Raw genomic sequence first — 72,089 nt, 5'->3', positions numbered from 1 at the left:
CGCCCCTCCCCTGCAACTTTCTTCCTTCTGCTCCAGCCATGTAAGACGTGTGGGCTTTCCCATCACCTTCCACCATGATTGAAGTTTTTCCCGAGGTCTCCCAAGAAGTCATCAAGCTTTCTGTAAAGCCCACAGAACTATGAGCCAATTAAGCCTCCTTTTTTTTTTTTTTTTTTTTTTTTGAGACAGAGTCTTGCTCTGTCGCCCAGGCTAGAGTGCAGTGGCGCGATCTTGGCTCACTGCAAGCTCCATCTCCTGGGTTCACACCATTCTCCTGCCTCAGCCTCCCAAGTAGCTGGGACCATAGGCGCCTGCCACCGTGCCCGGCTAATTTTCTTGTATTTTGTATTTTCAGTAGAGACGAGGTTTCACCGTGTTAGCCAGGATGGTCTCTATCTTCTGACCTTGTGATCCACCTGCCTCCACCTTCCAAAGTGCTGGGATTATAGGCGTGAGCTACCACACCCGGCCAAGCCTCTTTTTTTATAGATTACCCAGTCTCAGGTATTTCTTTATAGCAGTGTGAGAATGAACTAATAGAGTGCCCAAGCTCAGAGTTCTTCTGCAAGGAAATCTAGATTTGAACCCAGACCTCCCCAACTCCAGGGCTTTTAGTGGCCAGGTTCTAAGCTCTCCACGCCTGCTTGGATCAGCCTGCCCCTACTGGGGAACGGCCAAGGGGCATGCTGGGGAATGGCCACGTCTGGGTTCCCAGTGATGCTGAATCACTAAAGGGGTCCGGTGGGGGTGGGATTAAGATTCCACCTCATCCTCCCAGGTATTTTTTTTTTTTTTTTTGAGACTTAGTCTCGCTTTGTCGCCCAGGCTGGAGTACAGTGGTACCATCTCAGCTCACTGCAAGCTCCACCTCCTGGGTTCACGCCATTCTCCTGCCTCAGCCTCCGAGTAGCTGGGACTGCAGGCACGCACCACCATGCCTGGCTAATTTTTTGTATTTTTAGTAGAGACGGGGTTTCACCGTGTTAGCCAGGATGATCTCAATCTCCTGACCTCGTGATCCGCCCACCTCGGCCTCCCAAAGCACTAGGATTACAGGTGTGAGCCACTGCGCCGGGTTCCAGGTATTTTTTTAAGTCTTCCCCAGCCCTGAAGTTCTGGTCTTGGTCCCCAGGTCCAGGGAACATCCATGGTCAACCCAGTCTTGAGGGTGCTCCTGCCTCTGCATTCCTAAGCCACAACCCCCACAGGGTGGGATTCATCTCTGGGAGTAAACTCCACATTCCCGAACCTCCCTGAGACTGCCACACATGCAAGGTAGAACCCACAGGGATCCACTACAGCCTCCCTACTCACCACACTCCTCCTCGCACCTTGTATTCTAGCCCAGCTCCCTCTCTCTCACCTCCATGATTTTGCAAGGGCTGGCCATTCCCTCCGCTTGATACACTAAATCCCTGCTTCTCTTCTTTCTCCCCCCAGTGCTCACCTCTTCATCATTGTCCCTCACTTCTTAGCTTGTGACCCTGCAAGTCACCTCCCCTGCTTCAGTTTTCTTATCTGAGAAGCAGAATTAATAATAGAATTGTTGTGAAAGTTAAATGAGAAAATGCACGTAACATGCTTAGAACCCTGTTCGGCATATAGTCAGTGTTTATGAAAAGTTTGCTATTATGATGATTATTATCCATCTCATCCTTTAGGTCTGAGTTTACACATCACTTCCTCCAGGAAGCCCTCTCTGAATATCTTTCCCAAGTCAGTTATTTGCCCTGCTCTGTGCTCACACACATCTTGTGTAGGGCAAGAGGCTATCACTTGTCACACCCTTTACTCATCCCCGGACAGTGTCTGTCCTGTTTACTCTTATGTTCTAGGTGCCTAACACATTGCCTGCCACATTGTCATGAATAAATAGACACTTATGGGTAAGAAAATCAATGAACAACCAAAGCAGCAATAAGTCTCTGTACACCTGAGTCATTGGGCCACCAGTAGTTTCTCAACAGTGATGACAAGCGTTTTCATCTTCTCTGAGAACTTCCTTCCCTCCCTGCCCCCTGGTGAACACCAGCCCAGAGTTTAGCATTCAAGGCGTGATTAGTGCTTTCTCCTCTCCCCAGCCTGCCTTTCAGAAGAGACGCCTCTCTCCCTCCCAATCAGTCCCCTCTGCTGCTGCACCTGGTGTTTCATCAAAGGACCCTGATTTCCCTCCCGCCGCCCAAACCATCAGACACATTTTGGCTGCCAATAGGGGTTGACCCTCCCCACCAGGGCCAGGCCCTACCCTGGCATGGAAGCAAAACCTGGGCTCCATGGCCCCACCATTCCAGTCCCTCCTGAAACCACGTGCACTATTCACAGATACAGATAATCCAAGCAGGCAGATGGAAAACCAGGCAAAGATAATCCAAAACCAACTGAGGATCCAGAAGTCATTTCTATTTGGCTTTGAAGTGCATTCAGTTAAACTTATTTTTCCCCTACTACAGATTTAACTTCCTAATCCTCTTTTACTTCAGCTAATATTGAAATGAGTTTGCCTGCCCTATGCACACACTGTGTGGGTGTGTGTGTGTATGGTGGGGGTTGGGGGACCCCAGGATGCACCTAATGATTGCAAGGAATGCAATCAGAGATTTGAAGCTGGTCAATGCAAGGAGCCAGGCCTGCTGGAATCCAAGGACCTGGGGTGCAGCAACCCCAGATACAGACTCTGAAGAAGCCAACAGTGGTCAGCAGGTCAGCCAGGCCTCTGCCTCACTGTCTGCCATGGGAGGCCCTCTGGTTACACAGCAGCCCAGCCTCCAAAGAAATAAAGGGCAGCCCCTCTTCACCACCCCCAACACTTGCACACACACACGTACACAATGCACATACACACACACAAGCACACATACACACATGTGCATGCACATACATACACATATGCACACACACACGCACACATGCACACACACACACATACACACATGTGTGCATAGATGCACGCACACGCACATACACACATGCACATACACTGCACCAGCGTTTCCCAGGGTGGAAACATTAATGTTTTTCTCAGAAAAAAAGAAGTCAAAAATCACTTCTCATTTACTTGGGGAAAGTTCTCAGAATCCTGATCTATGACAGAATTCCCTGCATTCCTGAGAGGAGAGGAAGCTCCCAGACACACCTCCACCCTTTCATCCTCCCAGCCACTGGGAACATCCCCTCTTTCTGGGTAGAAGGAGTGGGTTTGGATGCAAAAGCTCATCCCCTGTCAAGCAGCTCACCCGGAGCACACCATGTAACCTCTCAGAGTCTCAGTGCCGTCTGAAACATGAATGCTAATGCCTCGCGTGTTACCTGATCAGGTGCCTGTGGGGAAGTGTAGACAATGGCGTTGAATATGGAGTCACTTGGGGATGCCATCTTAGTCGCCTACCACCATGATAGCAGATGATGTTAGCTGAGTGCTTACTTAACACCAGGCCCCATTCACAGAGTTTTGCGTAGATTAGCTCATTGAACGTTTCAACAACTTTACAACACAAGGGTTATTATTCTATCCTCTTTCTACGAATGCAGACACCAAGACTTAGAACACTTACTGAGCAGCCTCAGGTCCTCCAGAGCCAGGATTCAAACCTATGCTGAGTCCTGGACCATGGTGGGATACAGCCATATCCACAGGCCCACAGTGCAGTGGGGATGCAGGGATAGAGAGATGGACAGGACCCATCTGCTCCTAAGGAATCCAGCCCTGTCTTTTGGAAATGAAAACAGCCAGGCTGCTTAGGCCAGCCAGGGAAGGACAGAATGCACACAGCGACCCCAATGATGACCCCCATAATCCTGATGACCCAGACCTTAACAAGAAGGAGAAACCATCCAACTATAGACAGGCAATGGGTATCTCAGCCCTTGCTTTATCCCTATCTCCATCTGCCTTGGACATTCCTTCAGTACTTTGACAAGCCTTCATTGGAGCCCTGCTGTGTGCCAGGCCCTGGGCACTATCAGGCTCCCCTGACAATCACCTATCCCCTCCCTATCAGTGAAACCTAGAAAGCCCCAGTTGAGGCAACCAACACTCCCTGAACGGTTGGTTAGACTTGCCTGACCCCTGCCTCCAGTCCTAAGCTAAGCTGGGGGTGTTCAAGGGATGTGGGCATTGGGTCCTTCCGTGGGGGCAGCCCTGGCTGCCCCTCTGCAATGCCCTTCTCACGAGGAGCCGGCAGCAGATTGAGGCACAAGGCTGTGCTGCAGAGAGCAGCTGGGGAGGGCCTCCTGGTGGTATGGGTTTAGTGCACAGAGGCGTGAGGAGTAAATTCTATCTCCACAGGAGCCCTAGAAGTCTCTCTTCAAAGTCATTCTTGACAAATAAGGGTCAAAGCCTCTTTTTCCAGAAGATGATTCTCGTTTCCTGATAACTTTGTTCCTCTTCAAATCTCTTGTCGAACAAGAAAACGGAGAGTTCAGGACAAGAAAGTCAAAAGATGTGTTGTAACATCGAATATGCGGCCAGTTAATTAACTGCATAACCTTGAGTGAAAAGTCTTCTCGGGGCCTCAGTTTTCTCTTCTGTGCAGTCAGTTAGCAATGCCATGCTTCTTCCATGGCTGTGTCCAGGGCAGGCACGCTAAAGGGTCATTTATTCATCCAGCAACTTTTATCATCACAGAGTATGGCCTATGTAGCAGGTGGTGTCCTAGGTACTGGAAATACAGTAATTTACAAGATAAAGAAGTTCTCTGCTTTAAAAGAACTTGCATTCATGTTACTCGGATTCATTGAGTCTAAATGTGGCCTCAGAGTCCTTCTGAACACAGCCTTCAAGGCAGCATCTACTAATTAGATTAGCATGAGAGAGGATCTCTGTATCAGTCAAGGTTCTGTTGTTTCCTGACGTTTTCCTCTGAGGGTTCTCCAGAGAAACAGAACATTTCATATATAAAGAAAATGAGAGAGACAGATTTTAAGGAATTGGTTCACGCAGTTGTAGGGGCTGGCAAGTCTGAAATTTTTAGGGCAGGCTGAAAACTCAGGCAGGATTTCCACATTACAGTCTGAGTCTTGAGGCAGAATTACTTCTTCTTCTTCTTCCTCCTCCTCCTCCTCCTCCTCCTCCTCCTCCTCTCCTCCTCCTCCTCCTCCTCCTCCTCTTCTTCTTCTTCTTCTTCTTCTTCTTTCTTCTTCTTCTTCTCTTCTTCTTCTTCTTGAGATGGAGTCTTGTTCTGTTGCTCAGGCTGGAGTGCAGTGATGTGATCTTGGCTCACTGCAACCTCTGCCTCCCAGGTTCAAACAATTCTTCTGCCTCAGCCAGCCTCCTAAGTAGCTGGGATTACAGATGTGTGCCACCATGCCTGGCTAATTTTTGTATTTTTAGTAGAGACAGGGTTTCACCATGTTGGCCAGGCTGATCTTAAACTCCCGACCTCAAGCGATCTGCCCACGTTGGCCTTCCAAAGTGCTGGGATTACAGGCGTGAGCCACCGTGCCCAGCCAGAATTACTTCTTTCCCAGGAAACTTTGGTTTTGGTTCTTAAGATCCAGAAATTCAGAGACTCAAGACAATGAAGTTTCGTTCCTCTCTGATGTTATATGTCTGCTGCAGATTGGCAGGTGGCTCTGTGCCTGAGTCACTCAGGAACCCACATGGGTAGAAGGACTCTGAAGGATGCTGTTATCTCAACTTCTAGAGTCTTTGTGAACAGGTCAGAGAGAGTGTGAAGAATTCACACATGGTTTTAACTGATTGAATGAGAGCCACCTACAATTACACCATTACTGAGGGTAATCTGTACTTAAAGTCAAATGGCTGCAGATGTTTATCACATCTACAAAACACTTTCACAGCAACATCTAGACTAGTGTTTGACCAGACAACTGAGCAGTGTAACCTGGCCAAGCTGACACATAAAATTGAACCATCACAGGCTTGTTTTCTCATCTGTAGGAATAACTTCTAAGACAACATTCAGCATTGACAATCTAGGACTCGAAGTTTTCAGTTCTGTATAGATCTTAGGGAGAGTACCGTCTGCTGGCAGTGGGCTGAATCATCGAAGAGTCCGCTCGAGTCTCAACAAGAGAAAGTTAGGAAAGCGTATTTCTGAGAGGATGATTTAGACAATCACTTCCACAGAACTCTCTCAGGATGCTTTGTTAAAATGATCTGTTGTTATCAACCAAGAGCACTTTCTTCTTGTTCAACTCAGAACTTGGGAAGGTAAACCTGACAAAAACAAGCAATGGGGAAAGGATTCCCTATTTAATAGATAGTGCTGGGAAAACTGGCTAGCCATATGCAGAAAACAGAAATGGGACCCCTTCCTTACACCTTATACAAAAATTAACTCAAGATAGATTAAAGACTTAAATATAAAATCCAAAACCACAAAAACCCTAGAAGAAAACCTAGGCAATACCATTCAGGATGTAGACATGGGCAAAGATTTCATGACTAAAACATCAAAGCTATTGCAACAAAAGCCAAAATGGACAAATGGGATCTAATTAAACTATAGGGTTTCTGAACAGCAAAAGAAACGATCATCAGAGTGAACAGGCAACCTACAGAATGGGAGAAAATTTGTGCAAGCTACCCATCTGACAAAGGTCTAATATCCAGAATCTACAAGGAACTTAAACAAATTTACAAGAAAAAACAAGCCCATCAAAAAGTGGGCGAAGGATATGAACAGACACTTCTCAAAATAAGACATTTATGCGGCTAGCAAACGTGAAAAAAAAATCAATGGTCATTAGAGAAATGCAAATCGAAACCGCAATGAGATACCATCTCACACCAGTCAGAATGGCGATTATTAAAAAGTCAGGAAACAACAGATGCTGGCAAGGTTGTGGAGAAATAGGAACACTTTTACACTGTTGGTGAGAGTGTAAATTAGTTCAACCATTGTGGAAGACAGTGTGGCAATTCCTCAAGGATCTAGAACCAGAAATACCATTTGACCCAGCAATCCCATTACTGAGTACATACTCAAAGGATTATAAATCACTTTACCATAAAGACAAATGCACACGTATTTTAATTCCAGCACTATTTGCAATGGCAAAGACTTGGAACCAACCCAAATGCCCATCAATGATAAAGTGGATAAAGAAAATGTGGCACATATATACCATGGAATACTATGCAGCTGTAAAAAAGAATGAGTTCATGTCCTTTGCAGGGACATGGATGAAGCTGGAAGCCATCATTCTCAGCAAACAAACACAGGAACAGAAAACTGAACACCATATGTTCTCACTCATAAGTGGGAGTTGAACAATGAGATCACATGGACACAAGGAGGGGAACATCACACACGAGCCTGTTGGGGAGTGGGAGGCAAGGGAAGGGAGAGCATTAGGACAAATACCTAATGCTTTTGGGTCTTAAAACCTAGATGACGGGTTGATAGGTGCAGCAAACCACCATGGAACATGTATACCTATGTAACAAACCTGCACATTCTGCACATGTATCCCAGAATTTAAAGTAAATTTTTTTTTTTTTTTTTAAAAAGGTAAAACAAAAAGAACTTGAGAATATACAGTCCTTGGCCTTTTCAGAAGGCTCCATCTTAGAGAAAAAGGAACTTTCCTGGTCAGTGAAGTTCTCTCCACATTACCTACCCTTTCTACATTGGCGTGTGACTTACACTTCTCTGAGCCACTGAGGGAGGGGACAAGGAAAAAGCATAAGCCTCTGCCATGGACCAGGCCCTGTGCTAGGAATGTGTATTGATCAGGAATAGCCTAGGGACAGATCAACCCAGAAATCTCAGGGACTCAAGACAATAAAGTTTTATTTTTCTCTGATGTTATATGTCTGCTGCAGGTTGGCAGGTGGCTCTGTCCCAGAGTCACTCAGGGTCCCAGATGGGTAGAGGGACCCTGAGTGATGCTGTTATCCCAACTTCTAGAGTCTTCATAGACAGGTGAGGAAGAGTGTGAAGAACTCACATATGCTTTTAAATGCCTTAGTCTGGAAGTGGCACATATTATAGCTGCTTGCATACCATTGGCTAGAACTAGTCACATGACCTCACATGACTGCAAAGGGATCTGGGAGATGTAGTCATCTGTATGCACAGGAAGGAGAGAAGAACCAGATCTGCTGAGCATAATTCTTCTTTATTACAGTGCTTTTAAATCTGCAAGTATTGCCTATTCTCATGCTTAACTCAGCAATATTCAGCAGCAGATATTGTGCTTATTTAACAGATATGGAGTCTAGGGGCATCTCCTATTATCCACATGCAGGAGCTTTAGTGTAGGGATTTTCAAGGGCTACTTTTGGCAGCCCCAAGATCTTTTATAAATTCATTCCTGGTTCTCACCTCCACTCTTGGCCAGTGGTTCTCAGTCTGAGTGCTATGACACACCAGGAGGGTTCCCCAAGCTATTGGATATCAACTAAAGATAGGATACCAAAAAATGCAAATTATTTGCTTTGTTAAAAACAAACAAACAAACAAACACAGGCATTAGAGTGAGTTCAAGGTTAGCCCTAGAATAGCAACAGTCTCTGTGAGGGTACAAATGGAAAGAGTGTAAGAACAGGTGCAAAGACACATGGAAATATTTTTCCCTCAGGAATTTGCATCTCATCAGACAAAAGGCTTGGGAACCACTGCTCTTGGCTGCTGAGTTTTCTAGTCAAATGCCCCCTACAAAGCAGCAGAATTTGTATGTGACCATTTGAGGGGAGACAGCAACAGTCATTGCATTGGATAGAGCTGTGGTCTTCCGGTCACACCCATGAGGGAGCAGTGTGGGGCAGAGAGGGGAGCATGACCCGAGATTCAGGCTCATCTCAATCAGAACCGTGGTTCTGCTCAGCACTAAGCCTGTGACCTGGCTCACTGACCTCCTGAGCCTTGGTTTACCCTACTGTGAAATGAGAACAGTGCCCATCTCCCAGATTGTCAAGGGAACTGAACAGGAAAGTGCACAAGAATCTCCAAGCAGGTGCTTGGCTCTCTTTTTTACCCTCCCTTCCCCTGACAAATAGACATTTGGTGTGAGGCCCAGATGTGTTGGTATATGCCACTACAAACCCAGAGGGAGCTGCCACATCCACCTTTACCTGCCAGGAGGTGTTTCAAATGCTATTCTGTTGAGGGGGAAGGAAATGAGTTAAATCCTCAAGTACAGGAGCTCAGTTAAATCAACTCATTCAGATTAATGAAGATTGTGTTGCCAAATGTTTACAAGAAACTTGAAGTAGCAAAGGAAATGTTTATGATACAATTTGAGAAGGAAAAAATAGGACACAATATGGTGTATACAAAATGGTATCAACTATGAAAAACAGAGTTCCTGGCCTAGGAAAAAGTCTAGAAAGATACACTCCATAATACAGTATGGGTCTACCAATGAGCATTATTCTTTTCTTTACGTATTGCATTTAATTTTATGTTTATTTTTGTTGAAATTTCATTTTTTTGTATTTTAATATCATTTAAAATATAATAGATCATAATGAGAAAGATCTCTTCTTATAATAATGTGAATATGGAATTCCCATAGGTACCAGTTGCACCAGTATGTCAGAGATCTGGCTGTTAGGTGTTGGGTGTGATTGGGGCAAGCAGGGTGTTGCATAGAATGAGAAGCAGCAAGCACTTTGGGGAGAGCAGAGCTGAACTTGAATCCTGTCCTACTCCTTTCTAGCTCTGTGACCTTGTGCAAGTCACTTCAATTCTGAGTGCCAGGATGCTCGCAGGTCAAATGGGGATGAAAATTCTCACCTCCTGGATAACTCATATAAAGTCCCTAGCAAAAATCTTTGACACGAAGTAGAAGCCCATAGCAGGGGTCCAGTAGATGCTAATTCTTTTTCTTCTCTACATCCAGTGGGCATTCTGGGATGGGTGGCTGACCACCACCCAGGTCAGGACACTGGGAACTGCTGCCAAAGCCTCTTGCCCAAGATCAATGGGAAAGAACTGACTTATAAACTCAGAATCCCTCATCCGTCTCTCCTTCCCCCCAGCCGAGATTGGTCCATGCATCCTGAGTGATTCCCCCATGACTCCAGATCTCCTGAAACTTGTCTGCAACTGTCTGTGCAAGTCACGAAGTATTGCTGTCGACAGATTTCTCTTCAAAGGGACCTTGAGTTAAAGAGCTGCTTCTTCCTTTGCTGAAAGCCTTTGAAGTCCAGACCTTGGTAAGCAGAGTGATTAGGCAAGATGGCCTTGACAGGTTCCTTCCAACCCAAGGATCTGAGATTCTCTTCCCACTCCTTCATCACATGCTCTGAGAGGTAAAGTGGGTTGAGCTGGGCTGGTGCAAGCTGTTGCCATAAACTGGGATGCCCACCTCCCTCCTGTGTGCCCTCCAAGCACACAAGCAACTCCTCTTCTAGAAGCTCTCCTAGCCTCACCACTCTCCTTCCAGATTGGCTGGAACCCTCTCCCCCAACCCTATTCTGTATCCTTCTTAGTAGTGTAACTGCCTTGCAAATGACTGTCACCCCTCTGGATGCTGGGTTCCTTGAGGGCACAGATTGAGTCTTGTTCATCTTCATATTCCACCCAAGGCAGGGTCTGATGCAGGGCACTTGCTCAAGAGATGTTTGCTGAATTAATTAATCCCACTTGCCCCCAGAGATAAAGTCCCACCAATGAGGTTAGGCTTACTTGTGACTCCCTTAGAAGGAGCTAGCATGCACAGGCGTATAATCTCTGTACTAGACATCCTGCTAAACTTTTTTATTATCCCTTTTTAATTCCCAAAAGTACTCTAGGAGGTAGACGTTATTGTCCCCATTTTACAAATGAAGAAACTGAGGCCAAGAGAACTTAATTGACTTACCAAACAAGTGACCGAGTGGCAACTCAGTCCCTGGCTGTGGCCGAAAGATTGGGCTTCTGTTTTACATTTATTTCTTTATTTTGAGACACAGCCTGGCTCTGTCACCCAGGCTGGACTGCAGTGTGCCATCATAGCTCACTGCAACCTCAACCTCTTGGTCTCAAGTGATCCTTTCCCCTTGGTCTCCTGAGTAGCTGGGACTACAGGTGCACAACACCAAGCCCAGCTGAATTTTGTTTTGGGTAGTGATGGGGTCTCACTATGTTGCCCAGGCTGGCCTCAAACTCCTGGGTTTAAGCAATCCTCCCACCTCGACCTCCCAAAGTGCCAGGAGCCACATTACAGGTGTGAGCCACCATGCCCAGTCAGATTGGCCTTTTCCACACTTTCTCTGTCACCACCCTGTCAGAGGGTTAGAAGCTGTCTCCAAAAATTTCTTAATTATTTCCCTTTGAAGACATGCTATGGTCTAAAAATATATCTATTTTTTAACAACTTTATTGAGGCATAACTGGCGTACCATAAAATTTGTGTAAATGTACAATTCAATGACTTTTTAGTAAATTTTACAGAGGTTTAGCAATCACTACAATCTAATTTTAGACTATTTCCATCAACCTATAAAGAAACCTTGTGCCTATTAGCAGTCACTGTCTGTTCCCACTCTCAGCCCCAGGCAAGCACTAATCTACTTTCTGCTCAATAAATTTGCCTTTATTTTTTTTTTTTTTGACTTTTCATGTAAAAACGGAAATAGCATAGAGCCTTTTGTATCTGGGTTTTTTTTTCTCACTTAAATATTGGACACTTGGGTTGTTGCCACTTTGGGGCTATTAAAATATTGATGCTGCTGTGAATGGTCACATACAAGTCTTTGAGTAAGCTTAAGTTTTCATTTCTTTCTTTTTTTTTTCTTTTTTTTTTTTTTGAGATGGAGTTTTGTTCTTGTTGCCCAGGCTGGAGTGCAATGGAGGGATCTCAGCTCACCGCACCCTCCACCTGCCGGGTTAAAGTGGTTCTCCTGCCTCAGCCTCCCAAGTAGCTGGGATTACAGGCGCCCAGCACACCCAGCTAATTTTGTATTTTTAGTAGAGATGGGATTTCTCCATGTTAGTCAGGCTGGTGTCGAACTCCCGACCTCAGGTGATCCGCCCGCCTCAGCCTCCCAAAGTGCTAGGATTACAGGCGTGAGCCACTGCGCCCAGCCAAGTTTTCATTTCTTATGGCTGCAACCGGAAGATTACAATTGCTGTGTAATATGAAGTTATGCTTAACTTTTAAGAAATGGACAAACTATTTCCAAAGTGGCTGCACCATGGTCCATTCCCATCAGCAATGTGCGAGGGTTCCAACTCCTCCTTGTCCTCACCAACACTTGGGGTGGTCTTTTTGTTTTATTATAGTCATTCTAATGGATGTGAAGAGTATTTCATTGTGATCTTAATTTGACCTTCTGTCATGACTAATGATGTTGAGCATCCTTTCATGTGTTTATTAGCCGTTTGAATATCTTCTATGGTGAAATATCTATTTTTTTTTTTGCCAATTTTTGTTTTTTGAGGCAGGGTCTCACTCTGTTGCTAAGGCTGGAGGGCAGTGGGGTGATTAGAGGTCACTGCAGCCTCGACCTTACAGACTCAAGTGATCCTCCCACCTTGGCCTCCTGAGTTGCTGGGACTACGGGTGTAAATCCCTAAGCCTGGCTAATTGTTGTATTTTTTTTTTTTTTTTGAGACGGAGTCTCGCTCTGCCACCCAGGCTGGAGTACAGTGGCCGGATCTCAGCTCACTGCAAGCTCCGCCTCCTGGGTTTACGCCATTCTCCTGCCTCAGCCTCCAGAGTAGCTGGGACTACAGGCGCCCGCCGCGCCCGGCCAATTGTTGTATTTTTTGTAGATCAAGGTCTGTCCATGTTGCCCAGGCTGGTCTCAAACTCCTGGGCTCAAACGATCCTCTTTCCTCAGCCTCCCAAAGTGCTGGGATTACAGGTATAAGCCACCACACCCGATCCCTTTTTGCCCATTTTTAATTGAGTTATTTGTCTTTGTGTTGTTGAGTCGTAAGAGCATATTTCTCCCCAAGTCACATTATCATAATTGCTTTTGGGAGAAGACAAGAGGAGCTTATTTGGTGGGAAAACAGATCCAAGCATAAATCTTGGTTTTGCCACTTTCAGGGTCTGGGGTTTCCAACAAGTACCTTAAGGACTTGCCAAGAAAGGGACAGCATGGCTACTCACTCCCTGGCTGTGGCTTCTGCCTTCTCTGCTGTTTCTGTCTTCTCTGCTTACAGAGTAGTGATAATAACACTCTCTTGAAGGACCGTGGTGTACATCGATTACGATCATGCAAATAAAGCATCAGGCACACAGCAGGTCCTCATCTTTTATTTACTCAGCGAGTAGGTATTGAGCCCCGTGTTGTGCTGGGCATGACTGCTGGAGTTGGGTAGACTGAGGGAACAAGGCAAACAGCCAAGCCCCTGCCCTCATGGAGCTTACATCCTAGAAAGGGAAACAAGACAACACGCAAACAACAAAGTAAATGTATGATATTACATCAGGAAGTGATAAGTACAAAATAAAACAAGATGAGGGGATGGAGTATGGCCAGGAGTGGCTTGGAGCCCCCTTGGATAAGGTGGTTAGAATATATTAGTTAGAATACAGGTTTGTCTGAATGTAACAATGGTCCAGAACAACAAGGGCTTACACGAAATAGAAGTTTCTTCTTTCTCACTTATCACCAGGACTGGCTTGATGGCTCCACTTCTCAAGGTTAATCAGGCACCCTGGTTCCTTCTAGAGTGTGGTTCTGACTCCCCTAGAGCTCAGTCCACCTCCATGCCACTTCGTCCACGCCGCACAACACAAGAGAGAGGAAGCCAGGAGGAGAGGCACACACTCTCCCTTCTGGAAGTGCCTGGAAGTTGTGCACATGCCTTGCCCTCATATGCTATTGGCCAGCACTTAGTCACATGACTACATCTCACTGCAAGGGAGACTGGGAAATATACTCTTTATTCTGGTGCCCAGCCAGTCATCCAGCTAAAACTCAGGGGTTCTATCACCTAGAACTAAGAGGGAGAAGATATTTAAGGATATCAACTGTCTCTGCTATGGGTGGTCAGGGAAGATTCCTCAGAGTAGACAGATGAGCAAAAACCCAAGTGAAGTGAAGAGGGGAGCCATGCAAGATTCTGGGGGAAGAGCATTCCATAGCAGAGGAAAGAGTGGCTCCAATGTTCCTGAGTCAGGAGAAAGTGTGGAGTGTTGCAGGGAAAGCCAGCTCAGTGCAACCCATGTTCCCCATGAGGCTGGGCAGGTGTTGAGGCATTGATTGAATCACTGTGTTGCTGCTGACTCTGGGTCAAGTCTTGCAATGTTTCTCCAGCCCCTGCCTGGACATATGCACACAGGCATACGCACGCGCACACGTACACATGGTCCCCTGGCCTCTTTCCTCTGCTGGTTCTTCCTCTCACACTAGGAGCCCAGCAGGGGGTTCAGCCTGTCAGGCTAAAATAGCCACAACTCTATCATCTTCAAAGGAACAGTATACTTTTCCATTAGTGGCGCACAGACATCCAGAACTGCTTTTTGCACAGCGGGAGATTCTCTCCGAGCCGTCGGTTTAGCCTGCAGCTCTTGGTCCTATCAGCATTCCTATGCAGAAGGAGGCTGTGTCATTCCCCGACCTTTCTGATGGGGCCTTGGGGATCGGGGGGCCCTCCTAGGGCACATTACATGGCATGGTGCCTTGCACACTGGAGATGTACAATAAAAGCAGCTCAGAGTTCAGTGAATCTTCCCCAGATACCTGCTTTGCCTGAAAGTCTCCTTTCTGCCTAGAAGTCCTTCTTCCCTTCAGAGATTGCATATCCTGGTAGTTTAGAGCAAGGGCCCTAGGTCAAGACTGCCTGGGTTCAAATCCCAGCCTGACCCCTTACCAGCTTTGTGTCACTGGGCAAAAACCTTAATTCCGTGTTACTTCATCTTAATTCCATACGTTTCCATTTCTTCATCTGTTAGACTGACGATCTTAAGAATACGCAGCACAAGAGATTCTAGTGATGATTAAGTGCTTGGGTTGCTGCCTGGCACATGTATTAAGTGTTGAACGATAGTACTATTACGCTGATGAACTCTTTTTCTGAGACTGATCCTGACAGAACTCCTCTCTGCCTCTGTACAAACCGTACGGCGTGTGTGTTCATGTCTCCCTTTATTCATCATTCTACTTCAGGGCTTTTCATGACCTACTTAAACTTTGGTTTGCCTTCTGTCCTCAGCTCTTTCCACACTCCCTCTTTCTTTCTCTTCTCCAGCCACTCTGGCTCTCCTTTCTGCAGAAGTGATACTCCTACAGCAGAGCCTTTGCACATCCCTCTAAGTGGAAAGCTCTGTCTGAGGATAAGACATTTCATTTATAAAAATGACAGATATTTGTTAAGCTCTGACTTGCACTTGGTGTTTGGTGCTAAATATATACATCTTCCATGTGTTCACTTGTGAATTCCTCACGACAATCCTAATGAGATAGACGTGATTATCACGGACTGCAGTGGAGGCTGTGGTGCTTCACGCTCCCACCCTCCCCCGTCAAAGTTAGATCACGCCCTCCAGGGCCAAGACGCCCATTCCTTCAGCTGTCAGGAATGTTGCTAGCTCACAGCTGAGTCCCTCCCCAGGCTTCCCTTCAGCTTGGGAAGATCCTACCCTAAAGGCTACATCCTCTCCTCCAGGAAGCCCGTCTCTAATGACCAGTCTGATCAGGGGCACTGGTGCTCAGCCCTTTTGCTTCGGTTTGGGATAAGGCTGCATGGCCACCCTACCATCATAGCCCTCTGGGCGGCAGGCTGAGGCCTCTGTTAAGGCAGAGTCATAGTTCAACTCCTCCTTCTGTCCAGTTCTACGTCCTTCAGTCCCCTGACAGCTTGATCCAAAAGGCATTTCCCTGTAAACTCTTTGCTTTCTAAAGGAATCCAATCTAGGAAATTGATACCTCATGAAATTTAAGTAATTAGGCCAATGTGCCCAGTGGCACAAACTTAGAAAGTGGCAGAGTCAGAATTTGATCTCGGGTCATCTGGCCTCAGAGACAAAACACTAATCCACTGCACCAGCAGCCTCCCTCCTTTCTTCCTCTCTGTCATGGCATCATAAAACCCACCCTCAGGACACTTCCCTCAAGTGTATAAACATCCCACGAAGGTCTGTCTACCCCAGACTGTGAGCTCCATGCAGGCTGGACTGAAACCCATTTTGCCACAGCATCCCTGGTGCCCAGCATGTGATGCGCACTGCATATTTATTGAATGAATGAATGAATGAATGAATGAATGAATCTCTCTCTCTGCTACATTTGTGATTTCCAAGAGCAAAGACTGTCTTTATCTCTATGTCCCCAGTGCTCCACGAAGTGTCTTGCAAGGGAAGTCATTAATGTGCCCACCGAGTGGAAACTAACCTGTCTTTCTGGCACGTTTACCAACCTGTGCCCACTCACACATACTTGTGACCGGCCATTTCCCTAGTACCCAGGTATGTTTATGTCTCTACCTTGTTCATTCTGTTCACTCTTCCTAGAATTCCCTTCTGCTTTCTCCGTCTGCTGGAAACCTCTTCACATCCTTCAAGGCCGTGGATAAGCAAGTCCTCTTCAATCCTCTCCTCCTGGGCAGATTTTGGGCTCTGTCCTTTGCACCCCATGGCATGTTTGTATCCCTGGTTGCGCCCTACAAAACGGTAGTGTGGCTTATTTCCCGCTAAACCATGGGCCTCCTGAGAGCAGGAGTCATGTCATATTCATTTCTACATCCCCAACCTGGAGGCCTGGCACCATGGGTTCTCAGAGCATGTGTAAGATGCAAGAGATGAATGAATGAACAATGTCACTGACTAACCCTTCTGAGCACTATGCAGGATCAGGCACACTTTTAAGGTATTAACACAGAGAATTCTCAGGAGGCAGATACTGTTCTTACTCCCATTCTACAAAGGAGAAAACAGAGGCACAGGAATGTCTAGCAATTTATCAATGAATGAGAGAAGAATTCTCCCAACTTGAGGGGCTGCTGTGTGTATGAGTGTTACCATCCTGAATGGCCTAGAGATTTGAGAGGAGTTGGAAGACACAGTGTTGTTCTTCCTCTTCTCTCGCTGCAGGTCATTCTCTGTTTAGAGCAGTGAGGAGAGTCCCTGCCAACCAGGAGCATCCCACCCCAGGAGCAGCCCTGCAGAACAACACATCTCTCTGATGTTTCTCAGGTTGAGACTCCAGTGGCCTCCCGACTGCTGGCACCAGAGCCTGCCTTTGTTTGTGGCGATAAGCAAATTCCTGAAGTGTGCAGCGGGAGCAGCTTGCTCTTGGGTGGGAATTTGGAGCTGGCTGAAAGGCAGGGAAGGGTTCCCAGGGAACGTGGCCCTTCTGGGACACCCAAGTAGCAGCTCACGTTCTGTCCTTGTGGAGGTGCCAAGGCCGGGAAAGCTACCAGAGCATCCACGCCCAGATGATTCACAGGCCCAGGTGTTCAGGGGCAAGGCCCTGCAGGCCAGGTTTTCAGAGTCTAAGTGGCTTCAGGGGAATCTATGTTTTCTGCTGAATGATGTGGGGTGAGAGGGGACCAGAACTTGGAGAGCGATTATGGAAATGGGATTCAGGAATTGAGATCGCCAAGTTGAGTCTCTGCTTCCTAGAAATATGAGCTTGACGTCCTACAGAATGGGAGAAAATGTTTGCAATATACCCATCTGACAAAGGGCTAATATCCAGAATCTACAAAGAACTCAAATTTGCAAGGAAAACCAAACAACCCCATCAAAGGATATGAACAGACACTTCTCAAAAGATGACATTTATGCAGCCAACAGACACATGAAAAAATGCTCATCATCACTGATCATCAGAGAAATGCAAATCCAAACCACAATGAGATACCATCTCAATCCAGTTAGAATGGCGATAATTAAAAAGGCAGGAAATAATAGATGCCAGGGAGGATGTGGATAAATAGGAACACTTTTACACTGTTGGTGGGAGGGTAAATTAGTTCAACCATTGTGGAAGACATTGTGGCGATTCCTCAAGGATCTACAACTAGAAATAGCATTTGACCCAGTGATCCCATTACTGGGTATATACCCATAGGATTATAAATCATGCTGCTATAAAGACACATGCACATGTATGTTTATTGCAGCACTATTCACAATAGCAAAGACTTGGAACCAACCCAGATGTCCATCAATGATAGATTGGATTAAGAAAATGTGGCACATATACACTATGGAATACTATGCAGCCATAAAAAAGATGAGTTCATGTCCTTTTCAGGTACATGGATGAAGCTGGAAACTATCATTCAAAGCAAACTGTCACAAGAACAGAAAACCAAACACCGCATGTTCTCACTCAGAAATGGGAGTTGAACAACGAGAACACATGGACACAGGGTGGGGAACATCACACCCCGGGGTCTGTTGGGGGGTAGGGGGCTGGGGGAGAGATAGCATTAAGAGAAATACCTAATGTAAATGATGAGTTGATGGGTGCAGCAAACCAGCATGGCACATGTGTAACAAACCTGCACGTTGTGCACATGTATCCCAGAATTTAAAGTAAAATAAATAAAAAAAAGAAAAGATACATGAGCCTGGGACAAAGGGGTAGAGTAAGCTACGAGAAACAAAGTGTGAGCAGCTTCTCCTGCACCGCCATTGACCCTCAGGCTCCATGGGAACACTTCCACTTTCCCGTGCCAGGCCCAGAGGCGAGCTCCTCCCCAGATAGGGTGCCACGCAAGGGAGCAGTGACAGAGTCTGGGGCCTCAGCTGGGCCCAAGTTCCTGCCCAGTCACTTTTGCTCAACACCCCCGTGTGAGCTTCTGATTGCTACTGCTCCACATTACCGTGGGCTTGGTGACTCAAACCAACACTCTCTTACAGTTAGTTCTGGAAATCGGACATCTGACGTGGCTCTCACTGGGCTAAAATCAAAGTGCCAGTAGGGCTGGGTTCCATTCTAGAGGCTCGTAGGGAGAGCCCATTTTCAGCCATTTTTTCCAGTTTATTGTGGCTGCCGGCTTCCCTGGGCTCCTGGCCCCATCCTCTGTCTTCAGAGCCAGCAATGGCCAGCTGAGTCCGTCTCACATCTCATTACTCAGACAGACTCTCCTGCCCCTCCTTCCACTTTTAAGCACTCCTGTGATCACACTGAGCCCTGCCAAACAACCCAGGACAGCCTCCCTGTTTTAAGGTCAGCTAATCAGAAACCTGTTTCCCACCTGAAGCCTTCATTCCCCTTTTCTGTGTAGCTGGACACAGTGTAGTTTCCGGACATTAAGACATGAACATCTTTGCAGGGTCGTTACTCTGCTACCTCACCCCTCACCCCAAATCCAGTGACTATTCTAGGGACACCTCCTGTGTTCCAGGGACCTTCACACAGCCTTCTCACTTCCTCCTCCCAACCACCCTGGCAGGTCGGGGATATTACACCAGACCATGTGTCATTTTCAGGGGCTCTGAGCACTTTTGCCTTGATCTATTAAAAATAAATACATACATAAATACAAAAATAAATAAATAAAAATAAAAAGTGCTCAGAGTCTCTGAGCACTTTTGCCTTGATTCATAAAAAGAAATTCTATTTTTTTACAGTGGTATAAACAAGTATAATCTAGGCTGGATTATATGATTTTTTAGTTTCTGATTTGGAAAAGAAATCAAGACATTCCATTGGCCCCTAAAGGTGCCTCAGCCCCAATCGTGTGCCTGCTGTGGTCAATGTTGGCCCTGGGAAGAGGCAACGTGACTGGCCCAGGCCAGCAAGAGGCAGAGCTAGGGCCATTCCCAGGGCCCCCGCCACTAGGACAGAGCTCACCTCACCAGCCACCTGCTAATCTTCAGCAGCAAAACAACTCTTGGCAGAATCAGACTCAGCCATAGGGATACTGGAGGTCATTTGGCCCAAGTCCCTTATTTTACAGATGAGGATCTAAGTGCTCAGAGATGGCAAACTGCGCTCTTAGAGACACACAGCGAGTCAATACTGTAGCCAGGACCAGGACCTGGTCTCCTGATTGTCCATCTAGCACTCTTCCCTGCCCTCAGCTCCTCCCCGCTGCTCTGCACGCACACACACACACACACCCCCTTCTCCCTGTCTTATGCGTGCAGCATCAATATTAACTTTGGTAACAGCTGTGTTGACTGTTCTCTACACCTGAGCTATTTAGGATCTACCCAGTGCACTCATTTTACAGGGGAAACTGAGGCTGGTACAGCAACGGCCTAAGCCAAAGCCACTCAGCAGGTACAAGGAAAGTCAGGGCCCAGTCCAGTTCTCCCAACTCCCAATCCTCTGCTGCTTCTGGCTCTGCCGCACCCTTGCCCATGCAGGTGTTCTGTGCAGCTGATCACAGACGTCAGCACCAGCCTCCCTTTTACTTCACCAGCCGACGGAGGCAGAAGATTTTGTGACTGGAAGGTTCTGGAAGAGCAGTTTCCTTGTCCTCCCTGTCCAGACTTGGCACAGTGGCTGCCTCAGACTCAGATCTGGAGCAAGAAAAGCCAGTTCCAGGAGGCTGCTCTGGGGCTACTTGGGGTCACCTTCCAGCCTTGACTTTAACCCTGCCATGGGGAGAGGCAGTGGCTGGGTGCCCAGGCTGGGTGAAGGGTTATTGGGCAGAGTCTGAGGTTCAGGCCTTGCACTGCAGAGGAGTGATTGCCCTCCCCTAGGTACTTCTGGTTTTTACTCTATGTCATTTAGCCCCTCTGAGCCTCATTTTTCCCACCTAGGAGTAATAATATCTACTTGTCCAGGCACAGTGGCTCATGCCTGTAAGCCCAGCATTTTGGGAGGCTAAGGTGGGAGGATTGCTTGAGGTCAGGAATTTGAGATCAGCCTGAGCAACATAGTGAGACCTCATTTTTACAAAAGAAAAAAAAAAACAAGGAAGAAGGAAAGAAAGAAAGAGAGAGAGAGAAAGAAAGAAAGGAAAGAAAAGAAAGAAAGAAAAAGAAAGAAAGAAAGAAGGAAGAAAGAAAGAAAAAGAAAGAAAGAGAAAGAAGAAAGGAAGGAAGGAAGAAGGAAGGAAGGAAGGAAGGAAGGAAGGAAGGAAGGAAGGAAGGAAGGAAGGAAAGAAAGAAAAAAGGCCAGGCATCGTAGTGCATACCTGTGGTCCCAGTTACTCAGAGGATAAGGCAGGAGGATTGTTTGAGCCCAGGAGTTCTAGTCTACAGTGAGCCATGATCACACCACCACTGCAGTATGGGTAATAGAGTGAGACCCTGTATCTAAATAATAGTAATAATAATAACAATACCTCTCAGGGTTGATGAGCATTAAATGAGGTGCTTAGCACAGTGCATGGCACATAGTGAAGGCGAAATAAGTGTTCATGACAATTTTCATTGTTAGAATTAATAGTGATTAGTTACAGGACATGTAGTAGCCGATGCTTGAATTGTCTCCAGAAGACCAAGAGGAACCGATGACCTAGGAAAAGAATAGCACAGCCTCTTAGAGGAATGGTGTAGAAGCAGAATCCAAGGCCAGAGGGGAAGCAGAGGATGGGACACTGACTAGAGAACCTCCACATGGCCTCCAGCACCACAGAGAAGGCCTCGATGGGGCCTCAAGGCTACAGAATCTTAGGTCTCCACCCACTGTCCTCTGCAGCTTCCCACTGGTAGAACACACGTTCAGGATCTTGCATCGCGGGAGAGAAATTTCCAATTCCCTACCCATTTTACAGACGGGGAAACAGACCCAGAGAACAGGACTTACTCGTCCAAAAACACAATGATTTCATGACAATGCCAGGACCCAAACCCTGGGTCCCCTGAGTTTTGAAGGAAATGATTGTTCACTTTGTTTTTGGAGATTTCAAGTCTTCAAATCACTCAGCTATCCTAAGAACAGTTTTTCTTTTCTTTTTGTTTTATTTCTAAGCCTTATCTGACATCTAACTCAACACAACCCACTTGACCCTGTAGCCCTGAGAACAGCTTTAAGAAAGAATGTTGTTCCCCTCCCTGTGTCCATGTGTTCTCATGGGGGGAGAGCATCAGGGAAAAGAGCTAATGCCTGCTGGGCTTAATACCTAGGTGATGGGTTGATAGGTGCAGCAAACCACATGACACACGTTTACCTATGCAGCAAACCTGCACATCCTGCACATGTCCCCCAGAACTTAAAAAATTAATATTTTTTTAAATAAAGAAAGAATGGATTGCTCAGCTCAGAGACTGCAGCCAGCTCCACTCCAACAGACAGCCCCTACTCCAGCCACATCACTTACCTTCCAGCAAATGCAGCTGCTTGTTCCTACCTCAGAGCCTTTGCCAGAGCTGTCCTCCCTTCCAGAAAGCCTGTCCTCAGGAATCTCTCTGCAAAGCCATGTCCCCTCCCTCCAGATGTAGCCCCAGCACCTCCTCTGTCCCCTCCACCTTCCAGCCTCCCTGATGGATCTTGGCCCTGATGACACCAGCTTGTAGCCGCTTGGAAATTAAAAAAAGGAACCTCTTTCTGTACTGCATTTATTTGCTCTTGTTGACAAGGCAATTTTTAAAGCGTCTCTCAGTCTATTCTCATTTATCCATTTATTTACTCAACAAATGTTTATTGGACACCAAGTGGGAGCCAGACCCTGTCACACACACTGCCTGCCCTCACGCCTGTCACCTCCCTCCTCTGCGGAGGGCAGCCACTGAGAAGGGAATGATGTAGGAATCTCACTGCAGCTGCGCTGGGTCCAGGAGCTCTGCCTTTGTCTCAGGATGTCTTCCCAGCCGACAACCTTGCAAGGTAAGTAAGGGTCTCTCCCATCATCACAGATTCTACCCAGAGATGAGGACTGTGGTTTCAGAACCATCCTGAGTTCCCTACTGGGTGGCAGCAGGGCTCAGTGGACAGCACATAGGCTCTGGAGTCAGACAGACCTGCTTCAAATCCCAGCTCTGCCACCTCCAAGCTGAGGAACTTGGACAAGGTCACTTCCCAATTGGGCCTCAGTTTCTCCTTTGTGAAACAGCACTGGGGCCTCCCAAATCATCAGTTTACTTTCGGCTTGGGGTCGCAGCCGAGGGGAGGCTCCAGCCTACAAGCACATGGGGGAGTGAGGACAGTTTGCAGAGAGCAGGAGCCTGAAGCTGACTTTTCAGTCCTATTTATTTAGAGATGGAGTCTCGCTCTGTTGCCCAAGCTGGAGTGCAGTGGCACGATCTCAGCTCACTGCAACCTCCACTTCCCAGGTTCAAGCAATCCTCCTGCCTCAACCTCCCAAGTAGCTAGGATTACAGGTGCATGCCACCATGCCTGGCTAATTTTCATATTTTTAGTAGAGCCGGGGTTTCACCATATTTGTAAGGCTGGTCTCAAACTCCTGACCTCAGATGATCCACTTGCCTCCGCCCCCCAAAGTGCTGGGATTACAGACATGAGCCACCATGCCCAGCCTTCAGTCCCCTTTATGCTGACTGCGGGGCAAGTCACCTCTGTTGTCCCACCTTTGATGTGAGAAAGTTGGACCAGGGCTCTCCAAGGCCTATCTCAGCTCTGAGCAGCTCTGATTACTGGAAAAGCAAGCCCGCTGCCCAGAAACAGGGGAAGCCCAGGCTCTGCCCTGAAACACTTATGCTTCACGTCTCCTCTAGGCTCTCAGGCAGTAGCGTGTTAGTCCGTTTTGTGTTGCTGCAAAGGAATACCTGAGGCTGAGTAATTCATAACGAAAAGAGGTTTATTTGGTTCACAGTTCTGCAGGGTGTACAAGCACAGCATCAGCATCTGCTCAGCTTCTGGTGAGGCCTCAGGAAGCTTCCAATCATGGCAGAAGGTGAAATGGATGCAGGTGTGTCACGTGGCGAGAGACAGAGCAAAGAGAGAGGTAGGAGGTGCCAGGCTCTTTTTTACACAATCAGATCTCTAGTGATCGAATAGGAAAAGAACTCACCCATTAACACCAAGCCATTCAGGAGGGATCAACCCCCGTGATTCAGACACCTCCCACTAGGTCCCCCTGCAACACTGGAGGTCACATTTCAACATGAGATTTGGAGGGGACAGAACATCCAAGCATATCAGTGATGGAAATGGAAACACGGCACCTCCGAAGGTGGAGAATAAAATAAGCAGCCTTCACCCATTGCCAGCTAGACAGATTTGACTAAAACCATGTGAAAAACAGCCCTGCCTCCTTCCAGCACAGTGCCCAGAGCCAGAGTGCAGAGCTGGGACATGATCTTGCATGATGGAACCGGGGAAATCAGAACTCAGAATGCAGACCACAGAAAAGAATCACGCTCCTGCAGTGTGGAGGGATAAAATAATGGGGTTACACCTGGGGGACACAGCTTAAGCTCCTCTCTCTCCAAACCAGAACTGTTCACTCTGTCACTTCTTCCTGGTTCTTGGTGACTGCTGATGAGGGGAGCGACTGAACTGGCATTATCTGGAATGTTCCAATCAAAGGAAGTCCTTCTAGGATTCTTATCTCCATCTTTCTTGTCTTAAATCCTACAATTCACTTAATCTCCATGTTGTTCCATCCCACTGGAAATTTCTGGCCACTTTACCACTTCATTCCCTTTCTAGTGCTTAGAGCTCTGCCTGTCTATAGACCTATGCATTGTAGTCGTCAGCCCCAGAGCCCTTGCACCCGGTGGAATCTGCTTCCACTGCCTTTTCCCCACCTTGTCTCCCGGCCAAGTTCCTCAACTCAGCTCTAAGATCCTTTCCCCAAAGCCCTAGTTCTTTCCTCCTTGTTTCCACAGCGCCATCCGTCATGGCTCATTATGATTTGCTCTGATGTTGTCCCCCCAGCTAGACTGTGAGTTTCTGGAGGGCTGGGAGTGGGCCTGATAAGGCAGAGGGGAGGGTTCAACTGCAGATCTGAGGCTCAGCCTGACAGTTGGGTGAGTTTGAGCCTCTTGGAACCTCGGTGTTCCCACCTGCAAAGTGGGAACGATCACTTCTACCCAGTGGAATGTATATTAGTCCAGGAAATGAACACTAGCTTCTGCAACCAACAAACCCTGAAATCTCAGTGGCTTAACCCAATACCAGTTTATTGTCACAATTGCTGGTGAACTGGGTGGCCCTGGTCCATCTGGGACATGTGGCCTCCAAGATCACCATGGCAGGGAGAGAGAGGAGGAGGCAACACACTGGTTCTTTACTTCCTAGATTCAGAAGCAGCTGGGCACTTCTGCTTGCCCTTCCTAGGCAGTAATTTAACCACATGCCACCCTTGCAACTTCAGGGAAGACTGTAGAATATAGTTTTATTGGGTGCCCAAGAAAAGGAAACTCAACCAGGGCTTAGTGAACACATAGCCTGTCTCCACCACAGATTTGTTATACAGATGAAATCACAAGGAACGTGACGTTCCTAGCTGAGTGCCCCTCACATAGTAAATGCTCAACAAAGCTGCTAATTCTCCATATGTTTCTTCATCCCCAGGCTCAGGCTCTAAGGAATCTGACCTCTAACTGAGGTGGTGTGAATGCTAGGAGCTGCCCTCCAGTCCCAGGCCCAGGCTTACCTGGCTGTCTCACCCTGCAGCCTCCCCTCCCTCCTCCAACTCTCTCCAGCCCTGGCTGGGGCAGCTCTCACCACCTTTTGCACCTGGGTGGCTGTCTCTTTTTGGAGCATTGATTTGCAATCGGCCAGCGCAGCTCTAATGGGTCTGCAAGGCCCCTGGCTGTGCTGTATTAACTCCATTTAGAGGCTCAGGGTTGTGGAACACAAACCTGCCCTGCCTCTCTGGAGCCAGCACAGGCTCTGGAGTCTCTGGGAGAGGCAAGAGTCAGATCAGTTCTGAGAGCTGCATGCCGGGGCTCCATACCCAGCAATGCCCACTCTTACACCCTCCCACAGCCTCTCTCTGCTGGCTTGGGCAGAGAGCTGGGAGCCACAGCCACACTCAGCCAGGCTCTCAGCTCATCTGGGGCACCCCTCCCCACTGAGGGTAGACAGTAGAGGGTCTGGCTTCTCTCCCTGTTGGGGGTCTCTTGAAAAGAGCACAGGACACAGGGGCCTAAAGGACAGTGTGGTCCTCACTGCACCTTAAGTCATTCCATCATCACTACAGTTTAGATCAAAGTAGGTCTTATTGGGCCCATTTTACAGATAAAGAAATTGAGGCTTGCAGATTGCAAAGCAATGTTTTCTAAACACATTTGGCCAGACAACCTACCCACTTTTTTTTTTTTTTGCATGGGGTAAACCCAAAGCACCCACTTCAAAGCATGCCAGTCATGGTGACCAATTTCTTACCCACAGCAGATCCAACACATGCTTCCCAGTGTGTTCCCTCCTTTGGCTCAGGGGTTCTGAACCAGGACCTCAAAGGCCTGGAGCCTTCCATCATTGCATGTGAAATATTACCTGAATGGGCATCTTTTCAGCAAGGGTCCATCATTTCCAGTAGATCCTCAGAGGGGTCTGGGACCTGGCATAAGTGAAGAGCCCTTGCCCCAGCTTGAGCCCCTGTAGACAAGGCCCAGTTTTGATCTGGGGTTTTGCAAAAGTGACCTGAATGGCAGAGATTCAGGGAAGAGCTCCATGAGAGTGGGTGAAATGGCCCATGTTACAGCAGAGACGAGGGGACAGTAAATGGATGAGCTTGGCTGGAGCAGAACGGGTGTTTGGAAACAGTGACAAACGAGGCTGGGGCATCGAGGGGACCTCAGAGAATGGGCCAAGGCATTCAGATTTGATTGGAGAGACCACGGGGAGCCACTGGCCATCCTGGAGCCAGCAAGTGGCAGCTTGGGAGTCAGGTTTGCAGGAAAGGCCAGCAGGAGTGTAGAGGAGTAATGTGCTGTGAGGAAGGGGCTCTATAGGCAACTGGATCCAGGGAGATTCCTGCTGCTTTAGGGGCACAAGCAGGGCTGGTGACTGTCAGGAGTATTGCAAAGGACGCCCTGGGAAGACAGCCCAGCTGGGAGCAAGGTCCTTGGAGCTGAAGGCTCCTGGTTTGAATCCCAGGTCAGCTGTTTCCTAACTGCAACTTCAGGCAAGTAACTTATCCTGTCCTCTGTGCCTGGGTTTCTTCCTTATAAAACAAGGATAACTGTGACTGCTTGGTGGTTGTGAACATTCACTGAAATGAGAGAAAATGCACCTGAAGAAGCCCTTAGCTAACAGCAAGGCACACTCATCAGCACTCAACAACAGTGGGGTCTATTATGACCTCTCAATCCATCCTGTAAACACTTACCAAATCCCTGCTAGGCACCAGGTGCCCTCCTGGCCATCCTAGCATGTTTGCTGACCATAACCCAATGAGATGGATGGCATCATGCCTACTTGACAGATAAGGAAACTGAGGCACAGAGAAGTTTTTTTTCATAATCAGTAGTGACATCTGTTAGGTTTGCTCCAGAAGCTCAAATGTTAAGAGGTCAGTGACAAAGGTGTGACCTCTCTCTGACCCAGGGTGAGAGAAAACGTGCTCTTGATGATGTTCAAGGTCATACAAGTGATTGATTCTTGGGATTGTGGGTGAATGGGTTGCTGATCCAGGCACTGACAGCATCTCACAAACTAACATGCCCAAGAATCACAGGGGATGGGATGCATGTGAAGATTCTGACCTTTTGAGGCTGGGGCGGGTATCAAGACCCTGCATGCTAACCGGCTCCTAAGTGATGCTTCTTTTTTCTTTTCTTTTTTTTTTCTTTTTTTTTTTTTTTGAGACACAGTCTCGCTGTGTCACCCAGGCTGGAATGCAATAATGGCACAATCTCAGCTCACTGCAACCTCCACCTCCCGGGTTCAAGTGATTCTCCTGCCACAGCCTCCTGAGCAGCTGGGATTACGGGCATAGGCCACTATGTTCAGCTAATTTTTGTATTAGTAGAGATGAGGTTTCAGTATGTTGGCCAGGGTGGTCTCAAACTCCTGACCTCAAGTGATCTGCCTGCCTCGGCTTCCCAAAGTGCTGGCATTACAGGCATGAGCCACCATGCCTGGCCAGTGATGCTTTTTTGAGTAGCAAGGATTTCCAAAGAATGGATTTGGGGTCCACACACTTGACTCTGAACAAGAGACTGAGCCTCAATTTCCTCATCTGTAGAATGGGTACATCTTATCAATCTTGCAGGGCTGCTGTGAAGATTAAAGGAGATGATGTCTGCAGCCTTAGCTCTTAGTAAATACTGGCCAGCATTTACTATTAGTAAATATCAGTAAATAGTAATTAGTAAATTAGTAAATACCAACTAGTAAATAGTAATTAATAAATAGTAAATTAGTAATTAGTAAATAGTATTAGTAATTAGTAAATACTGGCCCATATTTACTAATAGTAAATTAGTATTACCAATTACTAGTGCTAATTTACTATTACTAATTACTAAATAACAAGCTAATTATTAGAAAATACTGGCCAGTATTTATTAGTTACTATTAGTATTAGTGAATACTAATATTGGGGTATGGCAAAGGAGGAGAGAGAAGAATAATACTAAAACAATTTAGTAACACTAATTTGCTATTAGTAAATACTGGCCCGCATTTACTAATATTAGTAATTAGTAATTATTATTATTCATATTTATGTTACTATTACTATTGGCTCTGAGTGCTCTGTGAAAGTCTGTCTCGGTATACAGTGAGACAGAAGGTCATTCCCACATGTTCAAACCTCAGGATGCTCCCTTTGCTCTGCAACTCCTTCCACCCCAGGAGAAAAAAAAATCAGGATGCATTCCGCCATCTCAAACAGCACCCATGAATCGTTTCACATTCAATTTCCCCATCAAATTCAAAGGCACGAAGCTCATGCTATTATTCCATTTCCTAATGATCTGTGTGGTGGCAATCGTAAGTAGGACATTTCTTCATGCCCTTGGCACTCCCAAATCTTTGAAACTCCATTTCTAGGCCAGACCCCCTTCCTGGCAGCTGCAGTATGCCTCTCCCCCTCCAAAATCCTGACACCACCTGCCCCTGGTTTCTGCTTATCCAGAACATAAAGGAGCAAGAGTAACGTGTCTCTCTGGGGAACAACACTGGTTCTCCCTTGGATTCCAAGGAGGTGAACTTCGGCAGCAGGCAGCAGGGCAAGTTGGATGGAAGTAGGTTCCAAGGTCAAAGAGAAAACTGTGTGAGCACCCCCTGCATGCCATTCACAGGCTGCGAGCTTGGGCGAGGAGGTCACCTTGCCTCCAGGAAGCCTCAGTGTCCTCTTCCGTAAGATGGGGATGATAGCCACACAGGATGGCAGAATCAAAGTGTCTGGTCAAGTGCTGTGCCCTTAATAACCGTGACAGCTATTTGTTGAGGCTGTGTGAATGGATGGCGTGATGAGATGCCCTGGAATGAGCTGCTATCCAGTCTCAGCAGGCAGTATTCCTCATGGACAGTCCACTGCTGTACCGGTTTGGCCTCACCTTTGCAGCCTCAGAATCCTGACTGAGTTAACATCATCAGAGTAGCTACTCCTGCACCAGCATCTCCCTAGACAGAACAAAACAGGGGCCTGGGGGAGGCAGAGGCGGAGAGCTATTCAATACATTCACCACCATGTAATGCATGGGACTGACCTAACTGAATAAGGCAGGGTGTGGAGGACCCTTGCAATGCCAAGCATCGGCTTCTAGTTCATAAGTAGTGGGGAGGTCTGAAGGGGTCCTGGGGGAGTGCCAGCCAGCCTGCTGGGGTTGGGGCAGTGCCTATTTACCAACTGGAATGGAAACTTTTCAGCATTTTTACAACCAGTATGGATGGTGCACCACACCCTAGCTGGGGCTGCAGAACTGGGATGTGAACAAACCCCAAGACACATCCAGGAGAGTTTATCAAGAGAGGCCCCCTGTGTGAGTGATAAAGACTACACCTAATCCCAGCACTTTGGGAGGCCAAGACGGGTGGATCACTTGAGGCCAGGAGTTCAAGACCAGCCTGGCCAACATGATGAAACCCCATCTCTACTAAAATTGCTGAGTGTGGTGGCACCTGCCTGTAATCCCAGCTACTTGGGAGGCTGAGGCAGGAGAATCACTTGAACCCAGGAGGCAGAGGTTGCAATGAGCCCAGATCATGCAACTGCACTCCAGCCTGGGCAACAGAGCAAGACTCTGTCTCAAAAAAAAAAAAAAAAAATGTCTATGCCACATACTTACTGAGCACCTTTTGGATGAGTAGGAATTCATCTTTTACCTCTTCCTCCAACACCCAGACCCAGCCAGGTGCCCTGTATTCTAGTCACAGCTAGACTGGACTCTCTCTCTCTCTCTGTCTCTCTCTCTCTCTGTCTCTCTCTCTCTCTCTCTTTCTCGGCCTCAGTCTCCCCATTGGTCAAACCAGAATCCAGTTATCACTGAACCCTCCTGGACTCAAAAGGTGAGATGTGTGGGTATGCGTGTGGGTGTGGATATGTACTTGTACTTGTGTACACGTGCACATTGGTGCATGTGTGTATATGTGTGTAAAAGGCCACCCACCTCTCTCTCTGACATCTATACCCCTCAGGACCTACCTCTCCTCTCCCCAGGTGCTCACACCCATGTCCTCTCAGCCTCTTGCCCTCCACTCAAGGCCTTACCTGACATACCTACCTAGAGTCTGACCTCACCTTGGAAAACACAGCCCCTTAGAACAAGCTGACCGGCGAGGGGACTGGCACGATGGAACACAAAGCTAATCACACAGAGATGGGCCTCTTTATTTGCATGGCACGCATTTGTCTCTGACTGTTTTATCCACCCCCTGAGCCAACCGAGGAGTTCTCAATTTATCCTGCCCGCACAGAGAGACCAGATTGGCGGCAGGCACGCACATTCACAGAAGCCCAATATAGACTTCCAATTATCTTTTAATTTCACTCCTGTCTTTATTTGTTCATTTCACTTTTCTAAACAGGGACTTAAAAAAAAAAAAAAAGCTGTAATTTATGGAGTCTGAAGTCAACTAGCAGGAGCGTCATGTTCACCTGCTGGATGGAATGAGACCTCAGGGTAGAGCTGCCCTGCAAGGAAGACGTCTGCCTGTCAGGGGCCACAAAGTTCCTGTTCTTGTCTGTTCTTCTGTCTCTCTGTATTAACTATATTTTCATCTCTCTCTCTCCTTTTTTTTTTTGTTTTTTTTGTTTTTTTTGAGACAAGGTCTTGCTCTGTTGCCCAGGCAAAAGTATGATGGTGCAATCAAGGCTTACTGCAGCCTTGATCTCCTGGGCTCAAGTGATCCTCCCGCCTCAGCCTCCTGAGTAGCTGGCACTACAGGCATATGCCACTGTGCTCGGCTAATTTTTTAAATGTTTTTATAGAGATGGGGTCTCACTCTGTTGCACAGGCTGGTCTTGAACTCCTGGGCTCAAGCGATCCTCCCACCTCAGCATCCCAAAGTACTTGGATTACAGGCATGAGCCACCAGACCCAGCCTATTTTCCTATTTTCTATATCCTTCATGTTTCACATCTAGGGCCTCTCTGACCAGGAGAGACTGCCCCTCCCAGGGTGAGCTAGTTCCTAGAAATAGCAAGTGGCTTACCCGAGAATGTATCTCTCACATGCAAACCAATCAATCCAGAGCGCATATCCCCCAACCACCTCCTTCATCAGATTCCCAAGGCCTCTCATACTCTGGGCCAGTATTCCCCATCTCTAATCACCCCAGGCCCAGGTACCAGACAACTAAAGACAGCCAGCCCTGAGCCTGCTGAAAGTATTCCAACTAGCCAATCTGAATCCGGCTTACCCTGCCTCTCTCTCTTCTTCCTGCAAAAACCATCATAAAGCCTCACTCACTCACGCTTCTGCCTCACTCCCTCTTGCCTTGATTGACCCAGTGCTTCCCAACATGGTCCTGCCTGGTGCCCCCTTCTCTTGGGACCAGTGAGTAAAAAACCACCTTTCAGTGGCAGTCACCTCCTGATCTGTGGGCCTCGCCAGACCTGAATAATAACGCAACCTACATTTTTACACACTGTCAGATGACTGTGTTCACCGAGAACTAGAATGCAGGGCAGACAGTAGGAAGCCTCATTTAATGAAGGCATCTTCTATGCTCAGCTGTTTCACAGGCATTACTTCTGCCCTCAAACAAGGGAAGGTCACAGGAAGTGCCAAGCCAGGGATCAAATCAGGGACATCTGGCCCCGCCCCTCACCCTGCACCCAGCCCCAAGCTCCAACCTGGAGGTCTCCAGGCTTTGTTGTTCTCACGTTTCCCCGTGCTATTTCCGCCATTCCCAACACATCAAATGCCATCTCCACACCATCCCCTCCTAGCCTGGTGCGGGGACTCCTGTTCCAAACTCCCACGGAAGTTCTCCCAAACCAGCATCCGCACCCCCACCATCTCCCTGCCTGGTGGCTCCTAGACCACAGTCTTCATGGGCACAGGAGCCAAGGCGGTCTCCTTAACCTATGACATCCCAACACATGGCCTGGTACATGGTAGGCATCTTGTAAATGTTTTTTGAATCAATAAATCAATCAGTCTGTGCCTCTTCCTTTCTTTATCAATACCCAATTCCAAACACTTCTTTCTGGAATCCTTTTTCCTGACCTCTATTCTGATAAACCACCTCATTCATCTCTCCTTTGTGATGTATGGCAGCTTGATCATATCTCAGGCTTATGCCCTGTCTTCTGGACCAGGGACATAATACGTTCCCCCGGGGCTTGGACTGTCTTCTGCTCGCAGTGATCCTCCCACCTCCCCACACCCCAAGGCTGGTTCCGGCACATCCAGTGCCTAGGAGCTTTTCAAATGGAAATGCTGATTGTTTGACTTGAAGAGTTTAAGCTGGAGCCACAGAGAGAGGGCTCTGGGAAACAACGGAGCATTTATCAGGTGGGAAGCAGCAGTGAGAGGGGCTGAGACCCTTCTAACTTGGTGGCATCTGAGAGGACAATGCGAGGTCACATCTCACCAAGGGGGCATTTCATATGTCTCCCCTTCTCCAAGGGTGAAGACATATGACATATGACAGCCACCAGTAGGACAGGCTGAGGACACCTGACTTCCTAAGAGGTCACATCTGCTGGATGAAGTCAGGTCTGTAAAACTCTGGACTCTGCAAACAAGGTTTTGAGGCCCCATTTACAAGACAGTTGACATAATCTTAGAGGTCCAGTTACCCCTGCTATCAAATGGGAATAACAATCATGTCTCTCCCCAAATGGGCTGTGAGCATGAGATGGGATGAGCTTCATACCCCTACCAATGGAATGGTAGCCTGGCCCCTCATCAGCCTCAACAAAGCATTTTTCACCCCTGGAAAAATCATTTGTATTGCCCCGAATACCTCATTATCTAGGTTCTAGATGAAGACAATGGGCTGTGCAGCAAGAAACATTATAAATCAGGATTTGTCACTCTCAGTCCATTGGCATTGTCTCTCTTAGCCCCAATTTCCTGATCTGTAAAATGGGGACAATGACAATAACTACCTCTCCAGATTACTGGGAAAATTAAATAAGTTTACTTATAGAAAGCACCCAGGACTTCATTCCCATTCTGTTACCCACCTTGAGTATGTAACCAAGAGGAACTGATTATGTAACTTGAAAGGAATTGCTCACCCACCACCCAAGAATGAACAGGAATTTTCAGCAGACAAGTAGAAAAGCTAACTTATTTTTAATTCCTAGACTCACTGAAAGCTCCCAAGATGATTGTTAAAAATGGAGGTTTCCTGGGACCCACCGAGCCCACTGAATCAGGACATCTAGAAGGTAGAGCTTAGAAATTTGCATCCCTGCCTTGGCGTGGTGGCTGACATCTGTAATCCCAGCACTTTGGGATGCCAAGGCGGGTGGATCACCTGAGGTCAGGAGTTTGAAACCAGCCTGACTAACATGGTAAAACCCCATCTCCGCTGAAAATACAAAAATTAGCTGGGCGTGGTGGTGTGCACCTGTAGTCCCAGCTACTTGGGAGGCTGAGACAGGAGAATTGCTTGAACCTGGGAGACAGAGGCTACAGCAAGCCAAGATCGTGCCACTGCACTCTAGCCTGGGCGACAGAGTGAGACTTTTGTCTCAAAACAAACAAACAAACAAAAAACAACAACAACAACAACAACAAAAACCAGCCTGGTCAACATGGTGAAATCTCGTCTCTACTAAAAATACAAAAATTAGCTGGGAGTGGTAGTGCATGCCTGTAATCCCACCTACACGTGAGCTGAGGCAGGAGAATCATTTGAACCCTGGAGGCAGAGGTTGCAGTAAGCCAAGATGGTGCCATTGCACTCCAGCCTGGGCGACACTCTGTCTCTAAAAAGAAAGAGAAAAAGAAAGAAAGGGAGAAAGGGAGAGAGAGAGAGTAAGTTAAAAAGGAGGGAAGGAAGGTAAGAAGGAAGGAAGGAAGGAAGGAAGGAAGGAAGGAAGGAAGGAAGGAAGGGAAGGAAAGCTGCATCTCTAACAAGCACCCCTCGTGATCCTTGTGCACACTGCATTGATAGGCACTCTTTTGACCAGGATGGAAAGAAAGGGAATTCAGGGGACCCCTCTTGACAGTCACCAGTGGGACAGGCTGAGGACATCTGACTTCCTAAGAGGTCACATCTGCTGGATGAAGTCAGGTCTGTAAAACTCTGGACTCTGCAAACAAGGCTTTCAGTCCCCATTTACAAGCCAGCTGACATAATATTGGAGGTCCAGTTACCTCTGCTGTCAAATGGGGATAACAATCGTGTCTCTCCCCAAAGCAGCTGTGAGCATGAGATGAGATGAAATGAGCTTCATCCCAAGAGTCCACCCCAATCCACTCAGTGTAAAGACAATCCCTGTTGGCTACTGTCCCAAATCATGCAGAGCCCCACATAGGTTTAGGGTCCACAGCTGAGCCAGCTACAGCCTGTCCTCAAGGACTTGGAATGCAGCAGGAGACCAAATCTTGCACACAATGCACTTTATGATAAGGCAGCTGTGGCCAAGGCTAAAAGTGGAGCATCAGAGAACAAGAAACCCAAAGGAAGAAAAGGTGATCTTGGACGGATGAAGGCACCAGGAAAGAAGACCCAGACACAGCCTTTCACCCAACTCTGATGGGACAGAGGGATGCCCACCAGCCTTCCCTGCCAAGAAGTCACCCTGAGCCCAGTTTGCTAGGCAGTGATCAGGAGATGAATTTGGAAGAGTAAACCGAAGCTGGTACATAGAGGGTTGTGAACGTTGGCATAAGGAGTTAGGATTGGCTCCTAGAGTCACAGCCTTCAAAGCCAAATTCCTTCCACGTGTGTGCTTCCTGTGGCCCACAGAGTGGTTTTCAGTTTCATTTTTGAATCAGATGCCAAGATTTTAAAATTGAGATTGATGATGTCACTACCGGGATTCTAAGCTTCCCTGAAACAGTGGGAGGGTGAGGCAATGCTGTGCCACCTGGCCTGATGCCATCGGCTGGGGTGGGGCAGACAGGGGTCCTCACTTGTTCACTTTACCTGCCCAGCCCCCATAGGCAGCAAGAGTTTGAGACCCCTGCACAGGACCTTGGGGACTCTTTGAGGACCTTGGTGAGGAAAAGGGTAGAATTAGTTCTGTGCTTTGGAAGGTCCTCTGATGACACTTGATACTAGCGATGTTGGTGCCAATGATAAGAAAGAGGAAGAGGAGGAAGAAGGGGAGAATAGTTCATATTTAGTAAGCTTTCATGATGGGGCGCTCTGCCCCAGTGTTTATTTCTAGTAGCCCATTTAGTTCTCACCACAACCTGATGAGGTACGTATGGTGTCATCCTCCTTTTTCAGATGAAGCAAAGAGTGGTGAGATCTCTTGCCTAAGGTCATATAGTTGGTAAGTAGCAGAGCCAGGTAGTCTGGGTCCAGGACCCACAGCACCGGTGATGGGGGAGGGAAGATGGTGAGGGGGGTCTCGGAGATGCGAGTCTTCCCTCAGTCTTTCACCATAGGAGATTGTCTGGTTTTAAAAGAGAAGATGCGTCCACATCTAACCCTGATCTAAGCACTAATGCAATGTCTTTCCCCACTGTTCTCAGAAAGGCTGTTTTCTCTTAATAAACTTGTCAGGCAGGGAAGGAGGGCAGAGGCACTCAAGGGCTGGGTCAGGTGGCTTGGCTGCATGCCCTGGCTCCAGACTCCACTGCCACGTTCCTGTCCCCTGCTTGGCCAGCATAAAGCTGACCCCACTGCGAGGACCAGCAGACCTCATAAGAATGACCCCATCCACGCCTACTGGAGCTCCACCTGTCCATGAGTCAACACACCCAAGCCTCCGAGCCCAGTGGATTTGCAAAAGAGAAAATAAAGCACACACATAAAGAATAACCAACCCCGTGCATTTCCTGGCATCGGGTGACTGTTTGGTTAAGAGCTTCCTCCTTCTTTGTATGCCCACTGGATACTCCTAACATCCCCTAGCTGCTGGCCACAGAGCTGGCTCAGGTGGCCTATCACAACCTCAGCCCCTGGGCAGGCCCCCCACCCCCACCACCAGGGAAGCATCAAAGGAGGCCAGCCACTGGCATCTGCCAGCTCTGGGCCCCAGCGGCCACCCTCTGCAGCTCAAAGTCACCTTTGCTCTGACTCCTCTCCTCGGCTGACCAGCCAAAGCCAGCCCAGAACTCCCTCCCCTCCGCTCAGCAGGACCCAGGAACTGGTCCCTACTGGGCAATTATTAATCAGATTCTTGGCATTCCTCAGCTCCAGGCTGGCTGGAGAAGCATGTTCCCCAGAGGAGCAGAGGCCCAGGACTGGCATTTGGATATGCAGCTGACGGGCAAGGTGGTGCTGTCGGCTGCTGCCCTACTCCTGGTGACTGTGGCCTACAGGCTGTACAAGTCAAGGCCTGCCCCAGCCCAGAGGTGGGGTGGGAATGCCCAGGCGGAAGCCAAGGAGGAAGCAGAGGGCTCAGGGCAGCCTGCTGTACAGGAGGCTTCTCCCGGGGCTCTGCAGAGGCGGCCAAGACGCCGGAGGAGCAGCAAGGGATCTGAAGCACCACAGGGCTGCAGCTGGGAGAATCCAAGAGGCCCCTGTGTCCTGGTCACGGGGGCCACTTCCACAGACAGGAAGCCCCAGAGAAAAGGCTCAGGTGAGGAGCGGGACGGGCAGGGCTCGGACTCTGAGCAGGTGCCTCCTAGCTGCTGCGGCCAGGAAGCCAGAACAGCTGTTGGCGGTAACCCTGACCCTCCCCATCTCCCCCGCTTGGGCAGTGAACCGCACAGCTCCCCAGCTGGACTCATTGCAGCAGCCGATGGCACCTGTGCCGGTGGTGAGCCTGCTCCATGGCAGGACGGCAAACCCCGTGAGCATCCAGGGCTAGGACAACTGGAACCTCCCCACTGCCACCACGTGGCTCCCTTGCAAGGCAGCAGTGACATGAACCAGAGCTGGGTCTTCACCCGTGTGATAGGGGTCAGCAGAGAAGAGCCTGGGGCTCTCCAGGCTGCCTCCGATGTTGGCCTGACCCTGCATCAGCAGGAGGGAGCCCCCAACGCCTCCTATACCTTCTCGTCCATAGCCCGGGTCCGAATGGAGAATTTCGTACAGAAGGTGGAGGGGGTTGAGCCCAGGCTCAAGGGCAAGGTGTACGATTACTACGTGGAATCTACGTCTCAGGCCATCTTCCAGGGCAGGCTGGCTCCCAGGACAGCAGCCCTGACTGAGGTTCCATCTCCTAGGCCACCGCCAGGGTCCCTGGGAACAGGGGCAGCCTCGGAAGGCCAAGCCGGTGACACAAAGAGTGCAGCCGAAAGAGCCGCCTCCCCACAGCCAGGGCCGTCGCCCACCAACCCAGGTTTTAGCCGGAAGGAGAGTCTCCTGCAGATAGCGGAGAACCCAGAGTTGCAGCTGCAGCCAGATGGCTTCCGGCTCCCCGCTCCACCCTGCCCAGACTCGGGCGCCCTGCCGGACTCAGGCAGAAGCAGCCGGGAGCCCCATGTGCACCTGGTGGCCGGGACTAATTTCTTCCATGTACCGCTCACCCCTGCTTCAGCCCCACAGGTCCGCCTGGATCTGGGCAATTGCTATGAGGTGCTGACCTTGGCCAAGAGGCACAACCTGGAGGCCCTGAAGGAGGCGGCCTACAAGGTGATGAGCGAAAACTACCTCCAGGTGCTGCGCAGCCCGGACATCTACGGGTGCCTGAGCGGGGCAGAGCGCGAGCTGATCTTGCAGCGCCGGCTCCAGGGCCGCCAGTACCTGGTGGTGGCTGACGTGTGCCCCAGGGAAGACTCGGGCGGCCTCTGTTGCTATGACGATGAACAGGATGTCTGGCGCCCGCTGGCTCGCCTGCCCCTCGAGGCCGTGTCCCGGGGCTGTGCCATCTGCAGTCTTTTCAATTATCTCTTTGTGGTGTCCGGCTGCCAGGGCCCCGGGCACCAGCCCTCCAGCCGCGTCTTCTGCTACAACCGCTTACGAGGATCTGGAGCGAGGTGTGCCCGCTGAACCAGGCCCGACCGCACTGCCGGCTGGTGGCCCTGGACGGGCACCTGTACGCCATCGGCGGAGAGTGTCTGAACTCTGTGGAGCGTTATGACCCCCGCCTGGACCGCTGGGACTTTGCCCCGCCGCTCCCCAGTGACACGTTCGCCCTGGCGCACACGGCCACGGCGTGTGCCAAGGAGATCTTTGTCACCGGCGGCTCGCTGCGCTTCCTGCTGCTCCGCTTCTCGGCGCAGGAGCAGCGATGGTGGGCCTGCCCCACCGGGGGCAGCAAAGACCGCACGGCCGAGATGGTGGCGGTCAATGGCTTTCTCTACCGCTTTGACCTCAACCGCAGCTTGGGTATCGCCGTGTACCGCTGCAGCGCCAGCACCCGGCTCTGGTACGAGTGTGCCACGTACCGGACGCCTTACCCGGATGCCTTCCAGTGCACGGTGGTGGACAACCTCATCTACTGCGTGGGACGCCGGAGCACCCTCTGCTTCCTAGCAGACTCTGTCTCACCCAGGTTTGTGCCCAAGGAGCTACAGAGCTTCCCGGCCCCACAGGGCACCCTCCTGCCCACTGTCCTGACCTTGCCCACCCCTGATTTGCCTCAGACCAGGGTCTAGCAGTCCCTCAACTGAGCTCCTCATGCAAAGCTGGGGGCCACGGGGCTCCACCGCCAGCCATCTCTGTAGACCATTTCTAGGCAATCACCAGGCAACCCAGGAAAGTGGCCATCAAGAAGTGAATTCCAGTCCTTTCTCCTCCCCTGGCTGGGGAGAGAGGGATCTTAGATGAGTCTTACCCTTCGTGGGCTGCAGAGGCCCCACTGCAGAAAAGAGGACTAGGAGCCTGTGTTCCAAGGCAGAAGGCATTCATGTCTTCAGGGATGACCACCCTGGCTTCAACTCTGAATTCTTGGGGGGATACACCAGGACCCAAGCAAAGCTTAGGGGGCATAGCCTTATTGCAATCACAATTCTAGGAGCCAGTTGACCCCAGCAGCCCCTCCCTGGTTGCCCTGGAGAGGGGTTGACTCTCTGAGCCATCAATGCACGTTGGTAAACATCAGCCACTGGGCCCCACCTCCACAGTTCCCAGAAGCACGGGGACACACAGGTGGGAAAGATGGAGGCAGGTGACTTGGACAGGACTAGGAAGGAGCCCAGGGAGCCCCAGGGGGCCTGGCCAGAGGGAGTGGTGGTTTGAAAAGTAGAACAGCTGAAGCTGGGGCCAGCCTAGGAGATTCTTGCTCGCCAGAAAATGTACCAAAGCCCACCTTACTTTTCTCCTTATTGGAAGAAAGAGAAGCACCCATTGTACGAAGCTATCTTCTGGTGAAGGTCTGCTGAGGATACACGGAGGTCTCAGCAAAGGGAAGAAACTGTGTGATCCAAGCGCCACCCTGCTCCTTGGCCCTGCCCATGTTTACTGACCATTGTACTCATTCCCAGATCTGTAGCCATCTTCCAGTCTGGAAGCTGGGACAGCCACCACCAGTCAGCACTTCAGGGTGACAGCATAATTGCCCTCCTTGTGCCAGGTACCGTCACCTGGTTTACCTCATTCACATTTTCAGGTCCATGACCAAGTCGAGGAACTAGAAGATTCTAGTGAAGCATCCAGAGACTGGATCTCCTTTCACATCGGGTTTGATAAACTCCGAATGAAGAAGACCCCCAGCCTCAGGAAGGCACCTGTCCTTCCAGGAGGGAAGGGAGAGAGCCTGACCCAGTGTATTGCCACAGCCCTTTTTCCACCTCTGAGGGAGAAAGTGAAAGATGGGAAGGCAGTGATGCTCTTGGTCCCAGCCAGAAGCCAGGGGAGATGGGAGGTACACCAGAGCAGAGCCTGACAAGGAAGAAAATAAGGATGCTTTGGACCTCAGTGTCCTTGTCTTGAAAATGGGAAGGACAATCCATGTCCGTATCTGCCCTGGGAATAAATGAGAGCCCCCAAGAGAAAGCGCCTCCCAGTTTCCCAGGTGGTCCCAACTAGAGCCTGTGTCCACTGATGCTGTTGGGGTCCAGGCTGTGGGTCTTGTTGGAAGAAGCAGGACTGGAACAAAAGATGAAAAAGAGGTTGGCATGGATGTAAGAGGAGAACTTGCACTGGACCACCAAAGGCCACCATCCCTAGTCTGGGCTCGGGCACCAGGCTCTGCCAATGGCAGCTCAGAGGCCACAGGGTGCCATTGCCCACGCCCCTCCCCACTTCCTTGGCCTGGCCCTCGAAAGATGAAGCAGCTGAATTTATTCCTAAATCAGAGACCAGGAAGGGAAAGTCAGCTAGGGCCATGGCTGCCTTCTGGGGAGAGTGACCCCCGTCCACAGGCAAGGTCACGTTCAAGCTCAGTGTCAACACTAGCCATGAACCTCCAAGGGACCTGTAGGCTGGGGGAGAATGGCTTCAGTGACAAGACTCAAAGGAGGCACTAGAATTGTGCTGCTGGACTGGGGGAAGGACTTGCTTGAGAGGAGAACCCTACATAGGAGCTAGGGGAAGGTGGACCCAGATCTAACCTTCAACCCCTAGTGAAGGGCCAGGCAGAGGACGAGGCAACACCCAAGCTAGGTAAAGTTCTGGAAAGGTTCCAAGCCCAGGAGGAACAAGGACCACTCTGGAAAAACATTCCGAAGCCCATTGCATGCCTGTGTTAGAGACTAGGGGAGTGATTCCAGGGATAAGACGGACAAATGTGTTCCAGGCCCCAACCCATGGTGGGTGTGGTCTTTGTAATGAGAGGGGGTTGCTGAGATTGGGGCCTGGGCTGGGAAGAGAAGTACACAGTCCATCTGATCCACCTGTCTTTTGGTTCCATTGGCAAAATCATTCATCAGTCATCATATCTTCTCCTGGCAAGCCCTCACAATGGCTTCATAAGTGTTGCAACACAGTGTCCCAGGCTGTCACTACCTGTGGATTAGAGCCGATGTGCTGGCCTGGGGCTCTAGAGCTGGGCTTCAGGAAGAATGTGGTCAGGGCCATCAGGGTGGAACAAGGTAGCTCAAGACCTTGGAAAGACCCCCTGAGGGCACAATGGTCCTTGCAGTTTAAGACGACACTTTAAAAATAAATTCTCTCCTAATGATGGCTTGAGTCCTGTAACTCAATGGGCGCATCAGCAGAACCTGTAGCATCTTATTTGGAATTGACATTCTCTATTGTAATTTTGTTCCTGTTTATTTTTAAGTTTTCTTTTTGTTTCACTGGAAAGGAAAGATGATGTTCAGTTTTAAACATTAAAATTATACAAGTTGCTTTGTTACAATAAAACTAAATATGTACACACACCAAAAAAAAATGGTCAGGATGTGTTCTTTCACTCCTGAAATAAACATTTACAGAATATTTGGGCTGGGCAGTGTTCTGGGTGCTGGAGATGCAGCAGATCCCTGCCTTAATGGAGCTCACATTCTAGCAAAGGAAAATGGACACTTTTAAAAAGAAATACATTGAATCTAGTACCTAGGCTGCATATACACTAAGGAGAAAACCAAGGCAGGGACATGGGATGGTGAGTGCCGGAGGAAAGGGGTTGATCTTTTAAATCATGTGATCAGGCCTCCCTGATAGGATGACATTTGAACAGGGACCTGAATGGAAATCTGGGAGATGCATAGACCAGGACTGGCTCAGGGAACCAGAAGGGTGGCCTTCCTGCCAGAAGGACTTTGCTGTGCCCACCAGGGAGAGCAGGGCTGCTTCCAAGGAGCACCATCTTGGGGGTAGGAAGAAGGACAGGGGCCCAGCTATTCTGGTTTAGCCTTTGGTGTAAGGGAAAAATCTCAATTACACCTACATTTACAACATATAGGAGCGAGAGCTAGTGTCCTTACCAAATGTTGCAGACCGTATACTAAAGTGTGCAGCTGAGATGACTTCATGGGGCCAGAGTCTCAGATTTCTACTTGACTTTACTTAATAGCCTGGGGTCTGTTGGCCTCCTGCCCTTAGCCTCAGAGTGACATCTGTGTCACTTGGCTTCTTGCTTTTCCAATAGGAATTCTTTCTTCTTCAGAAAAACAAACCAAAAAAATTAAATTTGGGTCGCTTTCCACTTTAAACCAACCATGCCCATTACAGAAGAAAAAAAAAAATAGAGAAAAGGTATTAAAAATCTCCCCAATTTTGCCACTCAAAGACACCCCCTACTGTGCTGTGTGTCCCTCTGGTCTTTTTCTTCTGTGCAAAGTTTTTGTTTGGCTTGATTTTTGCCTAGGTGTGATTATGCTAAATATACAATTCAGTTTCTTCCTTTTTTCACTTAGCATTTTATAATAAGCATTTTCCCGTGTTATTACAAATCCTGGGTAAACATCATTTCAATAGTTGCACAATATTCCATGGAGTGAATGTACCAAGGTTTATTTAAACATCTCCCCTCCTGTTGGGCCTGTCTGTAGATTTTTGTTTTCTGTTGGGTTCTCTTTCTATCATAAATAAAACGTCCTTTGTTTTCTTATTCCTCCCTATCTGGGGCCTTCATCAATATTTACAAGAGAATGCCAGTCTAGGTCCCATTTGCAATAGTAGAGTTGTTGAAACAATCATAGAAGCCACAGCATTTGCCTAGGGCTGGGGCCTGGCACCTCTGACTATAGGACAGAGCTGTCCTTGGAAGCGCACGGGGAGAGAGGCAAAGCTGGCTGGAGGGGCCATCCAGGGGCACCACGTTCACTGGGCCCCTGCTCTCCTCTGCATGCTTTTATATGCATCTCCTCACTGATCCTCACAACAACCCTATTTTATGGGTGAGAAAGCTGAGGCTCAGAGAATTTAACGAAATTTGCCTTCATGGCAAAATCCAAAGACCTTCTGTTTTCATTAAAAGTGCTTGAATCCAAGGCCAGGCAGAGTAGCTCATGTCTGTAATCCCAACACTTTGGGAATCGAGGTAGGAGCATCAGTTGAGGTCAGGAGTTCAAGACCAGCCTGACCAATATGGTGAAACCCCGTCTCTACTAAAAATACAAAAATTAGTTGGGCATGGTGGTGCATGCCTGTAATCCCAGCTACTCAAGATACTGAGGCAAGAGAATCACTTGAACCCGGGAGGCGGACGTTGTAGTGAGCCAAGGTCGAGCCGCTGTGCTCCAGCTTGGGTGACAAAGTGAGACTCTGTCTAAAAAAAAAAGTGCTTGAATCCAGCCTTACTGCCTTGCATGCTATACTCTCTCCACTCCTCTGAGGCAGTGGAGGCCAGGACCCAGCATCAGCCTTGCCTCCAACCCTGTCTCCACTCACACCAATCAACTGTGCTCCATCTTTGAACTTTGAACTTGAAGGACATTTTCTTAAATTCTCTGATCTTCAATACCTGCATCTGTAAAATGGGTTTGCCACTGCCAGCCTCAAGAGGATATTGTGAGAACTAACAAAATAATACAGGGAAAGCTCCCGGCCGGGAACTGCTCTAAAGTACATCTGGTACTACTTGCAGTCCATGCCTGTAATCCCAGCACTTTAGGAGGCCCAGGTAGGAGGATTGCTTGAGCCCAGGAGTTGAAGACCAGCCCGGGCAATGTGGCAAAATCCCATCTCTCAAAAGATACAAAAATTAGCCAGGCGTGATGGTGTGTGTCTGTGGTCCCAACTACTTGCGAGGCTGAAGTGGGAGGATCACTTGAGCCTGGGAAGCAAAGGTTGCCTTGAGCTGAGATCATGCCACTGCACTCGAGCCTGGGTGGCAGAGTGAGACCCTGTCTCAAAAAAATATATAAAAATAAAAGTAAAATAGAAATAAACATTTGTTAAAGTAGGTCTTTGAAGAACAGTCGTCTCCTGCAGCGGGGCTGCCCTAAGCCAGCTCAGAGGAGGTTTTCTTTTACCTCCCCCACCAGCTCCTGCTCTCTTTTGTCCTGGCCCTGGAGGAGGAAGGTGGAGAATTAAGCTGCAGCAGCGTCTTCGTGTCTCAGAAGGTCTGGGGCAGGCGATGCTTAACATAAAAGTTACTCATATTTTAGACTATCCAGGTTTTGAGACTGTGAGCCTCTACTCTGCTCTTCCAGGGTAGTTCAGGATTGACTGACTGGCTGATTTGAGTTTCCTCAGGCTGAAAGCATTAAGCAATTTCCAGTCAGTCAGGGCTACGGAGCTTCAGAAGCTGCTCAGAGGCCCCTGGGAACCCTGAAAAGGTGCGAAATGGAGGGGGCTCCCTTCTTTCACAGATTGGGAGGAATCACCATTTGGGGGAACTAGGAGTATGCTGGGCTGTGTCTGAGCCGCAAATACTTACAGGCCACAGAGAGAGGCAGCCAGCACTTCCCATCTTTGTAATCCTTACTGGAAAGGGCCTTGTGGCCCTAAGGTGCCTTTCAGATCCCCCTGAAGCTGTGGCTTCAGCCAGGAGCAGCCCCTTGGCTGGGGCAGAAGGTGGAGGATGAAACATAAAGGGAGGAGGTACCTTCAGGGAGCGAGAAGAAAGGATAGCCTGGAGGAAAGTCTCCACAAACAGCTCTGAGCCTAGAGTTTTTTGAAAAGTGAGATATGGGTAAAAAAAACCAAAAATGAAAAAGCGATCAAATTTGTGTTGCCTTTTTGTGTGCAGGGAGGAGACGCAAATTTTATACCATAATAAACAGAGTCCCTCTCACCAGGCTCTGTGCAAATACTTCACTGTCATTCCCTCACTCTTCCCTCACTACATCACTGTCTGACAGTGATTATCTTCCTGACATAGAGGAGGAAATAGAGACAGAACCCTGCACAAAAATTAATACCAATTGATTTAATGATTATTAGTAATTATAACACCTACCTTTTTATCGCTAAAAAAAACTGGAAGAGAGACATGTAATCATTGTCAATACATTTATAAAACCCTCACAAGGCTAATAGGAGCTTTACTTATATTGTCTTTGGCCAATTTCTCCCTTTCCCATCAATTTCTCTACGTCTTGAATCTGTTCATGACTTGCTTTGGCCGCCATGGGGCAGTAACAAATTTGACATAAGCAGAGGCTTGAAAATTGCTAGGGCATTGGATGTGCTGTCTCGTGGCTCTTAGAAATCACAAGACTGTGGCCAGGTGAACAAGCCCAGCCTAGGCTGTAGGATGATGAGAGACCCACAGACCAGTGACCCCAGTTACTCCAGTCAACAGCCAGCCAAACCCCCAACCAGTGAGTGAGGCCACTGACCACCAACTGACCAACCACAGATACCTAAAAGAACCCAACCAAGCCTGGCAGAAGAACCACCTGGCTGAACCCAGCCCCAGTTGCCAATCCACAGGCTTGTGAGAGAAATAGATAGCTGTGGTTTTAAGCCAGTCAATTTTGGAATGGTTTGCAACACCACAATAGGTAAGTGACACAACAATCCTGTGATATATTATCACTTTGCAGTTGAGGAAACTAGAGTTCAAGAAAGTGAAATCTCATTCACAGGGTCATACGCCTATAAGACAGAAGAGCTGGGAGACCCACCCTACACCCCCACCACCCAGGTCTGCCTGACTCCAAATCCTCGGTTCTTCCTTATTCAGCTATAGGGCCCTGGCTCTGGTCTAGCCAGACTAGGGCACTGGGGACCCTCTGAGTGCCTGCCTGGCCATGGGGCTTTGTGCTAGCCCTCAGCTAGGTCTTTTCCATGACCCAGGAACCAGTGTCTGCAGGGGGAAAGCTCTGAGCCGCCTCAGAGGAGGATCTTTACAAAAAGATCAAGAGATCAGCTCCTTGAAAAACAATCACTGTCACCTATTGAGCACAGCCACTCTATCAGCCAACTATCTTGGGACAGAGCACCTGCACTCTGCCCCCAAGAGCCTCCCCGCTGCTGAAAGGTGCTCTGCTGCCATTACCTGGGGATTGTTGCTACCTAGAGGATCCCTGAACCAATTACTGACAGGAGTTGGTGTGTAAATACCCCAGCTCCCTCAACCCTGGGGTGAGATAGCTCCTAGGTTCATGTTCTGCACTCCCTCCCAGATTTCCTAGTAGGACTGAGCCTCAGTTTCCACTGGCAGTACCTACCTTGATAACATCCCTTTAATAACGTCACTCCAGTCTTCCTGGCTGGTGCTCCTACCTACTCCTCCTCCCTTTATGAGACCACAGAGGAGCTGCACCCATCTTTCCCCTCCAACCTGCCCCCCTCTATCTTCTTGAGGGCTTCACACCACAGACAGCCCTACACTGGCACCAACAATCCTCTACTAGCTCCTGGACGATTCCAAGCAGCATTCAGATGGACTCTGGCATCTTTAATCTTAAAAGAAAAGCCACTTCCACATGACTTGCTTGGTAGTACAATAAATAAAAAACATGAATATACTTTAGAAGGTTAAAACCACCATACAGATATAATGTATCTTATTTGCAATGAGTGTCAAAGTGATGTGGTTTCTTTGTGTTCTTGAAAACAGTTTATCCTCTAAAGATTTTTGGTTCTTTCTCCTGCAATCATGTTTATATGATCACATTCAGCAATCTTCACTTTGTAGATAAAATGAGGGTCAGCTTTAACCTGGCCTCAATTTGAATCAGAATACATTCTGAGCGAATTATTTTAAAAACAAAACAAAAACTCCTGTTATAGAATCAGATTTGAGGGAGCCAGTATCGGGCACCACCCACACCCTGAGGTCAAGTGTTTAGCTTCTTCAATTGTACCCAGAAACATTTAAACCCATATCTGGTACCTTTTGACCACTTGCTTTCAGTTCCTAAATTTGGTCTCTCTCCCCTGGTTGATGCAGTGGGTTGGATGGTGGAAGATGGTGACAAATTAGGACAATATCAACCTCAAAAATCCCGGGCAAGTAATGTCTTTAGTACAAATTGTCTTTTTTAAAAAACATATTTTTTATTGTGGTATAATACATATAACACAAAACATACCGTTGTAACCACTTTCAAAGCATGCCATTCAGTGGCATTAAGTGCATTCACAACAGTGCATCTATTTGTGTTATATGTGATTATAAAAGACACACAAACATTTATTGTAGAATATGCAGTTGGAAAAATCTAGAGAAGCCCAAGAAGACAGTAGAAATCACTTCCTCTCAGAAATACTTTGTTACTGTTTTGACTTCTTTATTTCCAGTTTATTACCCATATTTTTAAAAACAAAAAATGGGATCTTATGCATCACATAAAATTTACCATTTTGCCATTTTTAAGTGTACACTTCAGTGGCAAGAAGGACTTCCACGTGGTCATGCAACCACTGTCATTATCCATCTCCTTTTTCATCATCCCAGGCTGAAACTCTGCACGCATTAAAGGATATCCCTCTGTCCCCCGCTCCCTCCTTAAGTAAAAGTCGTCTTTAACTTTGCAAAGCATCCTTCACGAGGATGAGGAAGTTCTTTGCTCAGTCAGCACAGAAAATTGGAAATGTGCCTTAAGCACAAAGACAGACTTGCTTTCATTCATTCTGGAAAGTTCCACAAACAACACAGCACCCAGCTCAGTGGGATGCTCCGGGGCAAGAGAGTCCTCCCTCTCCAGAGGACATGATGGATAGCTTTCTTCTCTAAGTCACCAGCACTCCCTCCTCATTGCCATGGGGAAAGACAAAAGGAAAATCACCCTCTCTGTTCTCCAGGTACTCCCTCCATCCTCTCGCTACATGAATTACTTTTGGTGCTGTGACAAAAATATAGATTAGAAATGATAGAGGTATAAAATATGGGGATGATTGGCCGGGCACAGTGGCTCATGCCTGTAATCCCAGCACTTTGGGAGGCTGAGGTGGGTGGATCACGAGGTCAGGAGATCGAGACCATCCTGGTTAACATGGTGAAACCCTGTCTCTACTAAAAATATAAAAAAAATTAGCCGGGCATGGTGGCAGATACCTGTAGTCCCAGCTACTTGGGAGGCTGAGGCAGGAGCATGGCGTAAACCCAGGAGGTGGAGCTTGCCGTGAGCCAAGATCGCGCCACTGCACTCCAGCCTGGGTGACAGAGCGAGACTCTGTCTCAAAAAAAAAAATATGGGGATGACTTTGTTTCATTGTGAGTCCTAATTATGCAATGACAGGCACTTTGGGGTACGTAGAACTGAGTAACTGTGATCACAGAGTAAGAATCGCTTCAAGGTTGTTTGACACCCAGGACAGGGACTGTACTTAAGAGGCATCAAGTTGCTGTTAACCACAGGGATGAATGGGAGTATGGAGGATTGGAAGACCAAGGCTTGGATGCAAAGTGGGCATCAGGGAAGGTTTCCAAAGGCAACAAGGTCCACAAAGGGAGTGACAAGGCTAGCACATCTGCCTGTCAAATTAACAGGCATGGGTTCCACCCTTCATCCATCAGATGTTCATTAAACCAGTACTACTTGCAAGGTGCCAGGGGAACTGTTGTGAATGGCTGAGCCCGTTGTGCTAGGGAATGCTGAAAAATAAACAGGTGAACAATTACAGAAAATGATGGGAGACTGGCACAGATTCTGTTCAGGAATCAAATGTAATGCTAGGGTGGAGAGTGACAGCGGGGGCACACTTAAGATAGTTCTCAAGGTGGCTTCCCCAAACAGGTGGCATATCAGCTGGGATGTGAACAGTGAGGAGGGCTTGGCCAAGAGGGAGGAAGTGTGGCGTGGGGGAAAGGGAGGAAGTGTGGCGTGGGGGAAAGGGAGGAAGTGTGGCGTGGGGGAAAGGGAGGAAGTGTGGCGTGGGGGAAAGGGAGGGAGGGAAGATGAGAGACAGAGAGAGGCACAAGAGGAAGAGCACTCTGGGGGTGGGAACACCAAGAGCAAAGGCCCTGTGTCCTAGCCCAAGTGAAGGCCAATGTGGCCAGAGAGGGGATAGGAGACCAGGTTACACAGGTGTTGTCAGCCAAGATAAGAAGGGCGAATTTTATTCCTAGTCTACTGAGAAGCCTTCAACACATGTTGTTTACTTAATTTTTATAATACATGTCATATTTTACAATAGTTTTAAATGTACAGGAAAGTTTCAAGGATAATACTCCCACATACCTGACACCCAGTTTCCCCTGTCGCCGGCGTCCTCAACCCCTGTTGGAGTTCTGATACTGGTTCATGGCCTGTTAGGAACCGGACCACACAGCAAGAGGTAAGCAGTGGGTGAGTGAGCATTACTTCCTGAGCTCTGCCTCTTGTCAGATCAGCAGCAGCACTGGATTCTCATAGGAGCGTGAACTCTATCGCGAACTGTGCATTGGAGGGATCTGAGTTGCATGCTCCTTATGGGAATCTAATGCCTGGTGATCTGAAGTGAAACAGTTTCATCCTGAAACCATCCCCTGCCACCCCAGTTCATGAAAAAATTGTCAGGCCGGGCGCGGTGGCTCAAGCCTGTAATCCCAGCACTTTGGGAGGCCGAGACGGGCGGATCACGAGGTCAGGAGATCGAGACCATCTGGCTAATACGGTGAAACCCCGTCTCTACTACAAAATACAAAAAACTAGCCGGGCGACGAGGTGGGCGCCTGTAGTCCCAGCTACTCGGGAGGCTGAGACAGGAGAATGGCCTAAACCCGGGAGGCGGAGCTTGCAGTGAGCTGAGAGCCGGTCACTGCACTCCAGCCTGGGCGGCAGAGCAAGACTCCGTCTCAAAAAAAAAAAAAAAAAAAAAAAAAAAAAAAAAAGAAAAAATTGTCTTCCATGAAACCGGTCTCTGGTGCCAAAAAGGTTGGGGACCACTGCCCTATTATTAACATGTTACATTAACATGGTTCACTTGTCACAGCTAAGAAACCAGCATTGACACATTACAATTAACTAAGGTCCATACTTGATTCAGATTTGCCTTTTGTCTGATGTCCTTTGTGTTCCAGTGTTCCATCCAAGACACCGCATTACTTTTAGTTGTCATGTCTTCTTAGGCTTCTCTTGGTAGTGATATGGTTTTGATATAGGGCAGGCAAACCCCAAAATTGGGGCTTATCCTGGGAGGGTTCTTGGCTTCACCCAGGAAAGAATTCAAGGGCAAACTGACGGTGATAATCAGCAACTCTAATTGAAGCAGCAGTGCACAGAAGCACCAGAGGGAATGCTCTTTGCAGAGCAGGGCTACGTCATAGGCAGTGCACCCACAGTAGCAGCTCAGAAGCAGTTCTGTGCTCATATTTATACCCACTTTTAATTACTTGCAAATTATGGGGTGGTTTGGCAGGGCACAGTGGCTCATGCCTATAATCCCAGCTGAGGTGAGCGGATTACTTGAGATCAGGAGTTCCAGACCAGCCTGGGCAACATGGCAAAACCCCGTCTCTACTAAAAATACAAAAATTAGCTGGGCATGCCTGTAATCCCAGCTACTGGCAGGCTGAGGTGGGAGGGTAACTTGAACCCAGGAGGCAGAGGTTGCAGTGAGCCAAGATCACGCCATTGCACTCCAGCCTGGGCAATAGAACAAGACTCCACCTCAAAAAAGAAAATGGGGGCCGGGCACAGTGGCTCACACCTGTAATCCCAGCACTTTGGGGGGCCAATGTGGGTGGATCACGAGGTCAGGAGATTGAGACCATCCTGGCTAATGCAGTGAAACCCCATCTCTACTAAAAAAATACAAAAACTTAGCTGGGCCTGGTGGCGGGCACCTGTAGTCCCAGCTACTCAGGAGGCTGAGGCAGGAGAATGGTGTGAATCCAGGAGGCGGAGCTTGCAGTGAGCTGAGATCGCGCCACTGCACTCCAGCCTGGGCGACAGAGCAAGACTCCGTCTCAAAAAAAAAAAAAAGAAAAGAAAAGAAAAGAAAATGGGGTGGTTTATGCAGACATTTCAAGGAAAAGGGTGGCAACTTCCAGGTTGTTAGGTTGTTGCCATGGAAATGGGGGCAGGGATTGCCATAACCACGGTAGACTGACAAGGCACACTGATGCGCATGCCTTACAGAAAGCTGCTTCCACCCTGACCTGTTTTAGCTAGTCCTCAATTTAGTCCAGTGTCCAGGCCCCACCTCTAGAGTTAAATCTCATTTCCTACCTCAGTTTTTCAGAGCTTCCTAGGTTTTGGTGTTCTTGATAGTTTCAGGACTACTGGTCAAGTGTTTTGTAGGCTGTCTTTTCATTGTGGTTTTGGCTGATTTTTTCTCATGGAGTTGTGGGCTTCTTAACTGGGTTTATGGGTTTTAGGAGGAAAACCACAGAGGTAAAGTGCCCTTCTCCTCATATGATATTAAGAGTACCTGCTACTAATACAACTTATTACTGTTGATGTGGACCTTGATCTCCTGGCTGAAGTGGTGTTTGTCACATTTCTCTGCTATAAAGCTATTCTTTTTTTTCCCTTTCCATGCTCTACCCTAGAGAAGGAAGTCACTGTTTGCAGCCCACAACTTACGGGGTGGAGTGTCATCTGCCTCCTTGATGCAGGGAGTATCTACATAAATTATTTGTAATTCTTCTGTGTGACAGATTCATCTATTCTTCCTTATTTATTTACTTATTCAATCATCTATTTATATCAGTACAGACTCATAGATATTTCCTTTATATTTTAAGTTGTAGTGCAATACTACATTGTTTATTTCCTTAATCAGATTATCCCAGTTTGGGCCATGAGGAGCTCTTTCAGTTGATGCCTCTGTCCTTTTGGTACACCCTCACTGATTTCTTTTTAGCATTTTCTTACTCTCTGACAGTACAAGATGTTCCAAACTAATCTTGTGTATTTCCTACCCAGTCTTAGAACCAGACATTTCTCCAGTGAGCAGTGGTTTGTTTTAGAGAAGGATATTGAAAACCAAACTCTGGACACTGGGTCTTCAGAGGTTTTGGCACACACTAGTGGTCTAGGGAAGAAAACACATTTTTTTTTTCTTTCTCTTGTTAGGCCCCTAGTTGAGATACTCTCCTGAAAACAAAAGTCAGATTAACAAAAGAAAAACAAACTGAAGTTTATTAATGCATGCTATACCCATCACGTGGCTTCAGTTCAAAAGTATTTCTCTCTTAAGGCAGTGGCTTAGGAGTTGTGCCTAAATAGTATTTTAACAAAGACCCATAAATCCTATGTTGGAGAGAAATATTTTGATTTCCTTCAGTGGCAGTGTCTAGTTTCAGTTTTAAATGTGTCCTCTGGCTGCCATGGAGAGAATGTATTGGGGGCTGGCCAGAGGGGAAGTCAGGATACCAGCGAGAAGAATACAGAGGTCATCCAGGCAAGAGGCAATGGCCTTGATGCCACAAGGACACAGGGCAAAGGTGAGTCCAAGTAGTGGCAGCATACCTACAAGATGGCTCCTGCTGCCCGGCCTGCCTCTGCCCCAACCCCTCCAATACATCTGTTTTGTATCAATTATCCTGAATTTATTTCTGTTGCTTACAACTGGGAGCTCTATCCTACAAGTTTAGCAACCCTCACCTTTGTCCTCTACAGTGGGCTCCTAGAAGATAGAGTCTGGGTGTGGTTTATTCCACCATCCCCAACTCTTGCACAGAGCCCAGCACAGGGGCTGTACTCAGGAGATGCTTGATGAGCTGGATTTGTGCTGTTCGATGAACAAAACAGTTGGCTATGCAATGGAGCCCCCTACACAGGGCTACAGGGGGCACCATGGTAACCTACTTAAGGAAATAAACTGTTTGTAAGATATTTCCCCACATTCATTTGCATGGAAACAATTAGTGTGCTAATTAAAATGGAGTCTTATCTGTTCATTAAAGTAGGCCCAGCAGGACCTCCAGTTGGCAAGACTTCGTTGGCAAAAAGTTTTTGAGTTTCTCCGGGTGGTAGAAAAGAAGCCATTTCATCTCTCAACAAATGCTTAATAATTCAGGTGATGCTGAATCTGGCTGGCCCTCGGTTCCATGGGTTCCCATTAGTGAGGTTGGCAAGCACTTGTCAACACCTCCATGTCCCATCTCAAATGAGTAACAATTTGTAATCCTTCTCCCAGCCTGGCCTGGCTGGAGTTTGTCTTGCTCCATAAAAAAAGAGTTTGGGCCAGGCGCGGTGGCTCACGCCTGTAATCCCAGCACTTCGGGTGGCCGAGGTGGGTGGATCACCTGAGGTCAAGAGTTCGAGAGCAGCCTGGCCAACATAGTGAAACCCTGTCTCTACTAACAATAAAAAATTAGCTGGGTGTGGTGACACGTGCCTGTAGTGGCTACTCGGAAGCCTGAGGCAGGAGAATCGCTTGAACCTGGGAGGCAGAGGTTGCAGTGAGCCGAATTCCCGCCACTGCACTCCAGCCTGGGTGACAGAGTGAGACTCTATCTCAAAAAAATAAAAGAAAGAAAGAAAGAAGAGTTTGTTGCTCAAATTAATAGTATAAACAAGATTTCAGAAGGGAATGTTTAACCTACTTAAGAGAACACACTGTTTTCAAGCAATTAGTACCATTTGTACACAATGAATGAGCTAATTGCAGATAAGCCTTATTTCTCCAGTTAAGGGGGATCTAGCAGGACCAGTGCTCGGCAACATTTTGCCAACAGTTAGTTTGTATCACCACATGTTCTTGAAAGGAATAATGTAGCAATTCACCGAAAGCAGTCCCCTATCTTCAGATATTTGGGTAATTTTCATTAATTCTCACTAGGCCTTAATTTTGGCATCTACAAAGTAGGGGTAATGCCTATCTCACAGGATTACTCTGAGGAGTTAATGAGTAAGTTTATGTCCATAAATGGGAGCTAGATTCACTATGGCCTTCCCCCAAATTTGATCAAATGAGGAGATAGACTCTAGGCTTAGCTGCGGCTGGGGAGGACCAGGCATCCTGCTGACTGATTTAGCCAACACTGTATTCGCGGAATGAGAATGGCGTCGCCTTGAACCTGGTGTATTAGTCGGTTTTCACGCTGCTGATAAAGATGTACCCGAGACTGGAAAGAAAAAGAGGTTTAATTGGACTTACAGTTCCACATGGCTGGGGAGGTCTCAGATTCACAGCGGGAGGTGAAAGGCACTTCTTACATGGCAGCAGCAAGAGAAAATGAGGAGGAAAGAAAAGCAGAAACCCCTGATAAACCCATCAGATCTCAAGAGAGTTGTTCACTATCATGAGAATAGCACAGTAAAGACACATCCCCATGATTCAGTTACCTCCCCCTGGGTCCCTCCCACAACACATGAGAATTCCTGGAGATACAATTCAAGTTGAGATTTGGGTGGGGACACAGCTAAACCATATTACCTGGGCTCTGCTACCAACTAGCTGGGCAACAGGGAGCCAAACTTCTCTAAATTTCAAGCGTCTTCTGACAAATAAGCTGGGTGCATTTGCTTTGTGGTTTTAAGCTTTAAAATTTTTTTTTCTTTGCTTGTTTATATTCTGCTGGAGAGGAGAAACTTTCCCTCTACCCTCTTTGGTTCAGTGACTGGAAGCCTACAAATTAAAGTAACAAAAAAGATAGACTCACAAGAGGAATTATACCATTTTTATTAATATTTATGTACCCAGGAGTTCACAGAGAATTGAAACTCAAAGAAGTGGTTAGACTCAGGGACTTATATACTCTTTTAAGAGAGGAAAAAAGGTTGGGGTTCAAGGGATAAGAAGCTATGGGAAGTAACTAGAAAATATATGGGGGAACTAACGGAAGATAAAGGCTATTTGAGTGAAGTCTGTTTACGGCAAACTCATCTGGGTGTCAACTCCCTGTCTTTGATGGTAAGAGTCCTCCTCTCTCCTGGAACAGGGCATGAGGGAACCCGTTACTCAAAGAGAAATTTATGTCCTGCTTTTAGGCAGATGAGGGGAGGCCAGAGAACTCTTCCTTCATCTGTTGATTCTCAGTTATCTTCAGCTCAAATAATCCTTAGGCCAAAGTGACAGGTTTTGGAGTGGCATATCCTTTTTTTTTTTTTTTTTTTTTGGTAGACATGGGGTCTCACTCTGTTGCCCAGGGTTCAGTGCAATCATGGCTCACTGCAGCTTCCAACTCCTGGGCTCAAGTGATCCTCCTGCCTCAGCCTCCCAAGTATCTAGGACTACAGACATGTACTGCCATGCCTGGCTAATTTTAATGTTTTGTAGAGACAGGGTCTTGCTATGTTGCCCAGGCTGGTCTCAAACTCTTGGCCTCAAGCAATCCTCCTGCCTCAGCCTCCCAAAATGCTGGGATTATAGGCATGAACCATCATGTCCAGTCTTGGAGTGGCATATTCTGATCTCCTTCAATTTCAAGTGGGACTACAACATATATAGCCCAGAGTTTTACTGGGTTGAGGGGGTCTGGCCCAGAGAGAGAGTCCCCCAGCTGAGTTTCTCCCTTGACTAGGGGGTGGGACCTTGAAGCAATGCCTCCGGGAATCCAGATGGGAAAACACTCTTCTCTCCTTCATTCATTTCACTAATACTCACTGAGCACCCAGCCAGCTTCAGATCCTGTTTCAAGCACAGAACAAATAAATAAATGAAGAAGACCATTTTGGATAGTGAGAAATGCTATGAAGACAATAAAACATGGACACAATAGATAGAGTCTTCAATTGGGGTTCCCGAGAACAGACGCTGAGAAAAGGATTTGAGTGCAAAATAATTCATGAAGGAGGTGATTCTGATAGAGGCAGGAGGCAGGAGGCAGGAGGCAAGGAAATACTGGGTAAAAGAGGGCAGTTCCCTGGCAAAGGCCCCAACCTCAAGCTTGAAAACCCACAGCCCTGAATGGGAACAGAAATTCAGTGCCCAAATGTTGCCTTTTGTCCTGCCATGTCCCCCTACCCTGTACCCATATAATCCCCAAACCCCAGGTTCCACAAGCAGACAAGCAGATGAACAGAAGAGCAAAGGAACAGAAGAGTGGCACAGAAGAGAAGGAGAAAGGAGAAGGGACATCTGAACATTGAGAGAAGTTTGACTGGGGACAGTCAGAGAGGAAATTGATCATAAGATGGCCAAACTCCACGGGAAGATCTTCTCACTTCATCCCCTTTCTAGGTCCCCATCCATCCGGCTGAGAGCCACCTCCATCACCCAATAAAATCCCTGCATTCACCATCATTCAAGTCCACACGTGACCTGATTCTTTCTGGACACTGGACAAGGACCCAGGTAGCAAGAGGGCACTGAGCTGGTTAACACTTAAGCTACCTGTGGATGACAGAGCTAAAAGATCCCTGTAGACTACCCACTGGGGCTTCGAAATTAACAGGCATCCATCCCTAGATGCTAACCTGGGGCCGGAGCCCAAAAGCACTCGCTCTGGTTCCTGCACCTGCCTGTCTGCGTACTCTCCTTCTCATAAGGGGTTTGTGCATGTGCTTGAACAGACAAGCCTCACCCCTGCTGCACATCCTGCGAGGTGGGTCAGGGAACTCTCCCATTTCAATTCCAAGAAACATGGAGAGTGGAGTGTGAAGTAAAACAAGGAATGGAAAAAAATCAGTAAAGGGTGTGCATGAGACTCAATCCTGTTGGGGAAGTCAGGGAGCCAGTGCAAAGCATACCTAAGTTATCCCACTGGAGAAGAGAGGGGATTGGGGTATTTAATCACCGGCTCCCATCAGTCACTGTTTGAGAGACGTTCTTGGGCAAGAGGGGAGGAGGCAGGAATTCCCTGATGTTTCTTCCTGCTGCATGTGAGCACCCAGAGAAAGCCCTCAGGCAGAGTCAAAGGTGTTAAGACCGAGGGACTGTACACAGCGTGGGTTCCCTGCAGAAAGTGTAGGGAAGAGAGGTGCCAGTTTCAGTGATGTGCAACTGCTAATGTTTCTCTCCACTGGAATTCTTTTTCTCAGGGGTGAAGCAGAAGGGATGAGCCATGAGATAATGGCTGTTTTATTTTCTCTTTTTCTTTTGAAGTAATTTCAAGTTTATGGGACAGTGGCAAGAATAGTCCCAAAACCTTTTCTTCTGAACTTTTTTCTCTTTGAGCCGGTTGGTGACAGGATGCTTCAACGCTCTCAAATTCTTTAGTATTTATTTATTCCCAGCAAATAAGGACATTCTCCCACATAACCACAATACAACCATCAAAATCTGGAAATTAATATTGATATGTTACAACCACGCAACCTGCCAACCCCAACTATCTCAATAATGTCCTTTGTAGCAAACTAATCCAATGAGGGTCCTACATTGCACGCATTGCCGGAAGTCATTTCAGTCTCCTTCAATCCGGAGAAACTCCACTGACTTTCATGACCTTGACACTTTCAATGATTTCCAGCCAGATATTTTGTAGAACATCCCTCCATTTGGGTTTGCCTAATGTTACTCCGTAATTAGATTCAAGTTTTGCATTTTGGCAGGACTTATCACAAAAGTGCTGCTGTGTTCTTCTCATTGCATCCTGTCAGGTGACATGCAATTTTGATGTGTCCCATTACTGGTGGCATTGATCACTCGATTGAGGCAGCATCTGCCAGCTTTCTGCATGTAAAATTACTTTTTTTCCCTATATAATTAACATGTATTTTATGGTGAGGTATTTTGAGACTATGTAAGTAACCTGTGCCTCATCAAACTTTCACCCAATGGTTTTAGTAGCCATTGATATTTCTTGGCAGAAATTAGTTATTAATGTGATGGTTGCCAAATGGTGATTTTCTAATTTTATCATTCCTTCTACACTTATTAGTTGGCCTTCTACAGTAATACCTTTCTCTTCCCCCCATTATCTATTTATCGATGTATATCCATGCAGACTCATGCACTTCTCTTTTATTCAAGGATTATAATCTCCTTTAACATGATTTATGTTGAGGTTCAAATTGTTTCAGATCTGGCTGGTGTGCACCCCTTTAAGCTAGATTCTGTATAGCTTTGTTCTGTAGGGGAAAAAAGAACCACATAGGAACATGGTTAAAGATGATGTCTAGGCCGGTCGCGGTGGCTCACGCCTGTAATCCCAGCACTTTCGGAGACTGAGGTGGCCGGATCACTAGGTCAGGAGATCGAGACCATCCTGGCTAACACAGTGAAACCCTGTCTCTACTAAAAATACAAAAATATTAGCTGGGCATGGTGGCAGGTGCCTGTATTCCCAGCTACTCAGGAGACTGAGGTAGGAGAATGGCATGAACTCAGGAGGTGGAGCTTGCAGTGAGCTGAGATCCCATCACTACATTCCAGCCTGGGAGACATAGCGAGACTCCATCTCAAAAAAAAAACATGAAGTTTAGCTTCCACCTGATCCCACAGAGAGTTCTGCCGCATACTGCCTGACTCCAGCCAGTTACGGAAGGGATGGCTTCAATCATTCCAGGACATTCCTCCTAAGAAGGTAGCAATTTGCACAGGACCTGGGGGACGGGCAATCTACCATAAAAAGGAAGCCAGGGATCTGGATGTGGCACCAACAGCGCCTGCTACATGTCCATTTTCTCTAAGTTTGAATAGAACAAATATTTATATTTGGTTCAACTAAGTTTTTCTCTAAAGGGCCAGATAGTCAACATTCTAGGCTTTGAAGGCTATATGCTCTCTCTCACAATTGCTTAACTCTGTCCTTCTAGCACTTAGGCAAGCATGGACAATATGTAAGTGAACGGGCGTTGTGTTTCTATAAAACTTTATTTACAAAGCAGGCAGAGGGCCAGATTTGGCCCATGGGCTATATTTCCCAGGTCCTTGCAGCCTCTTCTGTCAGGTTATAAGTCCAAACAAATTAGGCACTTTACCATGATCAATCTATGGACACTCCCTCTAAAACACCAAGTTTCACCTGTGCCAGTCCTCCCATTGTTTTTCAAGCCCTAAGTAGAGCCACCAAACAGAGTGGATGAAATCAATTTTCTCCCAGTTTGGGACCTGGAGCTGGATTAAAGAGCAAATTGGTCAGTCAAGGGCTCACACCCTCTAAGGACCCCGAACACATTACTGGAATCTTAAGGAGATGGTGAAAATTGAACGGAGAAGTTTCAAAAGATGACAACATCACACGTGAAAGAATGAATTTGGATTCCTGCCTCATGTTATACACAAACATTCACACAAAATGAATCAAAAACTTAAATGTAAGACTAAATCTATAACATTCTCATAAGAAAACAAAGGCGTGAATCTTTCCCACCTTGGATTAAGAAACGGTTTCTTGGCCAGGCACGGTGGCTCACGCCTGTATTCCCAGCACTTTGGGAGGCTGAGGCAGACGAGGTCAGGAGAGCAAAACCATCGTGGCTAACACAGTGAAACCCTGTCTCTACTGAAAGTACAAAAAATTAGCCAGGCGTGGTAGTGGGTACCTGTAGTCCCAGCTACTCAGGAGGCTGAGGCAGGAGAATGGCATAAACCCAGGAGGCAGAGCTTGCAGTGAGTGGAGATTGCACCAATGCACTCCAGCCTGGGCGACAGAGCGAGACTCCGTCTCAAAAAAAAAAAGAAAAGAAAAGAAAAGAAAGACAGAAGGAAATGGTTTCTTAAATATGACACCTAAAACACAAGTAACCAAAGAAAAAATAGATAAACTCAACTTCATCAAAATTTAAAACTTCTATGCATCAAGCAACACTGTGATGGTTAATTCTATGTGTCAACATGGCAAGGCTACCATATTCTGTTACTTATGCAAAACACTAGTCTAGATGCTATTGTGAAGGTATTTTGTAGATGTAGTTAACATCTACAATCAGTTGACTTTACGTAAAGGAGATTAAACCTCCATAACATGGGTGAGCCTCGACCAATCATTTGAATGCCTTAAGAACAAAACCTGAGGAGTATGAATGAAAAAAGAAATTCTACCTTAAGATGACATCATTAATTCTGTCTGTGTTTCCAGCCTGCTGGCTTGCCTTATGAATCCCATACGTGCCAGTTCCCACAATTCCTTAAAATAAATCTTTTTCTGTTACTTCTATTGTTTCTGTTTCTCTGGAAAACCCTGACTGGTTCAGACACTATCAAGAAAGTAGGTTGGGCGCAGTGGCTCATACCTGTAAACCCAGCACTCTGAGAGGCCAAGATAGGCAGATCTCCTGAGATCAGGAGATCACAACCAGTCTGCACAACATGGTGAAACCCCATCTCTACCAAAAAGACAAAAATTAGCTGGGTGTGGTGGCACACACCTGTAATCCCAGCTACCTGGGAGGCTGAGGTGGAAGAATCACTTGAACCTGGGAGGTAGAGGTTGCAGTGAGCTGAGATTGTGCCACTGCACTCCAGCCTGGGTGACAGAGTGAGAACTTGCCTCAGAAAAAAGCAAAAAGAGGCTGGGTGTGGTGACTCACACCTGTAATCCCAGCACTTTGGGAGGCCAAGGCAGGTGGATCACCTGAGGTCAGGAGATTGAGACCACCCTAGCCAACATGGTGCAACCTCGTCTCTACTAAAAATACAAAAATTTGCTGGGCATGGTGGCGTGCACCTGTAGTCCCAGCTACTTGGGAGGCTGAGGCAGGAGAATCACTCGAACCTGGGAGCCAGAGGTTGCAGTGAGCCAAGATCGTGCCACTGCACTCCAGCCTGGTGACAGAGTGAGCCTCTGTCAAAAAAGAAAAAGAAAGAAAGTAAGGAAGGAAGGAAGAAAGGAAGGAAGGAAGGAAGGAAGGAGAGAGGGAGAAAGGGAGGGAGGGAGGAAAGAAAGAAAGAGAGAGAGACAGACAGAAAGAAAGAGAGAGAAAGAAAGAAAGAAAAAGAAAGGAGGGAGGGAAGGAGGGAGGGAGGAAGGAAGGGGAAAGAACCAAGAAACTAAAAAGATAATCAACACAATAATAAGAGAAAACATTTACAAATCATATATCTGATAAGGGTCTACTATCCAGAATATATAACAAATTCCTATAACTCAATAGTAAAATAAAATTGAAAAGTGTGCAAACATTTCGATTAGACATATCTGCAAAGAAAATATTCAAATGGCCCATAAGCACACAAAAAGATGCTCAGCATCATTAGTCATTAGGGAAATGCAAACCGAAACCACAAGACACTACTTCACTTCCCCTGGGATGGCTACAATTTCAAAATAAAAAATAACAACTGTAGGCAAGGATGTCAAAAAATCGGAACTCATAAATTTCTGGTGGGGGCGTAAAATGCAGTAGCCACTGTGGAAAATAGTTTGAAAGTTCATCAGAAAGTTAAATAGAGTTGCCATATGATCCAGCAATTCCACTCCCAGGTATATACCCAAGAGAATGGAAAACATACGTTCACACAAAAACTTGTGCATGAGTGTTCACAGCAACATTATTCATAACAGCCAAAAAGTGGAAACAGCCCAGATGTCTATCAAGTAATAAATGGATAAACAACATGTGGCATAGCCATAAAAAGTAACGAAGTACTGATATACACTACAACATGGATAAACCTTGAAAACATTATGCAAAATGTAAGGAGCTACACAAAAGACCACATATTGCATGATTCCATTTATACAAAATGTCCAGAATAGGAAAAATGCATAGATACACAGAGCAGATGAGTGGTTGCCAAGGGCTAGAGAGAAGGGGAAATGAAAGGTGACTGCTAATGTGTACAGAGTTTCTTTCTGGGATGATAAAAAATATTCTAGAATTAAATAGTGATGATAGTTGCACAACTCTGTGAATATACACAAAAATTTGCTGAATTGTACACTTTAAAATAGTAAATTTGGTGGTGTGTTTGTCCGTTTTCACACTGCTATAAAGATACTACCTGAGGCTGGATAATTTATAAACAAATGAGGTTTAATTGATTCAGTTCTGCATGGCTGGGGAGACCTCAGGAAACTTACAATCATGATGGAAGGTGAAGGGGAAGCAGGCACGTCTTACATGGTGGCAGGTGAGAGAGAGAGAGAGAAGGAGGAAGTGCCACTTCTAAAACCATCAGATCTCACGAGAACTCATTCACTATCATGAGAATGGCATGGGGGAAACCAACCCCATGATCCAACCACTTCCTACCAGGTCCCTCCCTCAACAGGCGGGGATTATAATTTGGATTACAACTCAAGATGAGATTTGGGTGGGGACACAGAGTCAAACCATATCAGATGGTATGTGAATATCTTAATTTCTAAAAAAGACATGATAGAGGCTTAGTTTAGCCGACAAGCATTATTAATTGCTCGTCCCAGTAGCTCATGCTGGCCCTAGCAGTAGTAGAATCCTCAATTTTTATCTGAATTTATGGCCATCTGGGATAAAGAGCTCCTTTCCCATAGCCTGTAGCTAGATGTGGCCAAATTCTGGCCTAGAAAAATTGCTGGCCTTCCCTCCCTAAGCAGGGAGGAAACCTGCCTTTTTCCACCCTTTCCCTTTCATATTGGCCAGAACATGCCATGATACTTGGTACTCAAGCAACTGTCCTGGACCATGAATTGACATCCAAACACAGTGTTAGCAAGACAGAAGGAATGTCGGTCCCAGATATTGATGAACTGCCATGTTCTGTTCACTACCTGCCTTAGACTTCTTTTACGGTAGAGAGAAATACACATCTTTTCTATTGAAGGAAGAAAGAAAAGATAACACTGTTTATTTCACTCACGCATCTGCAATTTGCTCATGCAGCAGTTCATACCTGCACTAGTCAGCATCAGCTGGATTGGTTTGAAGGCTGGGGGGCTAGAATCACTTGTGAGTGAACAAGACTGGAAGATGATGGTGACTGTTGGCTGGGATCTTAGCTGGGGCTGCCAGAGAGAACACTTATATACACCCTGTCTGTATGACCTGGACTTCCTCACAACATGGTGACTGAGGTTCTTTTGTTGTTGTTGTTTACTTATTTGTTTTTGAGACAAGATCTGTTGCCCAGGCTGGAGTGCAGTGGTGCAATCACAGCAATCACAGCTTACTGCAGCCTCAACCTCCCTGGGCTCAAGTAATCCGCCCACCTCTGCTTCCCAAGCAGTTGAGACTATAGGTACACAATACCATACCTGACTATTTGGGGTTTTTTTGGGTTTTTTGTTTCTTTGTTTTTTGTTTTCTTTTGTTAGTAGGGGTGGGGTCTCACTATGTGACCTTAACTGTCTCAAACTCCTGAGCTCAAGTGATTCTCTCACTTTGGCCTCCAAACTTCCTAGGATTACAGGCTTTGAGCCACTGTACCTGGCTAAGTGACTGAGTTTTTAAAGGGAGAGGCAGAAAAATCCCCGGGCAGAAGTTGTATCACCTTTTATGACCTGACTCCAGAAGTCATGCATTTTCACTGCATTCTATTCTTTATAGATACAAATCCCTAGGTCTTGGTTGTTAGTGTTGTTCAAATAATCTATATCTTTACTGATTTTTTGTCTACTTATTTTATCAATTCCTGATATAGGAATAGTATGAGCTTTCTTATTGCTGCTATAAGAGACTGCCACAAAACTTGCAGCTTAAAACAACATAAATGTATTATCGTACAATTCGGTAGGTCAGAACAGTTTGACCTGGGTCTTAGTGGGCTAACATCCAGGTGTTGGCAGGACTGCTTTCCCTTCTGGTGGCTCTGGGAAATTACCTGTTGTCTTGCCTCTTCCAGCTTCCAGAAGCTGCCTGCACTCCTTGGTTTGTGGTCCATTCCACCATCTTCAAAGCCAACAATGGCAGATTGAGTCGCTCTCACATTGCATCACTTGACCTCTTCTTCTTCCCTCTTCCTCATTCCACTTTTGAGGATCCCTGGGATTATATGAGGCCAATTCAACCTAGGGTAATTTCCCTATTTTGATGTCAGCTATTAGGTTGGTGCAAAATAATGGCAAAACCAGCAATTACTTTTGCACCAACCTAATAATTATCGATCTTAATTCTAGCTGAAACCTTAATTCTCCCTCACGGTGTAAGGTAACAAATTCACGGGTTCCAGGGAGTAAGACATGATCATCCTTGGGGGACCATTATTCTGCTTACCACAGGAATGTTGAAATCTTTTACCGTAATTACATAGCTGTATTTCTTCTTGCAATTCTATTAGTTTTTGCTGCATGAATTTTAAGTCCTATTATCAGTTGCATAAAGATTTAGGACTATCATATCTTCTTGATGAATTGATCCCTTTTTCATGATGACGTATTTCTCTCATATTTCTTGTCCTGAAATCTCCTTTGACTGATATTAATATAGCCACTTTGATTTTCTTTTGATTAATGTTAGTATGGTATATCTCTTTCACCCTTCCACTTTTTACTTGTGTCTTTATATTTAAAATAGGTTTTGGCTGGGTGTGGTGGCTCATGCCAAAACCTATCACTAACACTAACCTATCCTAGCACTTTGGGAAGCCGAGGCAGGAGGATCACTTGAGCTCAGGAGTTTGAAACCAACCTGGGCAACATAGTGAGACCTCATCTCTACTAAAAATAAAAAAATAGGCTTCTTCACAAGAGATGCCAGCTCACACCAGTCAGAACATCTATTACTAAAAAATCAAAAAAATAACAGATATTGGTAAGCCTGTGTAGAAAAGGGAACACGTATACACCGTTGGAGGGAAAGTAAATTAGTTCAGCCCCTGTGGAAAGAAGTTTAGAGATTTCCCAAAGAACTGAAAATAAAGCTACCATATTCAACCCAGCACTCCCACTACTGGGAACCTACCCAGAGGAAAAGAAATCGTTCTACCAAAAGGCATCAGCACTCATATGTTTATTGCAACACTATTCACAATAGCAAAGTCATGGAATCAACCTAGGTGCCCATCAATGGTGGACTAGATAAAGAAAACATGGCACATATACAGAATACTATGCAGCCATGAAAAAGAATAAAATTGTGTCCTTTGCAGCAACCTGGATGTAGCTAGAGGCCATTATCCTAAGTGGATTAATGCAAGAACAGAAAATCGAATACCACATGTTCTCACTTGTAAGGGGGAGCTAAACAGTGGGTACACCCAGGCACAAGATGGAAATAATAGACACTGGCAGCTTCAAAAGAAAGAAGGATAGTGGCAAGGATTGAAAAACTACAACTGGGTGCTATGTTCACTATTTGAGTGGTGGGTTCAACAGAAGCCCAAGTCCCAGAGTTACACAGGCACCCACTGAATCTAAAATAAAATAAATTTCTTGAAGACAGCATTTGATTAGACCTTGCAACCTTTTTTATTCAAACTGAAAGTCTCTGACTTTTAATCAGTATCATTAGACCACTTATATTTAAAGTAATTAACAATATGGTTGGGTTTGAATATTCTATCTTGCTGTTTGTTTTCCACTGATTTCATCTGTTATTTCTTCCTTATTTCCTCTTTTCCCACCTTCTTTTGCATTCATGTTTTATTATTTCCTTTTATCTCTATTCTTGGCTTATTAACTATATTTCCTTTTTGGTACTGTTTTGTTTTTCAGAGGTTGCTCTTGAGTTTACAATATACATCTTTAACTTGCTGCTGTTAAAAAATATTACTTCACACATGGGGTAAAAATCATAAACAGTGTTCTTTTATCCCACTCTCCCATCTTTTGTGCTGGTGTAATCATACATTTTATTTCTGTAGATGTTACAAACTCTAAAATACGTTTTTATTTTTACTTTAGCCAGTAATTTTTTAAAGAGATTTTAAAATTATAAAAATATATATTTTATACTCATCCACGTATTTACCATTTCTGGAATTTTTTATTCCTTTGCATAGACCCAGTTTCTATCTGGTGTCATTTTTCTTCTGCCTGAAGAAACTACTTTTACATATCTTATAGTTCAAATCTACTGGTGATTAATTCTCTAAGATTTTGTTTGTCTGAAAAAAACTATTTTGCCTTCATTTAAAAAATTGTAGGTATGATTATAAATTGACAGTTTTTTTATTTCATTTTTTTAAAATGTCACCTTAAGAGTCTTCCAGATTACACAGTTTCTTATGAGAAGTCGGCTTTCATTCTGATCTTTCTTATACGTAATGTGTCCTCTTTCCCTAGTTGCTGTTAATATTTTCTCTTCATCACTGGTTTTTAGTGATTGTATTATCATGTGACATAGCTTGGGTTGTCTTCAAGTTTATACTTTTGGAGGCAGTTCATTGAGCTTTGGATCTGTGGATTTAGTTTTCATCAAATTTGAAAGGTGGTTCACACCTATAATCTCAGCACTTTTTGAGGCCCAAGTGGGCGGATCACTGGAGCCCAAGAGTTCAAGATTAGCCTAGGCAACATAGTGAAACCCCATCTCCACAAAAACTAAAAAAATTATCTGGGTGTGGTGGCACACCCCTGTAGTCCCAGCTACTCGGTAGGCTGAGGCAGGAGGATCACTTGAGGCCGGAGGCAGAGGTTGCAGTGAGCCAAGATTGTGCCACTGCACTCCAGCCTGAGTGACAGAATGAGACTCTGTCTCAAAGAAACAAAAGCAAACCCAAATCGTGGCTTCCCCAATCTTGGGGAATCTTCCCTGAATCTCGGCTTCTGGACTCACCAGCTTCATGACTTCAGATGCATTATCTCTGTTTCCGAGCCTTTGAGATTAGCCTCAGACATAATAATAGCCCACTTCATAAGGCTGCTGTGAGACAAAATGAGGTAGAACATGCAAAGAACTTTGCACAATGCCTGGCACATCAACAACCTGGATGAATATTAGCTGATGTAGAAAGAGCAATGGCTGGTCCATACTGGCCACCAGCCTGCAAGTCTTATTGCAGATGTGCAGAAGAGTCAACTGCAGGTTGGATCTCGGCTGGGCCTTCTCCCTTCAGCCTATCTCAGCACAGTTTATATAACCAGACCAGCAAATTCAGGTTTCTCATCAGCACCTAGCACATGAGTTTGTTTCTACATGAATTCCCGACATAGAACACTGTCTGACTGAATAAAGGAAGGAAAGCTCATCTGGCTGATTCTTTTGTTGACTGTTTTTATACAAGTAACTCTTGCAAACAAGGGAAAGCAGGAATCTCTATTTGAACTGACTTCTGTATACTACGGCCAGCAGGGATGCTGGCCAAATTTTCTAGGCTGGAAATAAAAATTTTTTTTTCTTGTCTGTAGGAACCAATCTACCTTCAGGCCTGTGTATTTCATAAGGGTCACTGCTAGATTCCATATTTTGTTGATTTGGGGGAGTCTGGGGCACCATTCCAAACCTTTTTCTAAATGTTGTTAGCATTATTGTCCATGTAAATGAAGGTTTATCTTATGGTTTCTGCTAAGATGACCATTTCAGATGGCAACCATCCCTCATCATGGGCTGGTCCCCCTTTCATCACTAAAAGACTGATAAGCCACAGGAAGGCAGATGGTCCTGGGTACTGGTGGGCTCACAATTCCCAGCAAAAAAAAAAAAAAAAAAAAAAAAAGCAGAATGTTTGCAGTCACTCTCCCCTGGTGGTCTTGGTCACACTAAGACTAAGAAAGAGTTTTGTGGCTGGGCGCGTTGGCTCACGCCTATAATCCCAGCACTTTGGGAGTCCGAGGCGAGCAGATCACAAGGTCAGGAGATCGAGACCATCCTGGTTAACAGGGTAAAACCCCGTCTCTACTAAAAATACAAAATATTAGCCGGGCATGGTGGCGGGCCCCTGTCGTACCAGCTACTCAGGAGGCTGAGGCAGGAGAATGGCGTGAACCCAGGAGGCGGAGCTTGCAGTGAGCTGAGATCACACCACTGCACTCCAGCCTGGGCAACAGAGTGAGACTCTGTCTCAAAAAAAAGAAAAGAGAAAGAGTTTTGAAAATTGAAGACAGAGGAGTGAAAAGCAATTATTGTTAACCCTCCCATTAACTGGGCCATGTTACAATGGAGGAGGACGGGATCGCTTTGCATATAAGACACCTCTGCCCTTTCTTTGGTCAGCTGCTCACCTGGCCACCTTGGGGCTGGGACTAGAAACATCTTGTGTCCAAGACATGGCAGCAGGAAAAAGCCCACCCGCTCAGAGGAAGTAGTATCAGGTCGTCTAGGAAACAATGGCACACTCGTTTCTGTATATACTGTGCCATGTTTTTGTCTCTTAAAAGGCCACATACCTCCCCACTTTGTAGAGAATTTAGCAAGCAAGATCCTCCTCAAATTCATAGTCACCGATGACATTTAGCCTGACTCCTGGGCTCGGAGTTCAGCTTGAGTGTTGGGTTTAAGAACATAAACAGTTTGTTCTCTTAAGCCGATCAACTCTCATTCCCCCACCTTTGGTGCGTGTCGTTGGTGCATAAATGATGCTAATTTAATCCCACATACATTGCCTAAGACTGAGCCTCCAACTGCTATGGCTGGGTGGGCAGTGTGTGTGTGTGTGTGTGTGTTGGGAGGTGAGGTACAGGGATAATAAACGAAACACAGTGACTGTCTGCCTGCCCTTAAAAACTCACCCCTGGAGACCATCCAGCAGATGCTTTTAGGATGCTCAAGCCTCAGACAGCCAACAAATTGACCCCAGATTGTCCCTGTCACCCCCAGAGATTCACACTGCTGGGTTCCCTAGAGTGCTTACTGCCATCTTGTGGGAGCACAGGAAGCATGGAGGAAAAAGGACACATAGTGTGGGGGCCAGTTGGAGATGTCGTCCACACCCTCTGCCTCCCCCTACCACTTTCCTGTGACACCAGGGTAACCGACACAACACCCACAATCCCCGCAGGTACAGGAAGCCAGGCAGCCGGAAGGTCAATGCTAATGAAAGATGCTATCTGGAAAACAAGTGCCAAACCAAGCTGGCATAATTAGCTGTATTTATGGTCCTTGAGGTTTGGCAAGTAAGGATGGGGTGGGAGGAGAATTGGGGATGGGGGTGTCTTCTTCCAAAACCTCTGAATAAAGAGAGCAATTTGGATGGCTTTCAGTTAGTGATAGCAACTTTCCGAGTGGCTATCTAATTAGTGCCTGCTCCCAGCTTCTGAAGACGGCTGCACACAGCAAATAAAACAGGGACGCTTGGCTTCCTCTTAGCTCCAGCCCATGGACTTTCAGGATGTTGACAGCTTCAGATTCAGCATTCATTGCCAGTATTCCAATGCTTGGGGGCGTTTTTCCAAAAAAAAAAAAAAGTGTCATTCGCGTCATTGGTGTTTGGAGTGCAGCTTGATAATGTCGTTGACTTCCCAAATACCCCAGAGTCATGTCAGAGGAGATGTTAGTTCTCTGAGGTTGATGGGGAAAAGAGAAACATGGATGCAACAACAAACACCTTTTTATCTGGTTTTAAATTTTCCAGCGAGCCAAAGTTTCTTCTGTATGATCTTGAGCAAGTGGATTATCCAAGACTATTCTCAGTTTCCTCATCTGTAAAAGAGGGTTGATAAACAGCACAACCTGAAAGATTGCTGTGCAAGTCTATGACAAGGGTATAGTTTGGTAGATGTTCAGGAAATGGTCCATGACGATGATGACAATAACAACAATAACAGTGATGATGACAATTATCATGATGAGATGGTGACAAAGATGGGGTAGGTGAAAACGACAGTGACAATACTTGCTTCCCCTCAGTGATCTTGTTTCCCAGAACAAGAGGTTATAAAAGAGGGATCATTGGTGGATGAGCTCATGCACTGCTCCTCATTGTATGATGAGGCAAAATAAGGGCAATGGCCATATGGAGAGAGTACTTGACCATTTTCGAAGTGCCTTCACACATGCTCTCATTTGCACCATTCCACTCTTCTGTGAGGAAGTTAATATGACCACCCTTAGTTTACAGATGAAAAAAAAAAAAAGTGAGACTCAGAATATTAAGGCCCTTGCCCAAGGTTCCATCAGTGGTAAGGTCTTAAACTTGAGTCCTGAGACTTCAAATCTGATGTTCTTCCTGTGGCACAAATAGTGCCTCCCATTAGATGCGCCATGGCTTCAGTAGCCACGGCAGCTCCAGCCCCACCTGAGCAATGCTAGCATCTGCCCCAGGAGACCATTGCAGTCGGCCAGCCCACTTCTCCACGGTAACCATGTGCCGCCAAAAGGCCATGGTCAAAAATGCGGACATGTTGGAAGAGATGCAACAGGACTCGGTGGAGTGCGCTACTCAGGCGCTGGAGAAATATAACATAGAGAAGGACATTGCGGCTCACATTAAGAAGGAATTTGACAAAAAGTACAATCCCACCTGGTATTGCATCGTGGGGAGGAACTTCGGTAGTTACGTGACATACGAAATCAAACACTTCATCTACTTCTACCTGGGCCAAGTGGCCATTCTTCTGTTCAAATCTGGTTAAAAGCATGGCCGGGCGTAGTGGTTCACGCCTGTAACTCCAGCAGGCGGGTGGATCACCTGAGGTCAGGAGTTCGAGACCAGCCTGACCAACGTAGTGAAACCTTGTCTCTACTAAAAAATACAAAAATTAGCTGGGCGTGGTGGCACCTGCCTGTAATCCCAGCTACTCGGGAGGCTGAGGCAGGAGAATTGCTTGAACCCAGGAGATGGAGGGTGCAGTGAGCCAAGATGGCACCATTGTACTCCAGCCTAGGTGACAGAGCAAGACTCCGTCTCAAAAATATAAAAATAGGCCGGGCGCGGTGGCTCAAGCCTGTAATCCCAGCACTTTGGGAGGCCGAGACGGGCGGATCACAAGGTCAGGAGATCGAGACCATCCTGGCTAACTCGGTGAAGCCCCGTCTCTACTAAAAAATATAAAAAACTAGCCCGGCGAGGTGGCGGGCGCTTGTAGTCCCAGCTACTCGGGAGGCTGAGGCAGGTGAATGGCGTAAACCCGGGAGGCGGAGCTTGCAGTGAGCTGAGATCCGGCCACTGCACTCCAGCCTGGGTGACAGAGCGAGACTCCGTCTCAAAAAAAAAAAAAAAAAAAAAAAAAAAAAAAAATATATATATATATATATTATATATATGTAAATCTGTTGCAGATGTAGAAAAAAAAAAAAAAAAAGCAAATAGTGCCTCCCAAGCATTTCAGGGAGAGAAGTTTAGGGCATTGGTTAAGGTGGCTCCAGCATATGGACTCTATAATAAAGAAATTCAAGAGACAGATATTTGAGACAGAAAGAAAGTGGACCTCAATGGCCAATGACCCATAACACTGCTTCTGCTGACGGGAGAGATGGGAAGTTGACAGGAACCCAGTAAAAAGCCAAAATTCCAAAACACACTAAAAGAAGTTATTTTTGTTATCTACGCATAACAAATCCTCCCAAAATTTAGTGGCTCAAAACAACCACCATTTAATCTTCTCTCACATTTCTGGAACTTGGGAAATCAGAGGTGGGCTGCTGTCCTCTGGGGCCTATTCTGAGCGGAATCATATGAGCTGGCTCACCCATAGGCGATGCTGCCTATCAGCTGAGATCTCTGCTGGTGCACCTTGGCTCCCCCCATGTGGCTCTCCATGTGGCTCGGGCTTCTCACAGCTGGACAGCTGCATTCTAAAAGGGAGTGTCTCAAGAGTAAACTTTACAAAAGGAAGTATCTTCATCCATTTTGTGTTGTTATAAAGGAATATCTGAGGCTGGGTAGTTTACAAAGAAAAGAGATTTATTTGGCTTACGGTTCTGCTGGCTGGAAGGTTCAAGACTGGACATCTGGTGAGGGCCTCAGGCTGCTTCCACTCATGGCGAGAGGGGAAGGGAGCCAGCATGTGCAGAGTTCACCTGGTGAAAGAGGAAGCAAGAGGAAGGTAAGCGCCAGGCTCTTTTTAACAACCAGTTCTTGTGGGAACTGATAGAGTGAAAATCACCCCAGCTCCACCATGGACTATCAAATTTCAACATGAAACAAACTGTGTCCAAACTATAGCAGGGAGGAAAGAGAAGCTGGCAGTTCTCTTAAGACCGAGCCTCAGAAGTCCCAGAATATCACATCTACTAGGTTCTGGTGACTCAAAGCAGTCGCAGACCAACCCACATTCAAAGAAAAGGCATAAACTCCACTTCTCGATGTGAGAAGAGGCATGTTCACACACGGAGGGGAGAAATTGATGGTGGCTGTCTTTGAAGATGAGGTACTTAGAAGCTGAGTTCTATCACTTTCAAGCAGGAATTATACTGAACTTGGGTTTATGTAGTATTCTCTAAAGTAATGAAATAATAATCACTACAACTTTTTTTTTATTTTCTTGCTCTGTCACCCAGCCTGGAGTGCAGTGGCACAATCTTGGCTCACTGCAAGCTCCTTCTCCCGGGTTCACACCATTCTCCTGCCTCAACCTCCTGAGTAGCTGGGACTACAGGCGCCCACCACCACGCCCAGTTAATTTTTTGTATTTTTAGTAGAGGCAAGGTTTCACCGTGTTAGCCAGGATGGTCTCGATCTCCTGACCTGGTGATCTGCCTGCCTCAGCCTCCCAAAGTGCTGGGAT

At 46.9% G+C, this 72,089-nt stretch overlaps 2 protein-coding genes across 2 annotated transcripts; both read left to right on the top strand.

Annotated features, from left to right (window-relative positions):
* The first annotated feature begins 36,279 nt into the window (after window positions 1-36,279).
* Window positions 36,280-41,403, top strand: KLHDC7A (kelch domain containing 7A). Its single transcript, XM_033228094.1, is given in 2 exon segments — window positions 36,280-38,090; window positions 38,093-41,403. Coding segments are annotated over 2 exon segments (2,328 nt in total). The 5' UTR covers window positions 36,280-36,409; the 3' UTR covers window positions 38,740-41,403.
* Window positions 41,404-69,619: 28,216 nt separating this feature from the next.
* On the top strand, window positions 69,620-70,001 carry LOC117093942 (dynein light chain 1, cytoplasmic-like). Its single transcript, XM_033229355.1, has one exon. The coding sequence runs from the start codon at window positions 69,666-69,668 to the stop codon at window positions 69,993-69,995; it is 330 nt and encodes a 109-aa protein (XP_033085246.1). The 5' UTR covers window positions 69,620-69,665; the 3' UTR covers window positions 69,996-70,001.
* The last annotated feature ends 2,088 nt before the right edge of the window (window positions 70,002-72,089 follow it).

The sequence above is a fragment of the Trachypithecus francoisi genome, unplaced genomic scaffold (assembly GCF_009764315.1).
Source record: "Trachypithecus francoisi isolate TF-2019V2 unplaced genomic scaffold, Tfra_2.0 Lachesis_group12, whole genome shotgun sequence".
NCBI classification, from domain to species: Eukaryota; Metazoa; Chordata; class Mammalia; order Primates; family Cercopithecidae; genus Trachypithecus; species Trachypithecus francoisi.
Note: the sequence above shows the minus strand (reverse complement) of the source record. Positions and strands in the feature narration are given on the sequence as shown.

What these genes read in the sequence shown, in the direction of transcription:
- LOC117093942 (XM_033229355.1), top strand. Translation starts at nt 69,666, where the DNA reads ATGCTAGCATCTGCCCCAGGAGACCATTGCAGTCGGCCAGCCCACTTC.